The 60,948-nt window shown below is 47.4% G+C and overlaps 4 protein-coding genes and 1 long non-coding RNA gene across 6 annotated transcripts; 2 read left to right on the plus strand and 3 right to left on the minus strand.

The window, feature by feature from the left end:
• The first annotated feature begins 11,960 nt into the window (after window positions 1–11,960).
• On the plus strand, window positions 11,961–21,731 carry CCDC65 (coiled-coil domain containing 65). The gene is made up of 8 exons (XM_014850024.3): window positions 11,961–12,316; window positions 12,880–13,047; window positions 18,207–18,376; window positions 18,915–19,053; window positions 20,076–20,273; window positions 20,478–20,696; window positions 21,078–21,230; window positions 21,333–21,731. Exons 1-8 carry the CDS (start codon window positions 12,185–12,187, stop codon window positions 21,648–21,650), a joined length of 1,497 nt encoding a protein of 498 aa, XP_014705510.1. The 5' UTR covers window positions 11,961–12,184; the 3' UTR covers window positions 21,651–21,731.
• A 388-nt stretch (window positions 21,732–22,119) lies between these two features.
• Window positions 22,120–25,403, minus strand: FKBP11 (FKBP prolyl isomerase 11). 2 transcript variants are annotated; one of them, XM_070494385.1, is made up of 7 exons: window positions 25,108–25,355; window positions 24,875–24,940; window positions 24,552–24,599; window positions 24,397–24,484; window positions 24,068–24,101; window positions 23,623–23,693; window positions 22,120–22,357 (listed from the first exon to the last, which is right to left on the minus strand). In XM_070494385.1, the coding sequence occupies exons 1-7, from the start codon at window positions 25,234–25,236 to the stop codon at window positions 22,140–22,142; spliced, it is 654 nt and encodes a 217-aa protein (XP_070350486.1). In that variant the 5' UTR covers window positions 25,237–25,355; the 3' UTR covers window positions 22,120–22,139. The 2 variants fall into 2 exon arrangements, with proteins under 2 accessions (XP_070350486.1, XP_014705511.1); XM_014850025.3 differs by lacking the exon at window positions 24,552–24,599 and having other exon boundaries at window positions 25,108–25,403.
• A 7,247-nt stretch (window positions 25,404–32,650) lies between these two features.
• Window positions 32,651–50,798, minus strand: ARF3 (ARF GTPase 3). Its single transcript, XM_014850023.3, has 5 exons — window positions 50,505–50,798; window positions 37,409–37,649; window positions 36,500–36,610; window positions 36,155–36,279; window positions 32,651–35,593 (listed from the first exon to the last, which is right to left on the minus strand). Exons 2-5 carry the CDS (start codon window positions 37,554–37,556, stop codon window positions 35,432–35,434), a joined length of 546 nt encoding a protein of 181 aa, XP_014705509.1. The 5' UTR covers window positions 37,557–37,649; window positions 50,505–50,798; the 3' UTR covers window positions 32,651–35,431.
• On the plus strand, window positions 50,778–54,355 carry LOC106836817 (uncharacterized). Its single transcript, XR_001399464.3, has 3 exons — window positions 50,778–50,920; window positions 51,109–51,325; window positions 52,338–54,355. It is a non-coding gene; the product is annotated as an uncharacterized lncRNA (long non-coding RNA).
• Window positions 54,356–54,486: 131 nt separating this feature from the next.
• Window positions 54,487–60,543, minus strand: WNT10B (Wnt family member 10B). The gene is made up of 5 exons (XM_014850021.3): window positions 59,812–60,543; window positions 58,805–58,924; window positions 58,411–58,673; window positions 56,324–56,697; window positions 54,487–55,694 (listed from the first exon to the last, which is right to left on the minus strand). Exons 2-5 carry the CDS (start codon window positions 58,876–58,878, stop codon window positions 55,236–55,238), a joined length of 1,170 nt encoding a protein of 389 aa, XP_014705507.1. The 5' UTR covers window positions 58,879–58,924; window positions 59,812–60,543; the 3' UTR covers window positions 54,487–55,235.
• Between the last annotated feature and the right edge of the window lie 405 nt (window positions 60,544–60,948).

A 60,948-nucleotide genomic window follows, 5' to 3' on the forward strand; every position in this document is an offset into this window, starting at 1 on the left:
CTGGTTTGGGCTGGTTCTGCCGTTTTTCCACCTGCCATTGTTCTGCCTTGTTCCTATAAGCACGCACAACTTAAAAACAAAGCATTACACATGGAAAGAGTTTTTAGGGACTTCTCTGGGTGACAAAAATCCCTTTTCTAACTATTTCCTGCTCCTCATTCCTGAGGGGCAATGGATGAAGGTCTGTCTTCTGTAACTACTTCCAGCTGACCAGGGGCATCGATATAGGGGCCCATAGAGGAGCAGAACTTATCCCTAACAACTTTTAGATATGTTTAGTTGTCACCGGGTTGGACTCCCAACCTCTTGTATCCTGGTTAATACCATTTGGAATCTAATTAGTCTTTTGTTAACAAAGGAAATAAGACAGTTTAGAATGCAAGGTAGAAGAAGCAGAATAGCCACCACCAGAGGCCTAAAAAAAGTGGTAGAAACCAAGTCAGGCTGGGAAAAGCGTGTACAACCCCATTCCCGATCTGTTTTATTAGGTCTGGTAGGCCTTTTTCATTTAACCTACTAGCCTTTTTTTGCAGCCTAGTGGTGCTGTAGACATAGGCACTCCAGGGGGAGCACAGGTCAGGGTGAGGATAAGTATAGCTACGAGAGATGACAGAAGGAGTCCCAGCACCTCCACAGGAGGGGGATGTCAGCTCACCAAGGACTTATCTTTATGTCTCCAGAATAAGAGCTTCATGTCTGAGAGGGGCTCGTAGGAGAAGTCAAGATGGCTTGGAGTTTCCAAGTCTTCCAGTTCAGGGCCTCTCTTGACTTCAGTATGGTTCACCCGGGGGGTTACTTCCTGTAATTTTAGGGCAGTGTGAGTAGTTAGAATCACCAGATAAGGCCCATTCCACTTAGGAGTGAGCTGGTCCTGTGGGTTCCCAGTTTTCCACGTTTTCAGGCATATCCAATCACCGAGCTGGAAAGGATGGAGGGCCGGGTCCGTGGAACTAGGCAGGACCTGGCTGCCATACGCTGTGAGTGCCTTCACTGTTTCCCCTACCTGAAGGGCATGCTCTGGTTGTTCTCCTGTACCTCCAGTATACCCCCATTGGCTTTTTGACAGGTAGAATTGGAGTGTTGCATGCCTATTGGCATGGCCAGATGAGGCCTTGATTGATCAAGTTCTTTACAACAGGGCCAATGTCATTTAGGACATCCTGTGTGAGAGGACATTGTTTAAAATTTGGGCACTTGTGCCCAGGTTTTAGTTCGACGATCATGGAGTCCACTCAGATTCATGTGCCACTCTTCCTTGGGCCCAAATTCAAGGATTTACCTCTGGTAATTCCATTAAGTTTCTCTTTAAATCTTTTGACTCAATCACTTTTTTTTTTTTAAGATTTTATTTTTTCCTTTTTTTCTCCCCAAAGCCCCCTGGTACATAGTTGTATATTCTTCGTTGTGGGTTCTTCTAGTTGCGGTATGTGGGACGCTGCCTCAGCGTGGCTTGATGAGCAGTGTCATGTCTGCGCCCAGGATTCAAACCAACGAAACACTGGGCCGCCTGCAGCAGAGTGCATGAACTTAACCACTCGGCCACAGGACCAGCCCCTTGACTCAATCACTTTTGTCAGGAGCATAATTAGCTGGTGACCAAAGGCTGAGGGGACATTTACCTCCAGTCGGTCCCCTTTCAAATAAATGGAGACTCCTGACTTATGTAGTAGGTCCCTACCCAGCAAAGGAATAGGGCATTTTGGCACATATAGAAAGGAATGAGTTGACTGTTTTCACCTAATTTGTAGCTTAAAGTTTTAATCAACTACTTGTTTTCTGGGGCCCCTAACACCCCCACTATATTACATTTCAGGCTGGTAAGTTTGGAGATTTTTAGCCAGATATTTGAGGAAAATAGAAGAATTTAAGGTCCAATCCAGTTTACGGGTAGAAAACAAAAACCTCAAAGACAATTAACAGAACTAGAATCTAATATCCACAATTGTGTATTAGTTTCTACTGAAACATAATTTTTCTCTCTAAAATTACCTTCATTTTTTTTCACAAAAGATAGCCAAAATAAGACTAACTGGTTTGCAAAATAAAGCTAGTTTCAATAAAATTTGGTCCAATTATTTACATCAGTACAGCAAGAACAGCCATTGATCATATAGGCTTTTTAAAATCTGCTTTGCTGGAACTTTTTGTAAGGAATCTCAGATTGAACTTTAAAGGCATCTTGAGGCCAGGCCAAGCAAAGTCAAGGACGTCATCAGACTCTGCCTACAATACCTGTAGATTTGGGTGAATTCTTCTCTTCTCTTGAGGTTCCCCAAAATATCCTTGAGGTTCCCTGCACCTGTCAGAGAAGTGACCATCTTTACTCACCTGGTAAAGTTGTTGGGAACCCTGTAAAGAAGGTACCAGGCCAATATTTCCAAGTGGCTTTATTTCATAAAGTCAACCTTTATTCTTCAAAAGCTGGCTTGCCATATCTGAATCTATGCATGTTTTTCTCAAATATGACATTCCAGTCAAAGCTTTGGTAATATAACCAATGTTTCCAATTGTGTCCTGTTATAAGAAGAAGAGATTCTTATCAAACTTATGCAAATAACTATATTGCCATGATAATAACAATACTCACTCACTCACTAAAAGTTTCCAAATTCTGGAGGGATCAAGTAGAGTGAAAAAGGTAAATATTTCAATTTTGCTTACAAAAGTATAACTGACCAAATTGCCATAAATCATAGCTTAAGAGAAAAGAAAAAAAGACTTCCTCAAATCTGAAAAACAAAAAATTTTTAAAAATCAGCAATATTTCAAATGAAAAGTCATAGAAATTACAATCATCCTCATCAGTTCATTCAGTCCTATGTAACCAACTTTTGCTCTTGATCTTTTGTTAGCATTTTCATGAAGTCATCCATTTCTCCATTAGAGTTCTGTAATTTCTCACCCAACTCAGTCTTATGATATGAAAGTTTGTCAGAAACCTGTATTCTAGAGCAAATGTCAGAGTCTTTTCCATGAATCTCTCCAAAGATGAAACATATTTTCAAAAATACCAGAGTCTGCAAGTAACAAAACAGTCAAAAATGGCAATTAACAAAGATGCTTGGCTATTTCTGTGACATATAACACTTTGAGATAATAGCTGGAATTGTGACTAACAATAAGGACAGGTCAGGATTTTTGGAATGTTATATATATATATATATATATATTTTAAAAACAGTTATATTAATAACATTTACCCATACAATATAACCTAGGAGTTTATCATCATTTATTTGATAATGTTTCCCATGTAATTTTAACATACCAAATAAATCTAATTAGTTTAACATTTTCCTTTTTATAGAAAGAGAGAACAAATTCTTTGAGAAGTCCCAGGGCTGACTGGAAATTCTTGGTTCCTCTTTCTTTTTTTTTTTAAGTCAAAAGAAAGACTTTAATTTCAGGGGAGGTTCATCAAAAAATATAAAAAAATTTTAAAACACTTGGTCAAATAGGAAACATGCTTACTTATCCCTTCAAGGGACGTGACAACAGAAACAGTGAAAAACAAAAACAAAAAACCCCTATTGGAGGGATCTCAGTCTTTTTGAACATAGGAAATTACTTTAGCAAAACATAGATTTTCTGTCTCTTAGGCAGACTTACTCAAAAGTAAAGAAAAATCTTTTATAATCTCTTTATTAAGAGCACAGCAAATGTTCAAGAAAATTATCTTTCTAAGAGAGAAAGCCAAATTCTAATTTTTGCACCAGATTGCCTTCTATATTAAAACTCATTTACTTAATTAAATTCATTTCAATCTTAGCCAACTTGACCATGCACAAAACTCCTTAGGGTTTTACTTCCATCAACCTTCTGTCACTTACTTTTTACATTTGGAAATTGTCCCATGCCTGCCTTTTTTTTTCCCTCCTAGTACTTTAGGACAAATTTATCTTTCTAAACAAAAATATTTCCATTGCTTTTTTTTTTTTTAAAGACTGGCACCTGAGCTAACAACTGTTGCCAATCTTCTCTTTTTTTTCTGCTTTTTCTCCCCAAATCCCCCCAGTACATAGTTGTGTATTTTTAGTTGTGGGTCCTTCTAGTTGTGGCATGTGGGACACCACCTCAGCGTAGCCTGATGAGCAGTGCCATGTCCGCGCCCAGGATTCAAACTAGTGAAACCCTGGGCAGCCAATGTGGAGTGCACAAACTTAACCACTTGGCCACGGGGCCGGCCCCTCAAAAATATTTCCATTCTTTATACCTTCTTTACTAAAAACATGTTATTTTCCTTGAATACAAAGATGTTTTCCTGATTAAATTTTTAGTAGTTTTAATTATATATATTAATTAGAATTCTTAACCCTTACAGACCTTACCTCTTAGTGAAAACTGAAAAGCAAGCATTTATGAACTGTCCTTTACATTAGCATTCTGTGACTTGGCAAATTCATAAATACTTGTTATAATTTCTAAAAACATGTTACCTTTGTCAACACAAAATAACCAATAACCATTCCACAGATAAGAGAAATAAGGAGAGTTTTACTTGAGCCAGAGTGAGTATTATAACCTGGGTAGGCCTTCAAAAGTGTTCCAGAGATCTTTTTAGAACAAAGAACATACATTAAAAACACCCAGGATACATTTTCATCAAAGTTTCAAAGAGGTATTTAGTTGCAAATTAGCAGGTCAACATGACCCTGATGTAGGGAAAGGGACTAATCCAGGTGTTACCAACAAGGCGTTACCAGTAGGGTGTAAGAGGGGAGGTATACATTCTATCTTAAGAGAGTGCATTCTTTACTTTAACGGTTAAGCAGATGTACAATGTATGTGTGATACGCCACAAGTCAGGCTTCTTTAGTTCAAGCCAAATCAGTTTTGAACAAGAATAGTTACCCCATATACCTCAATATGTGAAAATCTCTTGTCACCTCATAGTACAATTTTTTAAATAAAATACAGGACTTGTTTACTAATAGAGGCAAACATCTTTAGTTTCTCTGTAATAAGCCAAAAGTAGATAAACCTATATTTAATAATTAATGTCTAATGTTTTATCTTATTTAGAAATAATGTAGATAGTCAATGAATTTTTCATCATTTAATTTAATAGAACAAAACTTCAAAGTTTCAAGTTATAAAGAGATTTTGGAAGTTATTAAATATATGTCATAAAATACAATTATTGCTAAAAGTTTAAACTCATCTCATTTACATCTAAATTATTCGTTCCCAACAATTATGTTTAGATTACCAATGAAAACTTCATGAGACATTAACTGGGACAAACAGTAACTATTCTTGACTGCATTAAACAACTCCATTAATTTTTTAATTTCAGTTTCCCCTTGAGTGTTTAAGGGTAGCAGTTTCCCAGAAGACCTCTCGGAGTCTCGTTATTGGGACCTCCCAGTAACTCATATTGGGTCCTCCTTCGAAGCTAGATTATGGGGGTGTCTGTAAAAGGCATGACAGCAAGTGCACTTCTTAAATGATCTTACCTAATTGGAACGTTCCTTCTAACAGCCAATGTAGAAATTTTGGAGGCTCAAAGGGGCCCCAAAGTGGCCACTGTAATTTTAAATTATCTGGGGTTATCTTGCTCCAAAGATTCTTTTCTTTTTGCATTAAGGATCCTTTTTATAGCTGTTTTGAAGTCAGTTTGACCATTTTAAAGTGAGATCTCCTTTACCATGCTTAATTAACGTTGCCTGAAGGGTGGATATATGGGCCCTCAGGATATTAGGCAAAGGAAACGCTTCCCAGTGAGACACAATATTTATCCTTCCAACACAATTCAAAATACAATCAATCATGAAAGATGTAATAATTTTATACAAAGCCCGCCATTCCCAGACAGTCCCGTTGGAAGAAGATTAGCACAAAGACAAAAACAAAACAAAAACCTTAAACAGCTATTCTTACCTCCTTCCATCACCACCTCAAAACCTCCCACTGAGGCACCTTGGCCTCCGGGTTTGGGTGTCCTCAACTGTGACCTGCTGTGATCGGGTGTCCCTGACTCCTCACCCAGTCCATCCCTCACAGACTGGGTACCAGTCAGGAAAGGGGCTCCCTTGAGGGACCAGCAAAACTGTTCCTGGGGAGAGGGTTCCCTCAGTTGATTTCTGGGGAAAGGCCTCTCCGTTCCCTCAGTCTGTTCCTGGGGCAAAGCCTTTCTTCTCCCTCAGTCCTGCGTGCAGGCACACACTCTGTTCTGATGCTAAACTGAAGGTAGACTTTATGTTGCCTCGTGGGAGATTCCCCTTGACTCCAACAAAGCAGCAGAAGACAAAAGTCTAAGAGCGACCTCGGGTGCTGGTTTGGTAAGAGTCAGTGGGGAGAGTCTGGGGGCCAAGCACTCGGCAGGACAGCCCTGGTTTCTCTCCCCTTCACAAGCCTCTGACAAAGTAGGTAAGTCAGCCTGGGACGTGCTTCTGCAGCCCATTGCTTCACCCGTTGGGAGCCCAGAGGCCTGGATCAAAGAGAGGAGCCAGCGACTATTCCATTCCCGCCAGAGTCAACAAATTTTGTTACCAGGCCCTAAGGGATGGGTGATCCGCAAGTGGGCCCTTTCTCTTGGAGTCCCCTGCGCCAATAGAACAAGACGGGGTTCGGAATAGCAGAGCAGAAAAGTTATTCACTGATCAATGGGTACAGGAGGTAGAGCTCCTGCTCTAAACCACCTTCACCCCAAGAGAAGGTGAGCAAGGTTCTTATGGCATGTGAAGGAGGAGGAGTCTCTGTGTCCTCACTCCGGGCGGGGGCATTTGGGGCATGCGCAGATCTTCCCTTCTTGCACATGGCACCTTTTGTTCATGTTTCCTTTTGTGCACGGCATTCCATCACCATCTCGGACCTTTCTGGTTTGGACTGGTTCTGCCATTTGTCCACCTGGCATTGTTCTGCCTTGGTTCCTATAAGCAAGCACAACTTAAAAACAAAGCATTAAACATGGAAAATATTTTTAGAGACTTCTCTGGGTGACATGGTAACTTCTACCACATTCCCATTCAACTCACCTATTCGGCCTGCGCAGAAGACAGATGGATCTTGGAGAACGACAGGGGGTTATTGCAAGCTTAACCAGGTGGTGACTTCAATTGCAGCTGCTGTACGAGATGTGTTTCATTTCTTGAGCAAATTAACATGTCCTCTAGTACCTGGTATGTGGCTACTGATCTGGCAAATGCCTTTTTCTCCATCTCTGTGAATAAGGACCGCCAGAAGCAGTTTGCTTTTAGCCGGCAAGGCAGCAATACACCTTCACTTTCCTACCTCAGGGGTATATCAACTCTCCAGCCCCATATCAAAATTTAGTTCACAGGGATCTTGATCACCTTTTGTTGGAAAAGGCAGTCTCATGCCCACAGTGTTTTCACCCCTGCTCAGCCACATAAGAATGCACTTTGGGCCTGGAACACTTTCTTATTAAGAGATCAAGAGCCCGCAGAGCCTGTGCTGGGCTTATCACCTTGTGTGGGAATATCTTTCCCTGTTTCATGCTTAGTGTATACTCCTTTGTTCTGCTTAAGTGTGTGTATTAATAGCCCTCAGGCATGCCCTCAGCTATTTCAGATTCCACAGACAAGGGGGAAGGCCTCCTCCTGTGGCACCAGAGAGGTGCATGTAGGCCAACTGCCCTGCATTGGCTTCCAGGAGACACTCACTGGCCATGGGGGCCCAACGTCCACTATAGAAGCTGATCTTGCGCTATCTCTTCTCTATGAGAGTAAAGCATTGTTCTATCCAGTGCTTGACTGTGTTGTGTTTTCCTTGGTGACTCTGATACCAAGATGCAATGGACAGAAATGTTTGGACTTCTTTTCCTTGTGGCTGGCACTGTGATGATCTTTGCTCTCCCCCATGTAGTTGGAGTCCTCCCCTGACATTGGTAACTAGTGTGTGATGTTCTGCTTGACACCTTTTCCTTTCACAAGGTATAATACTTGTATGTTACATTGATGACATCATGCTGATTGGACCTAGTGAGCAAGAAGTAGCAACTAGTCCAGACTTGTTGGTAAAACATTTGTGTATCAGAGGATAGGAAATAAATCTTGCCAAATTTCAGGGACTTTCCAGCTCAGTGAAATTTCAAGGGTCCAGCGGTGGGGGCATGTCGAGAAATCCTTTCTAAAGTGAAGGATAACTTGTTGCATATGATCCCTCCTTCAACCAAAAGAGAGGCACAACACCTTACTGGGCCTCTTCGGATTTTGGAGGCAACATAGTCCTCATGTGGGTGTGTCACTCTGGCCTATTCACCAAGTGACCTGAAAAGCTGCTAGTTTTGAGTGGGGCACAGAATAAGAGAAGGCTCTGCAACACATCGGGCTGCTGTGCAAGCTGCTCTGCCACTTGGGCCACTCGAGCCAGCAGATCCAATGGTGTCTGAAGTGTCAGTGGTAGACAGGGATGCTGTTTGGAGCTCTGGCAGGCCCCTATAGGTGAGTTGCAGCACGGGCCCTTAGGATTTTGGAGCAAAGTCCTACCATCCTCCACAGATAACTACTCCTCTTTTGAGAAACAACTGTTGGCCTGCTACTGGGTCTTTGTAGAGACTGAATGCTTAACCATGGGCCACTAAGTTACTATGTGACCTGAGCTATCCATCATGAAATGAGTGTTATCTGACCTACCAAGCCATAAAGTTGGGCATGCAATTCAGTACTCCATCATCAAATGAAAGTGGTATATATGAGATTGAGCTTGAGTAGGCCTTGAAGGCACAAGTAAGTTACGTGAAGAAGTGGTCCAAATGTCCATGGTCCCCACTACCTTCTCTCTTCCAGCCTACACCTATGGCCTCAGGGGGAGTTTGCCACAATTACTTGGCAGAGGAAGAGAAGACTCAGGCCTGGTTTACAAATGATTCTGCATGACATGCAGGCACCACCCAAAAGAACAGCTGCAGTACTACAGCCCCTTTCTAGGGCATCTCTGAAGGCCATTGGCGAAGGCAAATCCTCCCAGTGGGCAGAACTTCAAGCAGTGCACCTCGTTGTTCACTTTGCTTGGGAGGAGAAATGGCCAGAGGTGAGATTATATATCAACTCATGGGCTGTGGCCAATTGTTTGGCTGAATGGTCATGGACTTGGAAGGAACACAATTGGAAAACTGGTGACAAGAAAATTTGAGAAAGAGGTATGTGGATAGACCTCTCTGAAAGGACAAAAAATGTAAAGATATTTGTGTCCCATGTGAATGCTCACAAAGGGGGACTTCAGCAGAGAAGGAAGACTAATAATCAAGTGGATAGTATGACCCATTCTGTGAATACCAGTCAGTCTCTTTTCCCAGCCACCTCATCATTGCCCAATGGGCTATGAACAGAGTGACCATCGTGGCAGGGATGGAGGTAATTTGTGGACTCAGCAACATGGACTTGCACTCATCAAGGCCAACCTAGCTATGCCAATCACTGAGTGCCCAATCTGCCAGCAGCAGAGACCAACACTGGGCCCCCTACATAGTACCATTCCCCGGGATGATTACGTTGGACCACTTCTGTCATGGAAGGGACAGTATTTTGTACTTATGGAATAGACATTCACTCTGGATACACATTTGCCTTCTCTGCACACAATGCTTCTGCCCCAACCACCATTGGTGGATTTACAGAATACCTTATCCACCATCATATTTCCACAGAGCATTGCTCCTGATCTTGGAAGTCACTTCACAGCAAAGGAAGAGCAGCAATGGGCTCATGCTCATGGAATTCACTGGTCTTACCATGTTCTCCACCATCCTGAAGTGACTGGTCTGATAGAATGGTAGAATGGCCTTTTGAAGACTCAGTTACGGTACCAGCAATACAGGCAATACCTTAAAAAGCTAGGGCAAAGTTCTCCAGAAGGCTGTATATGCTCTGAATCCAATATATGATGCTGTTTCTCGCCTAGCCAGGATTCATGTGTCCAGGAATCAAGGGGTGGAAATGGGAGTGGTATCACTCACTATTAGCCCTAGTGATCCACTAGCAAAATTTTTGCCTCCTGTTCTCACAGCCTTATGCTATCCTGGCCTAGAAGTCTTAGCTCCAAAGGGAGGAACGCTTCCACTAACAACACAACAATGATTCCATTGAACTGGAAGTTAAGACTGTCACCCAGTCACTTTGCACTCCTCATGCTTCTGAATCAATAGGCAAAGAAGGGAGTTATTGTGCTGGTTGGGGTGATTGTTCCTGACTACCAAGGGGAAATCAGACTACTGCTTCATGATGAGGCAAGGAAAAGAATGTCTGGGGCACAGGAGATCCCCCAGGGTGTCTCTTAGTATTACCATGCCCTGTGATCAGGTTAAAGGAAAACTGCAACAACCCAATCCAGGCAGGACTACTAACGGCCCAGACCCTTGAGGAATGAGAGTTTGGGTCACCCCACCAGGTAAAGAACCATGACCAGCTGAGGTGCTTGCTAAAGGCAGAGAGAATAAAGAATGGATGGCGGAAGAAGGTAGTTATAAATTGCAAGCTACAACCACATGACCAGTTACAGAAACATAATTTCTATAATTACAGAACTGTAATTTTCATGACAGTTCCTCCTTGTTTTGTTATGAACATGTTTGTGTGTCTGTGTGTACATATAAAAATAAAATATCATTGTTTTCTTCCCTCTCTTTTTCTCTTATAATGTAATGTAAGATGTATTGACCTTATATCAGAGAATTTAAGTATTATGACCTTGTTATTATCTTTATTTGGAGATTAAGTATGGGTTAAGAAGATATGTATTGACAAGGGGTGGATTTGTGATGGTTAATTTTATGTGTCAACTTGACTGAGCCAAAGGGTGTCCAGATATTTGGTTAAACATTATTCTGAGTATGTCTGTGAGGATGTTTCTGGTTGAGATTAACATTTGAATCTGTAGATGAATAAAGCATATTGCTCTCCCCAATGTGGGTGGGCCTCATCCAATCAATTGAGGGCCTAAATAGAGTAAAAAGGCTGAGTAAGAGGGAATTCCTTCTGCCTTAATGTTTGAGCTGGGACATTGGTCTTCATTTGTCTTTTCTGGGCTTTGGACTCAGAATGAAACATCAGATGGATATATATATCTCCATATATATGTTTCCCATTGGTTCTGGTGAAGTCTGACTAATACAAGCATTTTATCTCACATTTAAAACAATTTTATCAGGGCACATTTTACATATCATATAATTCACCCATTTCAAGTGTAAAATTCAATGATTTTTTAAACCAAACTCATAGAGTTGTCCAACATAAGTCAGTTTTAGAACATTTTCGTCAACCCAGTATGATCTCTCACGCACATTTAATATTAATCTCCCCTTCACCTCTCTCAAGCAATCGGTGGTCTACTTTCTGTCTTTGTAGCTTTGCTTTTTCAGGATATTTCACATAAATGGAATATATGGTCTTACAATATGTGGTCTCTTGTGTCCGGCTTCTTTTACTGAGCATGTTTTTGACGTTCATCCACGTTGTAGCATACATTCATAGTTCATTCTTTTTTATTGATTAATAGTATTCCATTGTATAGAAGAAGCATATTTTGTCTACCCATTCATCATGTTAATGGACATTTACATTGTTTCGGGTTGGGCTATTTTGAGTAATGCTGCTAAGAACATTCCTGTGAAAGTCTTTGTGTGGATACGTTTCAGTTCTCTTAGATTGATATCTGAGAGTGAAATTGCTGGATCACATGGTAAATTTATGTTTAACATTTTAAGAAACTGCCAAACTGTTTTCCAAAGTGGCTGCACTATTTTATATTCCCACCAGCAATGTATGAGAGTTCCTGTTTCTCCATCGTCTCCCCAAAATACGTTATTATCCGTATTGTAAAATACGGACATTCTATGAAAAACAAACAAAAAGTGGTTTTAAAAGGTTCAGTGAGGAGGCTAGGGATTTTAAGAGGTGCAACGACCCTCTCTCAAAAACTGACTGCCGTCCTCCAGCCGGCAGAGGGCGCTCCAAGCCGAGGACTCCCCTCCTAGCCTCACACAGCGCCATCTTAGCGAGATCTCCGTTGCTAGGAGACGGAGATGCGTCTTTAGGCTTGAAAGCTCTACCTCATTGCTATCTCAGGCTCTCTCTTGCCCGAGGACTGAGATCTAAGCTTCCAGTACCGTCCAGGGGCAGTTCCAGAAGGGCTCTTTCTGGGGGCGTTTTCCCCTTACCCCCTCTAGCGCTGGCCTTGGCAGGCCAAGGATCCTTGCTCAGGTCTAGTCCCCAGTCCAGCTATGCCTAAGAAAGGGAAAAAGGCCAAGGCCCCCCTGTCCGATGAGGAGCAGCTGCTTCTGTTTCAGCAGAAGTTGCTGGCAGAGGAGGAGATGGCCAAGAAGAAAGAGAGGCTCCTGAGCCAGTTCTTGAAGGTGATGGCTTTCTGCATACCTCCCTGCCCAACCTCACCCACTCCCTGCGCTGGTCCTATCGCCTTGACTCGGTCACTGTGGCAGCCTCATTTTCATGCTGGCCTTCCCTCCACCGGAAATCTCGAGACCCAGTTATACGTAGATTTGGGGAAATATTGTTTGGGGGGAGGGGCGGTTCTCTGTGAAGTATGGAGCCGGCCAGTGGTATAGAGTTTGGCAGTCACAACTGAGCCCCAGGACTGGGACAGAAGGTGCTATCAGCTGTGTGAGCTCTCTGAAATTCTGATGTTCTCCCTGGGGATGGATCCTGCTGTGATGCATCCACCCTGAAAGAAATTCACCCTTGCCCTCCCTAAAATGCTACTGGGTTGTTCCTATCTTACTCGAGACCCTCCCAAAACAAGAACAGGAGCTCCCTGAGTGTTAGTCATCAGGAGCTTTGGACCCTCAGAAAAGACAAAGAGTAAGGTGTCAGTTGACAAACTAAGTGTGATCTGGTTTGTTGCACTGTATCAGGGGTCTTGGCCCTGACCTTCTGGGGTTGTATTTATTCCTTCACACAGGACAAGCTGGCCAAGGAGGAACACAACAGTGCTCTGAACCTTAATAAGATTAACACGCAGTGGAGAACCGTTCTTCGAGAAGTCAAGACCAGAGAGCTTCATAAGGACATTGAGATCCTCAGCCAAACATTTGAACGAGTGGTGGACTGCAAGGACAGTGTCATCAAGGTACACATTCTTCCCAATGAAACACTTGAATATGGCTACCTTGACCTCTTCTCTTAATAGAATGGGCCTAGTGAATTAATTAATCAGTCTTAAAGCCCCCCAAGACACAGGCTGTGATGAAGCCAGGCAATTGGTAATAACAGTTTTTACTGAAAAAAAAAAATTGAAATTTTGGGCTGTCATCCCTCTCCTTCACTTAGAGGAGCCATTCTCCTTGGTCATCACTGCCTCAAACCAGTACTATACCACATTAGAGTTGTAAGGCACAGTATATATCACCCAGTGATTTGAACTTAGTCCCACACCTTCATTCCAGTGTGAGAAGACTCACTTCCAGAGACGGGACCCCGCTTGCCCAAGGTCACCAGCTAGTCAGCGAGAGAGCTGGGACTAGAGCATGAGTTTCTTGATTCCCACTCCAGTGCTTTATTTAACCAAAGTTTGGCTTCTTTGATTCAGCTTCAGTGGCCCTGGATGAGGCTGAGAAGATCTCCACGGGGAAGAGCAGTTCTAGATCTCTAAGCAATTCAAGCAGCCATCCTTTTGTTCTGGGGAGGCTCTTGAGTTGAGTCCATACCATCTTTTTTTCTTCTTTTACCCTTTTTTTTTTTTTTGAGGAAGATTAGCCCTGAACTAACGTCTGCTGCCAATCCTCCTCTTTTTGCTTGAGGAAGATTGTCCCTCAGTGAACATCTGTGTCCATCTTCCTCTGTTTGGTATGTGGGATGGCACCACAGCACGACTTGATGAGTGGTGTGTAGGTCCACACCTGGGATCCGAACCTGTGAACCCCAGACCAGCAAAGTGGAGTGCATAAACTTAACCACTATGCCACAAGGCCAGCCCCTAGTCTTTTCTATCTTAAAACAAAACAAAACCCCCCACAATAACAGCAAAATATACAATGTCAGCCTGGTAGTCCCCTCCTAGAAAACACATACCTCTCCTTCACAGCCTAACCCCTGAGGAAAAAAATTCAGTAGACCTTGGGCAGTTTCAAGTGATAGATATTAAGAGTTTCCAGATTTGCAAAAACCGTTCATTATACATTAGAAGTCCTCACCCAGCCAGTTTTACCTTATGGCTTTTTAAGTGACTGTTTAAGACTCTTATTGAGAGTTATCAAATACTTGCTGAGAAGAGAACCAGCAGTGTTCATTTTAGGATGCTGAGCAGTGGCCACGCTCACCCTTGAGCCAATTAGCTTCATCCTACACAACAGCTTTGCAGCTAATTATTACACTCCCTGCCTTAGGCCAATCACACACTACTAATATTAAGCACCTTCGGGGTCATTCCTGAATAACTGAAACTACACCTGTTAAATGTGCAAGTGTTAGTGGTCCTCACATGCTTTCTCCACTTCTTCACTTCCCATTATTCCCATTCATCCTGCATCCCACACATCAGATTTCCACCTTTCTCTAGGAAACTGCTCTTGTAAAGACCACCAGTCCCAGATCATGGATACTTTTCATCATTTAGTCTTCATCTAACCTGACTTCTATATGGCACTGACACTCTTGGTCATGCCCTACTTCTTGAAACTCCCCTTTGGCTTCCCTGAGACCATTCTTTCATGGCTTTTCTCCTGCCTCTGGGATATATACATCCGGTCCCCTTTGTGAGTTTATCTTCCTCTCTCTATCCTCTGAACTTTAGCATTTCCCAGCTTTCTGAGTTTGGCCACTTTTCCCTCTAACTAGGTACCTAGGGCCTAGACAATCTTACTTATTACCCTGGCTTTAAATAACACATATATTGATGACTCCCAGGTCTGTAACACCAGCCCAGATTTTTCTCGAGTTCCAAATCCTTATATTCAACATTCAGCCTTCCTAGATATCTGTTCCTGGCTGTTGCACTGTCCTGACAACTGAACTCATGAGCTCCCCCTTGCCGAGCCAGCCCCATTCCCCATCCTCCACAATCTGGTCTTTTTTATACTCTCTATTTGAGTGGCTATTGCCATTCACCAAATCACCCAACCCAGAAATCTGGGAATCATCCTAGGTTTTGCTTCCATCCCTGACTTCTGTTACTAAGTCTTGTATAAGTCTTCTGCTTCAGTATTTTTCAAAGCCGTACCTTGCTCTTTCCCCCACTATCCGGCTATAGTTGAGACCCGGGCATTATGTCTCATATGGACTATTGCAATAGTCTCCTATCTTCCAGCCTTCATGCTCAACCGCCTTCAGATGACTGTCTACACAAATGCCAGATTATCTTTCTAAAATAAAAATCTGATCCTGTTACTCCACTGCTTAAGTCTCTTTAATGGCTCCCCTCTTCTACAGGAAAAAACCCAAACTCTGTGGAAAGAACATCAAAGCCCTTCATCATCTGGCCTTTCCCTGTACCTTTCACACAGCCATGCTTGTTTCTTACCTGTGCCTTTGCACATGCTGTTCCCTCTATCTGCTATTCTCTTTTCCCCATCTTCCCAGTTTTCTTGGCAAACTCTCACTCCTCCTTCAAGAGTGATACAAATAACATCTCTTCTGTGAAGCCTTCCTCAGTGCTCTTAGTCAGATGTAGGCACTCAGTGCTTTATATCCCACTGTCACTGGTAAGTCATCAAACTCATAGCAGTTTCCATGTTATAATGTAATTTTCTGTTTATATACTCTTCTTTTCCTACTGCAAGACTGCAAGCTCCTTTGGGGGCAGTGAGCATGTCTTTTCATCTCTGAATCCTCAGCATCTACTACAGTGCTGGTACATAGCAGGTTTAGTAAACGTTTGTGAGTAAGTGAATAGTCTTCCGTTATCAGCACCTATTTCCTAAGATCTTTTTTTTTTTTTTTGAGGAAGATCAGCCCTGAGCTAACATCTGCTGCCAACCCTCCTCTTTTTGCTGAGGAAGACTGGCCCTGAGCTAACTTCCTCTACTTTATATGTGGGATGCCTACCACAGCATGGCTTGCCGTGTCCACACCCGGGATCCGCACCCACAAACCCTGGGCTGCCAAAGCGGAATGTGCGCACTTAACCACTGCGCCACCCGGCCAGCCCCACTAAGATCCTTTTTGATACTAAACATATACAGTGAAAGCTAGCTCTGCACAGAGACTGTAGTAGTTTACAGTGAGTGGACTCAAGGTGCTTGGACCATGGGGGCATTCAGTAAATGTTTTTTTGTTTTATTCATTTTAATTTTAACTTGTTTTACTTTTTTTTTTTAAAGATTGGCACCTGAGCTAACAACTGTTGCAATTTTTTTTTTTTAATTCTTCTCCCCAAAGCCCCTCTGTACATAGTTGTGTATTTTTTTTAGTTGTGGGTCCTTCTAGTTGTGGCATGTTGGACGCCACCTCAGCGTGGCTTGATGAGCGGTGCCATGTATGCGCCCAGGATCAGAACCAGCGAAACCCCAGGCCACCGAAGCGGAGCGCGTGAACTTAACCACTCAGCCACAGAGCTGGCCCGTTTTACTTTTTTGAATAGGTAATACATTCACATTATTCAAAATTCAAAAGATAAAGTTATATACAGAAAAGTTCCCTCCCACGAGTGCCTTCCAGCCACCCAGTGCCCTGCCCAATAATTTGTTTCATAAGTAAACCCTTTTTTACACATATGATAGTATTACATAGTGCTCTGCCCCTTGCCTTTTTCAGTTAACAATATATCCTGGAGATTATTCCACATTAGCCCATACAGAGCTTTTCTTTTCCTTTTTTTTTTTACAATTGCATAGTATTCTGTATTGTAGTTTAACATTTTACTTTGTCCTCTGTATTTCCTGTATCTTGATAGCTAGATCTGGAAGCTTGGACGTGCTGTGTTCTTCCATCAAGAGGCACATAATGTCTAGTTATTGCTCTTTTTGTGATGTTAGCAGCTGTTGATTATCCATTAATTTATTAGGGGTTGCAGAAATGCTGATTTTCTAATAGTATCATTCTTTTTTCACTTATTAGCTTGAATACTTTTATAAAGAGATACTTATCATCATTTACCATTCAGTTACCAAAAGGTACAGTTTATATAAGAAAGGCAGGATAAATGCTTCATTCTTTCTCTTCTCTTTACATACCAGTTAAAAAAAAAAGAATTGGTTGTCTGGCATCCTCCCATTGTAACTGAATTTTTTAAAGTATCCTTATGAACTCCTAATCAACATATTTGATATTTTTCAGTTCATTGCAGTTCTTATTCTTATTGATGCTGCACTGTCCCTTTTTTGCCAGAAGTGTTCCAGTTATCTACTGCTATATAACACACTACCCCTAAATTAGTGACTTAAAACAAGAATTTATTTCTCATGGTTCTTTAGGTTGACTTAGCTCCCTTAACTGGGGGGGGGGGGTCTCTCTTGGGATCTCCTACAATTTCAGTCAGATGTCAGTGGGGGCTGCAGTCACCTGAAGGCTTAACTAGGTTGGATCTAAGACGGCTGGCATTTGATTCTGACTGTCAGCTGGGAGCTCAGCTGGGCTATTGACTGGAATGCTTTCACCTGGTCCCTCCATATGCACTGGGCTTCTCACAATATGTTGGCTGGGTTCCTGGAGGGAGTGTCCCAAAAACAAGCATTCCAAGGGGCAGAAAGCAGAAGCTGCCAGGCCAGTTAAGGGCTATGCCTGGAACTGGCACAGTGTCACTTCCACCATATTCTAATATCTAAGTAGTCACAGGCTATGCCCAAATTCAAGGAGATGGAAAAAGAGACTACCGCCTCATGGAGGAGTAGCAATGTCACACTGCAGAAGACTGTAGGATGGGAGAAATTGTGCCCATCTTTGGAAAATAGAATCTGCCACAGAGAGCCACTTTTTGTTAGTTCCTGAGTCCTTTCAACATGACTCTATTTGCTGTCTTTTTGAGAAGATACTGTAGGTTCAACTTGTTTATTTTTTGCCTCAGACTTTGAAGCAGCCATTTCTCCAAGAGTCCCTAGTTCCTTTTAGTGGTAGCTCCATCACTGTAAATGTCCATTGCCTCTGCGACACTGACTGGCGACGTGGGGCTCCCTGATGTCAGTCTTACTTTGCATTCAAGAGTGGGAGAACCAGCACTCTTAGAACCAAAGAATTGGCATTAGGAACTAGGGGAAAATGCCATTCATGTGATCCAGCTAGCCCACCTGAATACATATTTATTTTCTCACACAGAAGCCATTCAGCCAAAATGTTAACTCTCTGTTTCCTACCCAGTCTTTAGCTAAGGACCTGTCAGAAGCTGAGGAACAGTACGCCCATGCCCTGCGCAGCCACATGCACAACATTGACCAGCTGTTGGCCCTGCAGAGAAGCCGGCTTAACCTCCTAGAGGAAAGTTACAATCTGGAGCTGGAGGCCCTAACGAAGGAGTTTGAGACAGAAAGGTATGAGGGCCTAAGAGAGATGGGGATTGAGCCACAGAGAGTATGCAGAGCCTTTGTCAAGGAGCTGCCTGCCTATGAGCTGGTGGCCAGCACCCTGGAGCATCTCGCCTTGATTATGACATGACCCCTGGCACAGAAGATCCTGAGATCCTTCTAAACTAACTCAGATTTAAGCTTGTGGCCTTAGCTTCCCTTTGCCCATGCCAGGTCCCTATCTGTAACGCCCTCACCACCCACTTTCAACTATCAAAATCCTACCATCTGGCAGAGGACAGGGCTGAGAGGAGACTTCTCACTATAACTGTTTGTACTTTTTGATTTTTGTATCATATGAATATATTACATATTCAAAAACCATAATAAAATAATCTTATTCATTCTTTCTGTCCCTAAAAAAGAATAGAGCCCACCCTCCCACTGTTCTCCTTCAGTACCTAATAGATTATACCATTCATAAAGTCTTCTTACTGCTTTGACTGTCATTATTGGTCTATATGCTTGATCCTTCAGAGCAGGGACAGTGTCTTATCTCCTATAGGAAGACAATTATTGACCAACATGAAAAAGAGATTCACTACCTACAAGATGTCTTCATGGCCATGGAGCAGAACTACATAGATTCCGAGTATGAAAGCAAGCTGGAATTCCAGAGCATGTGGGATGATCTCAAAAACAAGGTAGAGGGAGAGCACATGGGCAGGAGCTGGGAGAGAAGTGAGAGCAGAATGCTCAAGCCTAGTGGAGCTGGAAGAGACCCTTTTAACAAACATCATCAGTAAAATGCCACTGTTGCTCTAGGTACCCCTGCTTTTTTGTACTTTTGTGAAAATTGATCAGGAGAACCACTCTGAAATGTTAAGGAAATGCATTTTAGAGGTAAAAAGCACCAAGGAGATCACCTGGCTTCACCCCTGTGATTTTCAGATGAAGAAACTAAGGCCCAAAGACATAAAATGGCCTGCCAAAGTCATGCTGCTGATTTGTGGTAGAGCCAGGAGAAGTCAGGCCTCCTGCCCCTTGGCCCAAAGTGCTTTCCTCCAGCCTGCGGACCTGGGTTCGGGTATGGGGTTCTTTGTTTTGCCCCACAGTGTTTTGTAAAAATTTTTAATAAGCTTCCTACATTTAAAAATTGGGAGGGGCCAGCCCCGTGGCAGAGTGGTTAAGTTCAAGCGCTCCACTGCGACGGCCCAGGGTTTCGCCGGTGCGGATCCTGGGCACAGACATGGCACCGCTTGTCAGGCCACATTGAGGCAGCATCCCACATGCCACAACTAGAAGGACCCACGGCTAAAATATACAACTATATACCAGGGGCTTTGGGGAGAAAAAGGAATAATAAAATCTTTAAAAAAAAATTGGGAGATTTCACATAAAAATCCAAATTTTCAGCTTCCATTGAAAATTTTAAAGATCTGGTAATACTGGGCCACATTTCCAAATGGGGACATTCATGTGGAGCCAAACAGCTGTGCCATCCCCTTGCCCCCCATGGAGCATTTCCTCTATGGTTCACCACAGGCTCCATCTAGCCCACATCACTTATTTATGTCATCTGCCTGGTCTTTGTCGGCATTTTCATTGGCAACCTCTGCACTACACTATGCTACACACAGTTCAAGAGGGCAAGGTTGCTGGTGGGATGTGACAGGGCACTAATAGGGTAATTCCAAGCACTGGCTATTTTGGGGCCACTTCCTAGAATATAGAAGAGAAGCACTTTCTAAGACTGCAACTGGAGAATATAGTAGAAGATCTGTGGAGGAGGTTCCAGGATGCACTCAAGAATTATACTGATGCCACAGAGGATCGAAAGATTGCCTTCGAGACCCTGAAGGTGAAGGACGAGAAGAGCTCCAAAGAGATTGAAGCACAGATGAAAAAAATACAAAGACTACAGGTTAGTCCAGCCAACCAGAAATACTTGCTGCTTTAACTGCTCCATTATCCCCTGTTCATCTTCCCCCAGTTTCCACTGGGCCTCATCCACTGGTTGGGGAAGGATGATATGCTTTGATTTGAGTCCCCAGACAGTCCTCTTACCTGTCTCACTGAAGACCCTCAGCTAGTCAAGTGTTTCCTCTAATCTACTCTGTTCCTCCAGGAGTCCATAATTATTTTAAAAGGCAAGATCATGGCGCACAGCCGAGAGAGTGAAGAACAGAACCAGGACATTCGTAATGACAAGGAGTTAATCCTTGTACAACTGCGAAAACTTAAGGCGCAAAGGACTCAGGCCCGGGGAATATCACAGGAGAAGCTGGTCAAACTCACCCTGGAAAGTAATGCCACCCTCAAGGCCCTGAGAAAGACTGTCGATAAGGTAACAAGGGGAGAAGGTGATCAGAACCAAGGAACCTGGCTCCCTGCGAGGGGGAAGGGGTTTGAGAGAGGTAGAGAGCTTCCTCCTGCTTCCTGCTTCAGTGGACACCTGGAGTACCTTTTTTATTCCATGTTGTTCCCTTCTCTGTTTAAATTAAATGAATTTTAAATTAAATGAATTAATAATGAATGAATTTGGTAGGAAGACAAAATGCTTGGAATGGTGCTTGGCACACAGTAAGCACTCTGTGTTAGACATATTTATTACTCTCATCTCCCATTTGGATAAGTAGATTCCCTGGGTTCAAGCAGGGGAACCAACTCCACTATTTCCCCTGCCCTCCTCCTTTCCTAATAAAAGGTCTCTTCCTGCTTCCAACAGGGTGAAAAGATCCTTAAACTTGCTGAAATATGTAGGAAATTTGAAACAGAGGAAGAAAAAGTGCTGCCTTTTTATTCATCAGTATTGACTCCTCAGGAGCAGGAGGAGATAGAGGAAATTAACCCAGAGGAGCTTACTGAGGAGCTTGCAAAGGTAAATTTCCTGGGGTCGCTCAAGGTTGGGGATGATGGGGCACTGGGCTGCATTCACTAACGGGCCCCTCCACACACCTTCTCCTTTTAACTCAACTCCCAGGTGATAGTGGACTACATAGGGATGGAGAATTTCTGGAAAAGGTACAACAAAGTGAAACTGGAGCAACTGAGCCTCCAACACAGACATGCCAAGTTGTTAGAAATCAACAGGAAACTGCGGGAGATGCTCAAGCAGTACTTGGATGGCATCTCAGTGAGTGATGAAGTGCTGAGCCAGCTCAACCCACTCTTCATTGTCAACCATCGAAGCAACTTAACCCAGCCCTTGTCCAAACCTACAACCCAGCCAGGTGACAAACAACCTCCAACCACTTACAACATCGTTGAAGCAGCCCACGTGATCTCTCACATCCTGTGATACAAGGAGAAAATCTCTTTTCAATCCCCAGAGAATTTTTTGAGACCTGAGGACTTTTAAACCATTAAAAATTTCCATGGAGTTGATGAGCTCCTTCTATCTTTGCCATACTGGACAGAGCAGTCTATGCTGAGCACACTAGGAATACAGTGGCCCCAGGGAGTGGAGAGAATGGCCAAGCAACTACCAGGACGTTTACAGCTCAATGAAGCAGTGCTCCTCAGAGTCAGGGCACCATGGGAGCCAAAACCCATACCTTCAGGACCTAGAGATCTTATGGGGAGATTCAAGGCCAGGTTCTTAGAGTATGTTAGGACAGGAAGAGGAAGCCAGGGGAAGAAGTGATCCAAAGCCTCCAACCACCCCATGCCAGGCAGGATCCAACTCAGAAGGCCTTTTTCCCCAGCCCTTTACCTCATTCCCCTTCAAAAACAGCCTCAGAAAGTATCAGGTGAAGAATGCAAAGACGTTTTTTTAAATTACTATTATTTATTTCTTTTTGCTCTTGTTTCGTTTCTCTTCCTTGAGCTTCTTTTTGGAGACTTTAGGTCTGTTGGCCTTTTTGTATAGGTGATACCCAATGAGGCCCAGGAGGGCTGGCACCATGGCCATGCCTACCAGAGGCAAAATGCCCTTCACCAGCTTTTGCCAGTAGTTGGCTCGGATCAGTGCAATCAGCTCCACGTCAAACTGCAGCACTGCATCCGCTGGAGGCAGAGAGGAGGTGAGGGTTAGAATCTCTGTGTGTTTTATCCAGGGCTCAGAGTCTGAATGAAAATAGGGAACTAGGAAGCTGGCAAGATTTAAATGTGGGGTTGAGTTCATTTAGACAAAGGCAGAGAAGGATGATGAGCAGAGTCTAGTGATGGTCATGTTTACACCAAATGTGCACGTGTGGCTTGTGTTCAGTGACAGGTCTTTCACAGGACAGAAAAACTTTCTGTGGATGTGAAATGTACAGACTCTTCTCCATTTAAAAGTGAGACAACCTCTATACTAACCATATTCCATTTCCAAACAGCCACATGGATAGAATCTTTGCAGGGCTGAAATTAATTGGATTTAAATTACACTTTTGGAAATTCCACCAACCAATGGGCACACTCAATATGACTGTTGGAAAAGATAAGTGTTTCAACATAAGAGCTGGAGAGGAAGAAGGATGTGGCTTAGGAAGTAAGGGTCAGGGAATAAATGGGAGTTGGGGGTCAGGGGGAGAAATGTAAACAGAAGCAGTACTGGAAATGGGGAAGTAATAGAGCTTTAGGTGAAAGAGTTTCTTTTTAGTCCAATGACCCTCTTTCTAGGTCTCCTTCTAAGCTGGAACAAGGATAAGAACTTTTATCCCATTACTCTGAAGTACAACACATTTTAGCTAATAGGACATTTGTGGTAACTAAAAGCAAGAGATATATACCTTGGGAAATCTGTCCAGTCTCAGCCCTTCAAGAATAGATATCAGCAGTGGCCTGTGAGGGCTTTTAAAGTTATGGGGTGGGCTTGGCTTTTAAAAGTTGTTTTTTTATTTTGTCTCAAATTCCTTGACTGTGATAATTTTTACTATCTCTTCCCTGGTGAAAGCTGAAAGGAGGGGTGGAGATGTGGTGAGAAGCCAGGCCAACTGCACAAACCACAGTTTGGAGTTGTAGGAAAAAGGCAAGGAAGAAGTCCAGTGTTCTGGGAGGGGTGGCACAGGCAGCAGACCCATGGAGCTCAAACAGGTGTCTCCTTCCTAAAAATTTGCTGGCTGCTAGAGGGCAAGTCAGGTGCCTTAATAGGCTACATGTCTCTAGTCCCTGTGGGTGATGTGAGGAGGAAAAAAGTGGCCCTGCAGAAGGAGGCCCCAGCCACTCCTGTCCCTTTCAGCAAACTGGGTGTAGACCATCTCAAGCTCCAGACAAAGTGTGCAGCTCCTTGTAGCTCTTAGGGACTAGGTATTTTGATTGCCTGAGAGACAGGCTGGTCAGATTACCTGGAATAGACGGTGGAAATCCCCGTTTTCCATAGGCCAAGTGAGAAGGAATGATTACCCTTCGCTTCTCTCTGTGGGAAGGAATGAGTCACAGCCAGAGGTAGGATCAGGTGGGCCAGCAGCCTCAGTCCATTTGAAGCCCCATCAGCAAAACCCTCTGGATATTCACACCCAAAACATGAACTTTCCTACCTGAATACCAAATAGGTTGACCAGGAAAGGTGACTATTCCCCCACATGCCTCCATTCCTCCAATGAAACCCACAGCCAGAAAGGCACAGATGCTTTGGATGCCCTCAGGAGTCCCAACGACCTGGACCTGCCCAGCGCAAAGCCAGGGCCCTTTATCCCCTGTTCTCCTGCCTCCTCTCGGAGCAGGGATAGCAGAGAAAGCCTCTACCCATACAAAGGGGGGATCCAAGCCCACCCCTGCCCAGATACTCACCCCACACACATGTCTAGAAGGCTCTGCTCCAGACCTTGAGGAAGAAGACACAACTGAACAGGAAGCTACCTACATTCCCCAAATCCCAGGAGAGGAGGATCAAAGGCTCCCACTTGACCCTCAATTGAGCTCCCCACTTCTCAAATCTCTGCCTTCCAGTGGGGTTTGGGGCAAGAGGAGTATCAGAAGTGGGGTTTGAACCTCCAGAGGTGGCTGGTAGAGCCCTGGAGTCATATTCCAGGGGCATTTCCAAGGTAGCTTAAGGGTTGAAGAGGCTAAGAAAGGGCTTAGGTTGGGAAAAAGTGGAATGGGAGACGCAGGTCACATACCTGGGATCACCTGCTTTTGGCCAAGTTCTATAACCAGAGGGTCTCTGGTCAGGGAAGTGTCAATAACGCGTCCATCTACCAAGCTGCCCTGCAGGGAGAGAGCATCAAGAGCGCACACCTGGTACCTCTCCCGCCCAGGGGCCCGCAACACATACCTGGGCCGCTGGGCGGCGGCAATCCTTGCAGCTACAGCCTAGCATTCCCTTCAGAGCAGAAAGGAACAGGAAACCCCAAAGGGCTGGCACTTCTCGGAGATCTCCCCACCCTTCACTTCTCAGCGCCGGGAAGGAATTGGCGGAAAAGCCAGGAGGGGAAATGGGCAGGGAAGGGGAGCGCCCCTCCCCCCGCCACGTGCTCGACGACCCCAGAGCCCCGAGTTACTCCCGAACCACTTGCCACGTGTCCAAGCCAAAGCTGACGTGTTTCAGTAGGGCGCCGCCCCCTCCCAGGCCCCGCCCCGGCCCCCCAGACCCCTCACCGTGTAGTGTATATGAAGCGTGTCTCCAAAGGCAGCAGGCTCCGCACACGGTTCGGGGGGCTCCACCTATGACCGGACTACAGGAGTCACGGACGGAGGCTCCTCCAAAGATCCCGTTCTTGCCCCTAGACCCAGCACCCCCCAACTCAGTTCCCGCACTTCCTCTCCTCCCCGTTCCCAGGTTCGTTCAGACCCCGTATTCCCTGCGGGGCCCGGGAGTATCTCCTCCTCACCAGGGTCTCCACTTGGAGGGTCCGAACGGGACTTTCGGTTTCGAACCCAGCCTCAGCCCAGCACACCGCCCCACTGAGCAACAGCAGCAGCAGCAGATGGAGCGGCAGTAGTGAGGGGCGCAAGGTCATGACTGGACTCGGGGCAGGGCACGGGGCACCAGGACAGGCTGCTCGGGTGGCGGTGGCTAGGACAGCGGTTCCCTCGGCGCCCAGGCCAGACTGGACGGGACGGGGGCGGGTCGAGACGCGCCAGCTCCTCCTCCTGCAGCCCTTCCTCCACCTTGTCCCCACCTCCTGGAGGGAGGAGGCCACGGGGAGCCCTCCCTCCCCTCTAAGATCGGAAGGTCGCGGATTCTGACCCGTCCGTTAGCCATTCCGTTCCATAGCGAGGGACTGGGTCACATAATAGCACCCATTTACGATTACCTGTTGTGTGCCAGGCATTTGTCTGTAATCCTTAAAACCACTCTGAAAAGTAGGCATAATTGTTTCCATTTTACAGATGAGGAACTGGGTGCTGAGGTTAAGTAACTTGCCCAAGGTCATCTAGCTAGGGGGTGCCTGACACAGGATTTAAACCTAGGACTGCCTGAGTCCAGCCTGTTTGCTCTCAGCTCTTTCGTCTAAGCCCTATCCTGGCAACGTCTGGCTGCCCCCCCTTCCCCCCACCCCCCCCAGCATCTGTCACAGGTGGCATCCCTCTCCCACCTCCAGCCCTTCAGCTTGAATTTCTGGAGGTCATATGTCCAAAAGGAGTCAGGGAGCCGTCCCATCACTCTGTCCCTTACAAAGCTAACTGAAAGAGCAAGGGGCTATTTTCCTGTAAGGATGGGGTGAATCCTTGATCTTTTCTTCTGACGCTACCATTTCCTTTCTCTTTTTATCAAGAAACTTGTCCAATGGGTAGCTACACACAACTCTTTCCTGTTTGTGTAAGGACTTCAGTTTTTAAAAAGGTTTTAAAATAATTTCAGGTGACCCTGCCAGTCCCCTTCTGTGTGACTGGAACCCTCACTGCCCACTCAGGCCTTGGCATCTGGATTCTGCTCCCCCAAAAGTCATCAGCGAGTTCAGTCACCACATTCTTGGGTCATTTCTTGATCCCTTGTCCTCTTGGGCATCTCTCTAGTATTTGATGCCATTGAGCTCTGCCTCCCTTCCCAAGCTCGAGACACAACTGCCTACTGGGTATCTCCACCTGGATGTTTAACTGGCACCTCAAATCAACACACCCAGTACTGTACTCATTCCTCTTTCTCCTTCCATGTCATCTGCAACAATCTAGACTTCCCTCCCAATTTCCTGTTTCTGGTAGTGGCTCTGCTCTCAGCATTCTCTTCGATTCTTCTATCTCCCACATCCAACTAGCCTCCTTTGGGTTCTCCCTCCACAGCCTCTCCAGCTCTTTTTTTTTTTTTCTTTCCTTTTTCTCCCCAAAGCCCCCCTGTACATAGTTGTGTATTTTTTTTAGTTGTGGGTCCTGTGGGACGCCACCTCAGCATGGCTTGATGAGCGGTGCCATGTCCACGCCCAGGATCCGAACTGGTGAAACCCTGGGCCGCCGAAGCAGAGCCCATGAACTTAACCACTCGGCCACGGAGCCGGCCCCTTTTATTTTTTTTGGTAAGATTGGCTCTGAGCCAACATTTGTGCCAATCTTCCTCTATTTCGTATGTGGGATGCACCCACAGCGTGGCTTGATGCGCGGTGTTTTGGGCTGCGCCCAGGATTTGAACCCACGAACCCGAGGGCCACCAAAGCAGAGCACGCAAACTTAACAGCTATGCCACCCACTGGCTCCCCTCTAACTCTTTCCATTCCCATGGCTACCACTCTAATTATGCCCTCATTATCTCTCTCTTTGGGGTCGTTTATAAAGAAAAAGCCCCCTCAGCCAGAAGGAATTTCTGGGGAAGGTGGAATACTCTATATCTTGATAGGGATGTGGGTTACATGAGTGTATGCATTTGTCAGAACTTACCAAACAGTATGATAAAATCTGTGCATGGCACTGCATGCAAATTATACCTCAAATTTTTAAAAAAGGAAAAAAATTAAACAAAAAAATAAGTACAAAACTACAATTCCAAGTCTCCCTTAAAGCTGGATAAGGCCATGTGCCTAAGTTCTGGCCAATAAGACATAAACAGAAGTGTTGGAATTATTGTCCTGGACTTCCAGGAACACTCCTTACAGGGAGTTAACTTAGCTAAAAAGTGTGTCATTGAATGCTCCTCCTCCTCCTCCCCCCTCCTTCCTCTTCCTTCTTTCTGCTGCCTGGAATGTAGATAAGATGCATTACACTCCCGCACCTGTATCAGACCATGAGATGACCATGAGGATGGAAGCTACATGCTAGTATGGTGTAGCAAAGAGATAGAAGCCTAAGTCACTGATAACTGTAGAGCTACCATACCAGTCCTGGACTGCTGACCACCAGATACCTTTAAACTGAGGTAGGAAAGAACTTGTATCTTGTTTTTAAAAAAGATAAAAAAGAGTAATGAGCCCGTCATCCCCAGCCTCTCCCTATTTTAGCCCACTCTGGTCACTGTTGCTATCTGCTCAGCTTCAGTCATGTCGCCTGCCCACTAGAAAGCACGCATGGTTCCACACTGCCCAGTGAATAAAATTCAGACTCCTTGACATGCCAATTGAAAGCTTTCATCATCTGGTCCTAATCTGCCTTTCCAAACTTGGCTTTTATTCCACTAAACTGAAAGCCTTTTAAAGACAGGAACCTCATCTTTCTCATTTCTGTATTCTCATTGCCTGGTGTGGTGTCTGACACACAGATGTTTGATAAATGTTTGTGAACTGAAGCAAACCCCCTGCCTGCTCATGGTCTGGCATCAGATGAACCTCATCATGTGTCTTCATCTCTACGCCTGCACTCATGCTCTTCCTTCACCTGTCAAGCTCCCTCCAAGCCAAGCTCAAATATCACCTCCTCTGTGAGGTCCTGATTCCCTTCGCTAGAAGTGACTTCTCTGATTTCTGAACTCGAGGCATACACTCAGAGACATTCTTATATTTTTCCTTGTCTTGCAGTTATTGGTGTACACCCCACTCCTCCATCTCCTCTAAAGAGCCAGCTCCCAGATGGTAAGGACAAGGTTGTGATCATGTCTGGAGTCCCCTAGGTACTAGCTGCACATTTATCCTCCATATAACACACTCTAGACAAGTATGTTTTATTTTGAATAAATATTATACAATACTGAGAAGCCATTAAAAAGGAAGATCTAAATATACTGATATGGAAAATCTCAAAGACAAATGTACATACCCTTAAAAAAAGCAAAAATAGATGTGATATGAGCCTATTTAGATTTTAACCCCTCCCCAACGTGTGTATTTATATTTAGAAAAGGAACTAGAAGGATGCACACCAAATAGCTGAGGGGGTTACCGTTGGGGATGGGAACAGGTTCCACATGTGGCTCTATATATATGTACTCTTTGGATCTTCTGCAATAAAAATTAGTTTGGTTACAAAAATAAATCTTAAACAAAATATTAAATGAATGAACATGATATACAGCAATACAAGGGGATGTGTGGGAGGTGTTGAATAAGTTGTGCTAACAGAGCTAAAGGAGCCAGACTGGGGAAAAACAATTCCTTGTGACTAGACAGGTCACAGGCAGCTTTGTAGATCTTAAAGGAAAGTAGTATTTTTAAACAAGTGAGAAAGGGGACAAAGGCAGAGGGCCAGATATTTGGGAAAAATGAATGGACCAGTTTGGCTAAAGCAAGGGATTTAGCTGGATGAGGAGAGAGAGGTAGTTGGAGAGGGAAGTAAGAGCTGGTTGTGGAGAGCCTTGAATGGCAGACTAAGGCAGTGGGAACCCATTGCTTGTTTCTGAGCAAAGGGGTAATAGTGCATACTGCACCAATTCACCAGCTTATTGGAATGGTGTTGTGAAGGTGAAAGGCTACTGTCAGGTCCAGATCTGAGGCTTTATTTGGGAATCTGAAGGGGAAGTGGGGGTGGAGTGAGAGAGGGAGGTAGTGGCAATGGAAAAGGCAAAACTAAGACAACAATATCACCCACAGAGGGCAGCACAAGCCCACTTGGACCCAGGAGGAACCAAGGAAGGGGCTTTCTCCTTGGACCAAGTTAGGAAGAACTTGAAGGACAGAGAAAGGTGAGATGGTTCTGGGAAAGGTAGGGGAGCTGGCCCAACCTTGACTGGAGGCACAACTTAATCAGAGGGCCACTCCTGGAAAGGCCTCCACCCTCAAAGGTGTTGGTGAGTAAGAGAAAAACTACCACAGCGCCCCCTGGCTCCCAAGACTCATGGGGCACCCACGATGCCTAGCTTAGTGCCTATTATGTGCCAGATAGTAAGCACAACACTGCTTTTTAAGTGTTTTTAATATGTTTATTTTAAACAGATTGTTAATAAACAAAAAGACTATGAGTGAGAATATGCAAATCTGGGTTCAAAATCTAATGCCATATTTTCAAGGGCATGCCTACCCTGGCTGACTGGATGTTTTCTTTTTAGGTATGGTTATGCACTCATGCATCCATATGGACTTCATTCATGCATCCAGAATGAAGCATTACCTCCCTCTCAAAATCTCACCTATGGCTGTTCTAGACAGGGAGGTATCATCCCATCAATGCAAGATCTGGCATAGGCAAAAACAAAGATTTCTCATCTTCCATCTATTACCTAAAGCCAAGAGAGCACCCCACTTTCCTATATTTGGAACTCATAAAGATGCTGGCATCCAAATCCCTTGGTTCAGAGCACCAAGCTAAGCCCTCCAACCCTCAAAAGGCCTTGTACTCCATTCTGTCCTAGGATGGCTCTCAACAATGTTTGGGATGGAGGAGTGGAGGTGGGAGGTGAGCGGGAGGGGATGCCAGGTGGACAAGTTCACTCTCAAACCTCCTGCCTGGCCCACACTGACTGTCCAGACCTCCTCAGAGAGAGCTTTCAATGTGCCTGGTTTGGAGGAAGGTGCATGGGTAGAACTAGTCAGCTCTGGGCACACAGAGCCAGAGTTCTCGCTAGAGTGTCATCCTTCCTGCTCCACCAGGTTCAGCTCAAAAGCCAGATTTTCTCGTAGAGTCCAGACACTCTCTTCTGTAGCTCATGTTGGCCAAGTACACACACAAGCAGACACTCACTTTCAAGCCTTAATGGTGAACAGTCCTGGCCTAGGTTCCTTACTTCCAGACTTCCAACCACTGCCTTCAGGGGCATAGCTCCCTTACCATACTCAAGGCTCAGATTTCCTCAGACCTCACCCTCTCTTCCCTTTGCTCAGGAACTTGGAGTCATCCTTACTCATCCTAGCAACCAGGGCCAGGGAACCCAATTAGAATGAAAAACCTAGAGAGGCAGGAAGGCATCTGGATCATCTCACTCCCTAGTGACCAGCATGATACTCTATCCCTCCAGTTACCAGGTTAGAAAATAGAGAACTAGACTTTGGCCTTCCCACCTCCACACCCTTCAGAAATGGAAAAGAGGCTGTTCTTACTATTATGACTGCCTGCCCAAAGACACCACTCCCTGCACCAAGCAGTAGCAAAGGAGTATGCCCTTCCACAGTTATTCCCCAATTCTCACTACCCCACATGGTGCACTATGGCTACCCCAAGGATTCCAGAGCATCCCAGAAATAGATTCCCAGGTCTCTCCCTCCATTCTCTGGTTTGATTCCATTCTTAGCACAGCTCTGGAAACACAGAAAATACTAAGTAAATACCTGTCAATTTCCTGCTCTGACCAATCTAGGCCCTTGAACAGAAAGGGATGCAGTGAATCCCCAGAACCTTCAGACCTCATACCTTTAATCTAAGAAACTCATACACACCCAAACTCATTCTCCCTGCCACTACCCCCATACTCAGGAATGACGGGGGCAGTTTTGTCCTCCATCCCACGCAGACCAATCCAAAGGTTTTCTACTGGTTTTCTCCAAGCTCATTTTGGAAGCTCCTTTGCCCAGATTATCCTGAAGTGGACCCTGGGCCCCAGGTCCTCTGCGAAGCCACAACTGAAGAGCTATTCATGTTCTGGGAAGATGGGGTTGCTGTTTGTCCTGAGTTGGATGCTATACATTTATCTTCCAGGTTAAGTCTCCCCCTCATTCCCCTATATCCCCCCAAAAGAAGCTAGAAGGTTTAAGCAACTGCCACAAGAGGGCTCCCTCCACCTCTTTCCTGGCATCCTAAAATAGAGGACTGAGGGACAGAAGGGACGAGGTCATCCTCTTCTCCAAGATATTCAGGGGTCAAAAGACCCCCAGTGGCCTGCCATCCAGCTAAAGTCCTCTCCATTATCATTATCTTATGAGAGGCTGTAGCTCTATAAGGTATCTATTTATTAGCACACAAATAAAACACTTGAGAAAGGCGCTCCAAACTTATCAGTAACCTTGGTCACCATGCAGGACTTTGAGGAGCCTAGAAGGAGGAAAGCAACATCTGATTTTGAGGGGTAAGGGGGTAGTGTTCAAGGCTTATGGGGTTGATAAAGGGATGTCTGGTTGGAGTAGTTTAAGAGTTTCATAAGGGCAGAAGTCCTGGTCCTTGAGGGTCATGGCTTATTTTAATAACAGGAAAGGGGCTGAAAAGAAAAACTGGCAGAGGAGGCAGCAGCAAGGTAACTGAATATAAATGATATACTTCACACTGGTACTTGGGACTCTCAAACTTATTACATGCCTAAATCCTGTCCCTTTCCCACAACATCAGTGTGGAAAGACCTCTGACTTCAAAGCTTAAGAAAGTGGTAAGAGTGAGGAAGGTCTGCCTGGCTCAGGCAGACCTCACCCACCAAAGGAAGGGTAGATCCGTTGCTTTCTTTGCCTGGAACCAGACAGCAGTAGCAGGAAAGGAACAGAATAGTGGTGGGAGTAGGACAGGAGGACTGAGGCTTGTCTTTTCCCTCAAGACATTTGTGGAATCTCTGGATGAGGCTTAGCATCCTGACAATGGGCAAACACACACCTGAAGTAGAGGTGACGCAGGGCCATCAGCTGTGAGGAGGATTAAGTTCATTACACTACCTGGACCTTTACCCTTCATGCTTACTCACTGCCAAAGTCCCAAACTAGATGGGTGAAGGGGACTCCAATCTATGGATGAGGAGACGCTGTTCCAACTAGAAACACCTGATGCACAGGGCTGGGGAGATCTGAGTGGAGGCAGTGTGGGGCACTCCAAGCTCAGGGTCCTCTAGCCACTGAAGTCCCTAATGTCTACCAACAGGTGATAAATACGGCTAAATTCAGGGTTAAACCCTTTAGAACTAGAGGAGCAAAGACATGATGCCCTCACGCTCTGGTGCCCAATTCATTTTGGCTCCCCTCTGGGGTATGACGGGAAGTAGTAAGCAGTGTGGAGATGAGCCTAAGTTCCTCAACGACCTCACTACCCACGAGTCACATGTACTCTTTACCCCTCTGCTGAGAGAAGGAGCAGTCTAGAGAGAGGGACCAGAGACAGAACTACCCTCACCGTTAAACCACTGTCCCATGGCTGCTGCACATCAAGGATGAAGGTCTGCTCCAAAGCTGCATAAAACAAGTTTAATTTCCAACCAGGGTCACAGTCATCGCGTATCCCACATATTGAGCAAGGAGAGAGAAGGTGAGTTACTAAACATATACAGTCTACATTCCAGAAGAGGAAAAAAGAAGAGAAAAACCAGTTCAGAACTGCAGTTACCACTATAACACCACAAACATGGGGGGCGTGGGGAGAGGAGGAATCCCCAGGGAGAAGAAAGGCTGGAACAAAGGAAAGCATAAAATTAAACCTACCCGAGGAGACTAGGGGAGGGAGTAGGCAGAAATGGAACCAAACACCCAATCCCCAAAAAAGCTTTTAGGTGAATGGGAATGTAGAAGGGGCCACCCCTGCCAAGGACCTAGCAGCCAGGGATACTACCAAGACCACTTACTGCCCCCTGCTGGACAGATCCTTGAGCAGCACCAAGGCCACCTCCAAGGCTACTTCCTAACACCCTCAGCCCCATTGGTCCCTGGAGCCCCCAAAACGAGGTGGGGGTTGGCCTAAAATAAGGAAAACCTATTTGGGACCGGCATTAACTAGGGAGAGTTAGAGAAGGAATGAAGCTGAAGAGGCAAAGTCCTCCCCAACCACAAGGATACAGAGTCGGGAATCCTAAGTAGGAAAGAAACAAAGGAGAGACAAACGGGCAACAGCAGTGAATGAGTTGAGAAGGCAAAGGAAAAAGTTCAGGGAAGGAGAGGCAACAGGAGCAGGAGCAAAAAAATCTGAGGAAATAGAGACAGAGGCAAGGAAAAAGTGTGGAGGGAAGCATTTGTGGGGTCAGGGGAGTGAATACATGTTAAAATGAAATAGAAGCTCCAGCACCTCCCTCCCCCTGCCAACAAACACAAACACACAAACACACACACACACACATGGAAAGGCCTAGAGAGCAAAAGACCTGCACACACCCACTGCATCTTGGGTAAGTAACACATCACTAAGGAACTGGCACTAAGGGAGACACCCCTGGAACCTCTCTTTCACAGTTCAGTCTGGGGTGGGGTGGGGGGTACTGATCTGCCTGTTGTAGACAGGGTTAGCAGGAAGCCTGGCCCCATAGGATGGGGCTTGGGACAGCCCTTCTGGGAAGGGGTCCCTCAGTTATGCTTTGGGGGCCCTGGGCCCTGACCTTAGCAGAAAGGTTATGGGCGGCCATCTTGGAGCTCAGGGCACAGCCAGCACACACAGGAGCCCATAGAAAAGGCACGGCTTCACAGAAACCGCAGAAGTCAGGACCCAGGCCAAGATCTCAGGGACAAGAGCCCCCTGTAGACAGAGAGATGTAGTAGCAGCAGCTTCTGAACAACTTCTTATCAATGGGGGGAGGACCCTGAAGACCACTGCATCCCACCAGCACCAACAACCACTACAGAATTCTATTTCCCACACTGTAAGCATAGATCCATTTAGGGGAAGTAGGTGAAGAGGGCAAGGGAAAGCTATTGGGATGGAGGAGGGAAAGACAGCAGGATGGTCTGAGGGTCTGGAAACAGAATAGGAAATTTTCATTCTTCAGCACATCCTGGACTAGAAAGAGAGAACTAGAGAAAAGGGGGACTGATGCTGAGGTCTGCTATGTCACACCCACTCCCTTGCTCTCCATTAAACCACCCAGCCAGCCCTGGTCAGGCCAGGAGGACTACTAGGGTGAGGAAACTTCTGACAAAGGACAGATGAACCACCCAGCCCCCAAGACCAGAAGACAAGGGGGAGGGGGCATGGGAAGGCAGGAATAGGACTGATCTGAACCTCACCTTCTAATAACAAGAGGATGAAGATGGAAAACCTGAGGCCCTCCCCTCAGTGCCCTGGGTCCCAAACACACCCTTGGTCTTGCTATCCCCACCCCACCACCCCCTCAAGCTCCTGAGGAACAGATCTAAGGATGAGGGGGAGGATCAATTGAACACTCTGGGCTGATTAAGACTGAGTGGGTTCCTCTCTCCTCCCCACTAACAAGGCAGGGCAGAATGGCATCTCCTTGGGAACACTCCTCTAGAGATAAATGCCACCCTCCTGCCCTAAGTAGAATGGAAAGAGGGATACAGGGAAAATGGTGGAAAATCCATCACCTGTCCTATCATCCAGGAAAACCTACCTGCAGAGAGGAGAAGAACCAGTGCAAGGCTGGGGCAGCCTTCCCTCTACCTTCAACCCTTTATCTCACCACCATGAGAGGGGCAGATGATCGGCTAGAGTGGGCAGTGTCCTGGCTGCAAGCCCTGAGCTGCACTCCACCCCCTCCACCCTTCTCCCTGGCCCCCACATATATATCTCTCTATAGATGCATATACACACGCACACATGCACGCACACACAGAGAGGCCCGTGCAATTTCCATGTAGAACAGGGAGAAGGTGGGGAAGGAAAGGAAGACAGGGAGGAGAGGGGCCTGTGGGGAGAGGGAAGGGACTTAGATGCCAAGAGCACAGCAACCAGAGCCAAACAAAGCAAACGGAGAGAATACCCCACCCCACCTCCCAAACTCCAGAGGATTGTAGGGGGGCAGGGGGAGGGCTACCCCATGAAACCATAACAACTTTGTTTTTGTTTTAAATCTGGTAAATTGGAATGATTCATCATCAAGACAGCAACTGGGGACTGGTATGGACAGGGGAGAGGAGGCGAGGCAGGGGAGGCAAGGCTCTTGTTGGGCATGCGGACATGATACCCGGGCCCTGGCCACAATGGCAATGGGAAGAAAGGGCTGGGGCTGGGGCAGGGAGATAGTAGATGTGTCAGGGGTGGGTAGGGCGGTCAGACAGGGCTGCCTGGCTCTCACTTCTTGTTTTTGAGCTGATTGGCCAGCCAGTCCAGGCCTTCGTACAGCCCGTCCCCGCTGGTGGCACAGGTGGCTTGAATGTACCAGTTGCGGTGACGCAGGGAATGCAGGCCCAACTTGTCTGTAATCTCGGCAGCGTTCATAGCATTAGGCAAATCCTGGAACACAAGGGAGAGACAAAAAAAGGAGCCTCAGGATCTTTCAAAGACTTCTAGCGCACCCATCTACCAAAAAGATGTGCACCAGCACCCTCTCCTCCTCCTTCACTGGAGGAACCCAGAATAAGATCCTAAGGAACTGCTTTGGATCTAGTCATCCTAGAACCTCCTATCCAAGGCTCTAAAGGTCATTCCACTGGCGAGCTGGATACCAAACGCATGGCTAGTAGGGAAGTGGAAGGTGATTCAAGCTGGGCAAAGAATCAGGTCTGTCAGACTGTAGAAGTGAGGGCAGTTCCACTAAAGTGGACAACAGGAAAGATGAAAGAGGGTTTGAGGTGATGTATCTACCACAGCAATGCCTGAGGACAGAAATGTTGCTAATTAAAGCTGCGGTGGGGGACAGGAAGAGGAGCATAAACAAGCCAACTAATCATATTTCCCACACTTCCAAAATTGAGAGCACAGTCATGGGGCTTCCCATACAATAAGCACCAAGGCCCCATGGTTTCCACGGCCAGGTCACCCTCTCTTAAATCCAGGGGTAGGGAGAAGTCTCACCTGTTTGTTTGCAAAGACAAGGAGCACAGCATCCCGGAGCTCATCCTCTGCCAACATCCTCATCAGCTCCTCCCGGGCCTCATTTACTCGCTCCCGATCATTGCTGTCGACCACAAATATCAACCCTAGGAAGGCAGAGCACGGGCTACACAGAGATGACAGATGAACTCCCCTCCCCCAGCACCAAAGACAATACCCTCCTCATACCCTCCCTTTCCTCCTTTTCTCCCACCTCTAGGAGCTGCAGCAGGGCAAGGGTTGGCTGCCCATAATCAAGAATGACAGCCACACTCTGCTCACACCCAACCAACCCAGGCCAGTCCCCGGGCAATTTATATGCCATACCTTGGGTGTTCTGGAAGTAGTGTCTCCAGAGAGGCCGAATCTTGTCCTGGCCACCCACATCCCAAACTGTGAAGCTGATGTTCTTGTACTCCACTGTCTCCACGTTGAACCCTTTGGAAAAAACAATGGCCACTTGGCCTCAAACACTAGGTCTGCAAAGGATGCCCCACTGGGTTTGTTTCTGTTTCCCTCAGCTGTGGCCAAGATTCTATCCAGGGAAAGCAAACTAAGGCTTCCTCAGACCTGGTGTTCCTGACTTAGTAGCCTAAATGCCAAAAAGAAAATCTAAGAGAAGGGGAAGAGGATGAGGAGAACATCAGAGGTTCACAATCATGTGGGTAACGTGAGCCAATCTTCCCCACTCATTCTCTCTGTCTTTGACTCTCCCTCCTGCAAAGAAATGACTCAGCCCCACTCTTGTACCTTGGCCACTTGAGTCTGCGAGGCAGAGTGAAGAAAAAGAAGTGAGCTATAGTCCTGGAGCCCCAAATGCAGAATCAGCTGACAATGATGATCTCGAGCCCTATCTACAAGGCAAAGATTCTCTCTCCCACAGGCAGGTCTTAACCAGGATCAGGGCCACCAAGGATCTAAACTGAAGCAATTCCAGGCCTCTGGCAGGAACATCAAAGCCCTTCACCTGCTTTCCAAACAACACAAAGAACAAACCAGCTCAGTGCCTGAGGGCAACTGTTGAGTGCCAGGCTGCGGAAGTTCCCGCATCAGAGAGGGCCAGGGTAGGTGGGCAAACGGCAGCCCCAGCACCTGCTAGTAATCTAAATAACCATCCTTTCTTGAACCCCACAAATTGCAGGGACTTGTCTGGTGGCCAGGTGGGGGATCTAGGAATAGGCCCCCTGCCCAGCTCAGCTGTCAGCATGGAAGCCTGCATCCAAGCTGTGCCCTTACCAATGGTGGGGATGGTCGTGACGATCTCCCCCAGTTTCAGCTTATACAGGATGGTGGTCTTTCCTGCGGCATCCAGGCCCACCATCAGGATGCGCATCTCCTTCTTCCCAATCAGGCTCTTGAGAAGGTTTCCAAAGATATTACCCATGATCACGGTGGCTGCTTTCTGAGGACAGTAGGGCCCAAGTGGGGGCAGTGGCAGTCTGGTTTTGGCCTGGTCCCTGGTATGGAGGACTTGATCCTAGGCAAAGAAATGTAAACTCACTATCATCATCTGCTTGTCAGGATTTCATGTAAACTGGATTTGTCAAAGTCATGGCTAGAATTCATTCATGACAAACTAAAAGCCTGGGGGAACTATGAAGATCAAGGCCCACTCAGATACATTCTGAACCTTTGGGAGCAGAGACAAAGCAGTGAACACTAAGGACCCCTGCTCTGCCAGTAATCTACTCATGTGACTTCAGCCAAGTTATTTCATCTGTCCATATCTGCACCTGTAACTGGAGGGGGCTGAACTAGATGATTTCTAAAGTCCCTTTGGTTCTGACATTCTACACTATACCCCAAGGCACTGCAAGATCATTAATGCCCCTTCCTCCCCCAACCTTACCCTGAGACTTCTGGAAAGGGTGGGAGAGGGAGTGGAATGAGGAGTGGCTCTTTGTGACTCCTGACAAGGTTCAGGCTTGCCAGGTTCCCAAGGTTTATGCTCAAGAGAGTCGGCTTCCTCCCTTTCTATATTTCTGCAATTTCACCTTCCTTCCACACACCAAAATTAATGAGGAAGAAATAAGAAAGCAGCACTCCTGAAAGAGGCTGATGCTTTCCACTTTGTAAAATGCTGGCTGCGAAAGTCGTGTTTTGTGCATACAACAGTGTGCTAAGAGTTGGGAGGTGGGGTGAGGAGACTCTACCCCTCATTCCTCAGCCAGGTAAATCCCAGGCTTGCTGTGGCCCATCCAAGGACAGCTGCTCCACGTGGTCACTCACAATAAGGCAGTCACCTCATCCCCTGCCTCTTACCTAAGCCCCTTCAGTCTATTCTCCAGATAGCAGCCAGACTGATTTTAAACCCCAAATCAGGTCATGTTGTTCCTCTGTTCAAAACCCTCTCTTGGCTTCATATCTCCCTTTCAGGAAAACTCAGAGCCATACCATGGCCTACGAGGTCCTGCATGGTCTGCATTCTCCCTGCTTCTCTCATCAGATTTCCTACTACTCTCCCCTCCTTTGCTTACTCCACTTCAATTCCTCAACACTTTCCTGCCTCAAACCTTTTATACTTGCTATTCCCTCTCTGCCTGGAATTCTCCCCTCCCAGATAACCTTCATGGATTACTCCCTCACTTCCTTCAGGTGTCTGTTCGAATGTCACCTTATCAAAGAGACCTTCCATAACCACCGATAACACACACACACACCACCACCCCCGATTCTCTACCCTTTTAATCCCATTTTACTTTTCTTCTTAGCATTTATCACCATCTGACACATTACATATTTGTTTCTTGCTGTATTGTTTTTCTCCTCCTACTATAATGTCAGCTCCTTATCTATTTTATTCACTGCTGTGTTCCCAGTACCTTGAAGAGTGCCTGGCACAGCAGTCGAATAACTGAACTGACTCCCAGGGTCTCTACAGACCTCACTATAGCTCCCTCACACTGCAAGCTTATGTCTGGTACATAGTAGGCACTTAACAAATACCTGCTGAAAAAATGAAAGGAGCACTAAGAGCCACTGGGAAGGTACAAAATGCCTACCTGCCCACCTCACCCATTACCCTCAACAGACAGAACCATAGAGTCATTCGTTCCCTCTCTTCTTCCCTCCCTTCTCTATGGCAGAGGATAGGCACAGAAATGTGTCTTTGAAACAACAATGAAATGGGGGTTCAGAATCATCCGTGCCAGCCAGTTCTCTGTGCCTGCGGGAGACGTGCGTCAGTGGGCAGCTTATTCAGCAATCGCCATATGCCAGCTGCTGGCATCCTCTATAGAGTCTGGGAACCAGAGACACATACACACCCCAAACCCAGCAGGCGAAGGAACAGGTCAAGACAGAGTGCACCCAAACCCAAGAATGTGAAAGGTGGATGGGGAGGAATCCTATTTACAAGCTAAAGCATGGGGGTTTGGTGGGAGTTTAGTGGTTTTTTCAAAAACTATTCCAGATTTGCTTGTTTTTTTCCTACTCTCCTCAGTTTGCAGCAAATTCCAGACTAGTACAAAGAGCCAGATCAACAGCCCCTGGAGACCAAAGTACTAGTTTGTCCAAAAAACAGAAACAATGAGTGCTTAAGGAGTGTTTCATCTTCAAAGGCCTCCCCAGACATCCACTAATGAGCCAGGCGTGGTGCTCCCGGTAGGTTCCTCAGATGAGCCCTGCCCTTGACCCAAAGGGCTCACACCCCAGGGAGAGGACCTGGCGCACCCTTAGGGCTCATCTTCAGCCAAGTCGCCCACTAGCCATCCTCTCTGCCCATCCTGCCACAACCCACCCAGGCTGACAGATTCCGGAGGATCCCTGAGGCAGGAGGGAACACCTGCCTAGCTAGTAAGATCAGATCCCATCAACCTTGGCAATCTGTGGTAGTCAGACTTCTGGTTCTGCCACCATCACCTCCAGAAATTCATACTTTCCCCAAGTCTTCCTAGTCTTTATCATGTCTCCTGATTAGGTGTCCTCTCCTTCAGCTCCAGATACTTTGCTTTAAAACTTAGGTAATGGGCTTTGGTCTAGATTCTGAACTGAATTTATACCACACATTTATCTTGCTTTCATGACTGGAACTATTGCTGACTAAACAATTACAACCCTGAGTACAGCAGTGGCTGAAAAATATCCCTTGCCCCAGAACATGCATACATTGTCCTTTCGTTTGCTTCTTTGCTAAGCTATCATGCTAAAGTCTTGGTTCAAAAGCTGATCCCAGTGTTACACTCATTTCTATTTCCTGGCATGCTGCATCAAGGCCCCTGAATTATCTCAAACACTCATGTTGCACTTACTACCTTGTGGAGCCTTTTACTTTCTTATAAGTCTGTAACATTTACTGTCTCTCCACTTAACTGTGTATTCTCCATGGGCAAGGACTATGCCTTCTATTTCTTTTGGATCTGTCCTCACCCCCAGTGCCAAGCCCACTGTAGGAGTTCAATCAAGCACACTGGCTGATTTAAGCCTCATCTGAGGATGTCCTTATATCATTTCTTCTGTCCTAGCAGTACTTGGTATCTCTGTGTAATGCACAGATGGTTGCTTAGATATCCTGTCAATTCTTGGCCATTTTCCACACATATCTAACCCAAGACTGGTTTGGGAACACCATGAAAAGACTAGACGACTAAAATTGGTGGAATTTTCTCTCGCCATTTAATACGCAATGTTGCTGATGGTAAGTAACGAAATATCCAAGTGGTTACCGTGGGTCCCCTAGGGCAGCCCAGGGCCTTGAAATAAATGGACATTATGACTCCTTTTTAATATAATCAGGATGAGCATTGATTGACTCAGATAAATATCTCAAAGGGCATGTTGGCTTTCTCTGTCCCTATTACCAGAGAGCACGTTGCCCCTACCACCAGGATGGTGGCAACTTTCAGCTTTGTGCCATGAACAGAAATCTTTGGCTATATAGCTAATTCTCACTTTCACCATAATGCATTCCTAGAAAAAGCTCTGGGAGGCAGAAGGGCAAACAAACAAACCAACCCTGGCTTGTTTCCCTACATACTGTATAGCCTACAGTTACTCTCTTTCACCACAGATGTCACTCCTGTGTCGACAGGGCAAAATGCCAGGGTTCCATGGTCTGGTGGAAAACAGGAATCAGCAGTTAAAACTGAAGGTGTGGCTCAAGATGAAAAATGGAATACAGTAATATCTCTATTAACAAAGAGGTTATCTCAACATTCTATTTTACAGTCAGAAACTTTGTTATCAGTGACAAAAATAACAACAGGAACTCTAAAAATGTTCCAGTACAATATGTGTGGGACACTGCAGGAGTTCAATCAAGCGCATTGGCTGATTTAAGCTTCATGTGAAGATGTCCTGAGGACCACTTACTGCCTCCAACCCCACCCTCCCACAAGCACCTCCCAGCAGAGGCTGATATTGCTGTAACTGGCTGCTCAGCCATCCTGGGTTGTATGTGTTGCAGGAACATGCCTGCCTTACTCTCCAGGTGATTCTGAGAGTCACAGCTCAGTCCGCCACACACACTGTCCCCCTCTGACTCCACTGGCTGTGTGTCCTGAGACACTACTGAGGGGACTCCTGATCTGGCACCACCTCTTCCTCTTCACACCGCGTGGGTCCAGGGAAAGGAAGACCAGAGTCTTCCCAAACAGTCTGCTGCCAGACAGGGTGCACTAAAAGCACCTTTGTTCCCAGATAACTTTCAAATTGAGATATCACTAATAGAGACACTATTTTCAGCACAGCCAATGAAGCAGACCAATAAAATTTAAGGAAACAAAAGCAGGGTCTGCCTGTATTTAGTTTCCTTAGTGCAGTTGGCTTGTGACCCCTGTAAAGTTTCCAAGTTTTTGTCTCAGGAGTACTGTAATCAGCACACAAGAACTCCTAGATTAGTATCTCAATGACTTCTATTGGACTCAAAGATTTCCCAAGCCAAGAAACAGCTTCTAATGTCAGCTTCCATCCATTCATTAAACATTTGAGAACACTGAACGAAGGATACAGAGAGGAGGAGTTTCTGCCTTCATGAAACTCAGTCAATGGGAGAGAAAGACTAGGAAACAGAGGACTAAAAAACAGCATGAGGATAAGAGTGCCCTGAGCACACAGTATTATGGGGATAGAAAGCTGGAGCCGTTAATCAAGACTTGGGGGTGAAGGATGATTTCCAGAAATGATTCTCAGGTCGCACCTGATCTAACTCCTGAAGGAAGAATGGGAAGTAACCAGACAATAAAGAGGCAATAGGGAAGAAGGAACAGCATGTGCAAAGGCATAAAGATTTGAGTTAGGGACAGCATGCTTTACTAGCCAAAGCCAGGCGAAACTGGAAGGAAGTTTATTTGGATGCAACATGGTGGGAAAAAGAAGTGATGAGGCTGGAGAGATAAGCAGGGGCTGGATCATGAAGGGTTTCAAAGGCCACACTGAGTAACATGACCTGACGTGTGCCTTAGAAAGACCATTATGGCAGCAGTTTAGGGAATAAATTAAGAGGAGGAAAGACTGGAGGCTGAGAGACCACTTGGGAGGTACAGTAATACAGATGAGAAATCAAAAGTTCTTAACCAGAGGCAGCAGTAGAGAGGACAGATTTGAAACATCAGAATAGTAGAATCCCAAGATTTAATGATTGATTAAATGTAGGAAGGAAGAGTAGAAGACTCAAATATGATCCCCAGGCTCCTGGCCTGGGTGATTCAGTGGTACTTCTTTAGACAGGAAATACAAGAGGAACAGATCTGAGAGTGAAGATATTTGTCTTTAGATTAAATACTGATTTTGAGGTGCTAAGGTATGAAGCTCAAGAGAAAACTCTAGGCTGGGTATTTGGGAATCATCTGTACAGGTAGTAACTGAAGTCCTAAGAGGAACCAAGATGATCCAAGATGGCAGCAGTTGCCAGCTGCCTGCCCAAACAGCCACTCTTTCCTTTCTTTCTTCTACAGAACCCCTAATTTGTTCAGATGGCAGGGTATGAGATACCCTTCCCCAGCCTTAGGGTATGAAAACTGATCAGCCTAAGGGATGTGGGCATTCCATTTCCCTGGCCAGTGACTGAGTCACAAATGGTCATGTACTAATTCTAGCCAATAAGATGTGGGGAATGTCTGCTGGGAGCATATGGGAAAGTTTTCCTCAATCTTTAAAAAAGATATGGGAATATTCTCTTGTCTAGCCTTTGGATATTGGTGTAGAAAGATGAGATGCTGGAGTAATCTTGAGATCATGAAGAGACAGACAGAAGAACTCTAGGATGTCAGAGCAGAAAAATGGAGAAAACTTGGGTCCTTAATAATACTGTCAAACTGGCAGAGTAAAAAAAAACCAAAGTGTTCTATCCCTAGATCTTGGGGTGGGGGGGGTGTGTGTGTGGTAAAACATACATAACATAAAATTTACCATTTTCACCATTTTTAAGTGTACAGCTCAGTGGTATGAAGTACATTCACACTGTTGTGCAACCATCACCACCATCCATTTCTAGAACTCTTTCATCTTTCCAAACTGAAACTCTGTACCTTTTAAACAATAACTCCCATTCCCTCTTAGCTCCAGCCCCTGGTAACCACCATTCTACTTTCTTTTTTTATGAATTTGACTATTCTAGGTACCTCATATAAGTAGAATCATACAATATTTGTCCTTTGGTGTCTGGCTTATTTCACCTGGACTTCTTGTTACTGCCTTAATAAATCCTTATTGTTTGAGCCACAAGTGTGTTTTCTATCTTTTGCAACTGATACATCCTAACTGATATATCTAGGGAGAGTGTGTATAGTGGGACAGGAGAAAAGGCCAAAGGCAGAAACCTGGGGCACATCAACATTGAAAGCAGTGGGCAAAAAAGGCCAGGAAAGAGAGTAAGAAGCAACCAGAGACAGGGACTGGCCCAGTGACATAGCGGTTAAGTTCGCATGCTCTACTTCGGTGGCCCAGGGTTTGCCAGTTTGGACCCCAGGCGCGGACCTATGCACGGTTAGTCAAGCCATGCTGTGGCAGACATCCCACATATAAAGTAGAGGAAGATGGGCGCAGATGCTAGCTCAGGGCCAGTCTTCTGGAAGCAACCAGAGGGGTAGAAAGGAAATCAAGAGAATAAGACACTATAGACACCAATGAGGAAAGAACATTAAAAAAGGGAGGAGGGGGCCAGCCGGGTGACTTAGTGGTTAAGTTTGTGTGCTCCGCTTTGGTGGCCCAGGGTTTGCAGGTTTGGATCCTGGGCGTGGACCTATACACTGCTCATCAAGCCATGCTGTTGTGGCATCCCACCTACAAAATAAAATAGAGGAAGGTTTCCACAGTGGTTAGCTCAGGGCCAATCTTCCTCACCAAAAAAATTCAATTCAATTCAATTTTAAAAAACTTTACAAAGGAGGGGCCGGCCCAGTGGTGCAGCACTTAAGTTCCCACATTCCGCTTTGGCAGCCTAGGATTCGCCAGTTCAGATCCTGCGTGCAGACCTATGTACCACTTATCAAGCCATGCTGTGGCAGGTATCCCATATATAAAGTGGAGGAAGGTGGGCATGGATGTTAGCTCAGGGCCAATCTTCCTCAGCAAAAAAGAGGATTGGTGGCAGATATTAGCTCAGGGCTAATCTTCCTCAAAAAAAAAAAAAAATTTAAAAAAGGAAGGAGGGGGCCAGCCCCATGGCATAGTGGTTAAGTTTGGCACTCCGCTTCAGCAGCCTGGGTTCATGGGTTTGGATCCCGGGTGCAGACCTATGCCATTCATCAGCCATGCAGTGGTGGCATCCCACATATAAAGTGCAGTAAGACTGGCACAGGTGTTAGCACAGGGCTAATCTTTTTCAGCAAGAAAAAAAAAAAAAAAAAGGAAGGAGGGTCAAAGGCTTTTGAAAGGCCTGAAAGACACCCATTGAACTTGGCTATTAGACAATCAATGATGGCCTTGTTATAAATTAAAACATACCTAACTTAAATTAGACTCCACTTAACTCAATTAGCAGTGTTTAGGCCCAGACCAGAATCCTTTTGCCAGTTTCCCTTCGAGTCTGAGAAGACAACTCTAGTAGAGGATAATCTGAAGGAGGCCACATTATCAAGCAAAGAAGGATCTTAAACTGTCCTGACCAAAACCCAAAGACCTGGGAAGGGTGTGGCTTTTCCCAAAGACAACCCTCAGCAAATGAGTCAGAACAGAGCATCAGATCTGTTTTAGAATACATAGGCCTAGCCAGATAAAACAGTGACCAGATAAAAACTAGACTCATTTGTTTCTTTGGAACGTTCTGTGGCACTGCCCTCTAACCAAAGATTTCAGCTTCCCCTATTCTTAGAATCTGACCAGCTTACCACTGTTTCCACTCCTGACATTTGATGGCTGCTCCAATGCCCACATCTATAGCCTTGGATATCTAGAACACTATACTTTCCCAATTACAAAATCACTGAAATTCCATCAGTAGTCAGCCTAAAACCCTAACAAACCTTTGCCCAAATCTAGTCCCACTGCACAGGTCAAGATAGAGCTGCCAGTGAACAGATGAAACAGGAAGCCATGATTTGGACAAAGCCAACCATCATAGAGCAGCTAAGGATACAGAAGACAGCAAACTGCCTACCTTAGGGAATAAGAGCCATCTGTGATCCCTCAGTACCTCAAATACACTTCTACCCTAGGACTTACCACAGTGTTTTATTCACTTTTATCTGTTTCTCCTTGCAGAGCTGGAACTTCCCAAATTATGTGCCTTTAATGCATTGCAGGTCAGTTGGAGATACTGATCCCATTAGTACTGGATAGCTAGGCAGGGCTTAGGGTGGCTAGAGCCCTTGGGCCAATCATCTCATGTTACAAGCAGCTACGTCTGTGTCACTGTTACCATTTTCTGTGTATGCCACAATGGGAAAAGGTGTGGGAAGTACTTCACTAGACTATGAGCCCCTCGCCAGCAAGAACCATGCCTTATTCATGCTTCATGTCCCCAGCATCCAGTACCATGACAGCTCTGCAGCTAGTCATCGACACTGCTGTTGTTGAGGAGCACAGTTCTACTGATGGTGGCAAAACATTTATGAGGTTGAGGAGGACAGCGTTCTGGAGGCGATCTCTCATCCTTTTCCTGTATCTGACAAACTGGAGAAGTGGCATCCATATGCTCAGAGCCCTAGGGTTCCTTGACTGGGATTCAGAAGCTGCTTGGGGGAAAGGGAGAACCATATGAGAGGGTCTAATTATGCTCCCCGACTCTCTACCACCATCAGAGAAGCTTCATTTTCATCCATTTTATGTATTAGACTTCAAGCAGGATTTTACGTAAGGTACGGTTTGATTGTTTTAAAAAGAACAGGGGGTAAAAAACACTGAAACAGAAAGCAAATGTTCTCCTGCATCCTAAATCATCTTGAAGTTTAAACATTCATGCTTGACCCTCTGGTACATAAGCTCATAAAGGAAGCGTTATGCCAGGTTCTCACCAGTAACGGGAGAGCTAAAAAGGTACCATGACATCTGCCACACTCAGTCATCTCACCTTTTTCCAGGACTATGGTGATAATAGTAGATTCCTGAAATCTCGAGCCATTTCCTTTCTGGTCCATACAGTGCAGCAGATCCTTTGCAGAAGTTCATGACAAAGCTCTAGCATGTTCGTGGAATCCCTACCTCAGTTCTTTCCCAGACTACAACACCAAGCCTTCAAAAATGTGTGGAACTCTTTCCACAGAACGCTCTCCATGTCTTTTCATTGTCAAAAAGCTTTATTAGCACCCTACCTATATTTGCAACAGATGTTGGAAAAGGTATAGTAGATAGAATTCACAGATATCACAACTCTGGACTTTAGTACAGTATATTCTGAAACATACTCAGAGGCAGACATTTAAAGGAGATAAAACTAAACAAAAAGAGTGGCCCAGGAAATGGAGGATGCTGAAATATTGATTGAGACCAAAATAAGAGGACCCAGGAATCCAGATCCCCAACCTAGGTCAATCAGGGTGCTCCTTTATAGAAGAGGCAACCATTACCTCAGAGTCATGCTGACTTTTTTTAACATGAACACTATTCTTGAGCCCCCACATCCTCACCCTACATCCAAGTTGACGGTTCAGGGCCCCTGCCTTGCACCAGCTTCACCTCCCACTCAGGCAGCAGGAGCCGCCTCTGTGAGGCTGATGCTGAAAAAAGATTTCACTGCTCATAAGCCTACGACCAGCACAGAAAGTCATGGTAACAATCATCCCTCTGTACAGGCGCTTCAGGCGGCAAGTTGTTCTTTTGTAAACCTCCTCTCCTTTAAGGCAGCCCTGAGTACTCATATTATTATTATTATTATGATAATGATTATTAATAGCAGGTAACATTTATTTGGGGCTTACTATGTGCTTTGTACAATACTAAGTGCTTTGCATGTATTATCTCATTTAATTCTCATGCCAACACTACGAAGTACGTACTTTTTTTTTTTGAGGAAGATTAGCCCTTAGCTAACATCTGCTGCCAGTCCTCCTCTTTTTGCCAAGGAAGACTGGCCCTGAGCTAACATTCGTATCCATCCTCCTCTACTTTATATGTGGGACGTTTGCCACAGCATGGCTTGACAAACGGTACATAGGTCCACGCCCGGGATCCGAACCACCAAACCCCAGGCTGCCGAAGCAGAACGTGCAAACTTAACCACTGCGCCACCAGGCTGACCCCTAGGTACTATTATCATCACACTTTTTACAGATGAGGAAAATGAAGCTAAGAGAGGACAAGTAATGTCACCAAAATCATACAACTAGTAATTAGCAAAGGCAGAATTTGAACCCAATTTTGTCTGATTCCAAGGTCCACACTCTTAATTACTAAACCATTTTGCCTCTAAATTCACCTGCAACAAAAATGAAGAGAGCCAAACACAGTGACACGCTTTGAGTCCTGGGCCTCTGGGCATCCATTTCTAAGGGTATATGGGAAGCAGATTCCACAACGTCCCTCAGTTATTTACTCAGCTTTAACAAACCTGGTCTTACAGAAGTTCCTCCTTCTAACCAACAAGTCCCGCCCACTGTCCTCTGAGTCCATTTCCTCTTATTAGGACTCCAGTGGAAAAGAGAGTGGCAGAGATGAACAAACACAAAATGACCCTTCCTGCACTTAAGACTCCACTTCCACTCTTTCCAGCCTGCTCTCTGCTGTCCTTTATACTTGCATTTAGTTTAATAAGAGCAGCCGCCATTCATTGGCACCACTTCTGTGCCAGGCACCATATACAAACACTGGCTCCCTCCTCCATAACCTCCAGGATCCCAATTTGCAGACAACACTTTGAAGGACTTAGGTCTAATGGAGAGACTTCTTTGCCCACAGTGGGAAAGCAGGAGATAGGGGATGTCAGATAAATAATGACTCTGTTCTAGTAATTCTCTCTGGGTCTTGGTTTCCATCATCCAGGCCTTGTTTTGTGCCTCTCAGGAAAGTGGAGAGACCAAGACTTCTGAATTACAAAGGCCCTTAGCCTTTGTACCCTCACTTAGCTATCTCCAGGCACTGTCCCTGACAGCCAACCTTTCTCTTTCTCTTAAGCTTTAGTCAGAAAGCTTGTTGAGTTCTATCCATTCACACCGTGTATTCATCACAAGCGCCTACTGTGTGCATGGGCATTATGGGAGACAAGAGATGAGATCCAATTCCTACACTCAAAAAGCTTCATCTCTTTGGAAAAGCAAGACATGTGATAAAAATTTTGACTATGCGAGGTAATAATTCTATGCTGGGAGGCAGGACGCAAGTGAATAGAGTCATGTGCCACCTAACATTTTGATCAATGATGGACATTTATGACAATGATCCCATAAGATTAGTAACATATAGCCTAGCTGGGTAGTAGGCTATATCATCTGGGTTTGTGTGAGTACACTCTATGATGTTTGCACAATGACAAAATTGCCTAACCAAGCATTTCTCAGAACATTAAGCCACGCATGACTGTATGTGATACATGGGGGCCCTTCCCAGCCAAATCCAAGGTCAGTGATTCATTCTATGAAAAAAAATGAACTCAATGGATCAGCTTCTTTCTTAAGCTTTTACAGACATGTTATTTAAACTCGGGTCTAATGTGCAATGACCAATTCACTGCCTCACTGCAGTCATAGCAAGTGGAGACACTTACCCCAACAACAAACTCAGGACAAAATGGCAGCAAAGATTGTCACCACCTGACTAGGGACAGGGAAGGAAATAAGTAAAGACTGGATTCTGTCTTCTTGTATTGACTCAAGCAATCAGACTCCTGCAGCAGATCTTCCACCAATAAAACTTTCATGCCCTAGACCAGGGGCGACCCAATCCAACAGCAGCAGAGACAGGCTTTAAGTTACACTTCTCCCTCACCCAGATGACCTCACTATTTCTTCTCACTCCCAACCACATACCACACTCCTCCAGGCCTGGCCAAAGGGAGGCCGGCAGTAATACAACCCAGAAGGAAGGGAACTCCCCAAAGAGAGGAGCTACCACTTTGCTAATCAAGTGACCCGTTTTAACAAGGAACTCCACCTCCCCCTCCTTCCCTCAAACAGTGGTGTAAGCAATGGCTCCATTTTCTGTTCCGGGAATCCTGGTACTTCCTAAAGAAAGAAAGCGGATTGGAAGACACAAACTCAGAGCCAGCGGCAAGATGCTCCCTCCTCCTGTGAGACCGCCCCCGCCTAGCCTGGGGGAGGAAGGCACCACCTCTCTTCTTCAAGCAAGATCAGATCCCCTCCCCCGCCTCCTGCCTCCCCTCCTGCGGCTCCCCACCTGCTGCCCTCTTCCCAACGTGCGGCTCCTAAGACCCGAAAGCACAACCTCCACCAGAATAGTGCCCCTGGGGTGCCCCACTAGCCTCCCCTGTCCTCTAATCCCTAAACCCCCTACGCACCCCTACCCCACGATGGGGGAGGGGGTGTCACCACAGCAAGGCTTCTCTCTGGTCTCCTATTACTAACGTGGAAACAGAGAGGGAGTAGGAAAAAGCGGCATTTTCTAGCCCTTTAACTGGAAAAGGATACAAAACAGCCACCACCGCCCCCGCATCACCTCTCCCTGGACTGCTTTCTTCCCCTTCAACCCCGACCCCTCAAAAGCCCACCTCCCGCAGGCGAGGGGAACCTAACTGCAGTCCAGGTCGCCCCCTTGCGCGAGGCGGAGGACAAATCCGTGTGTGCCCCTCACCCCCACCCCCACCCCCACCCCAGCTCCGCGTCCTTCAAATGCGGGAGCAGGGGTGAGGCTGGCCCCGCGCCCCCTCTCGGAGCTCTTGGGTGGGAAGGACCACACCGCCCCATGCCGGGCAGTGCCGGGCGTTGTAGGGGGGGGCTCTATCTCCTCAGCCCCCACCCTGAGCCTCTCCTCTACTGGGACCCGCCTTCCTTCCCCAGCCCCTCACCTGTTCCTGCTCCCGACTCCGCCGCTGCGGCCGCCGCCTCCGTTACCGCAGGTTCCGCTCGGCTCTAGCTCCGCTCCCTCCGGCTCTCCCAGCCGATTTCGGCGCGGCTGCTCCCCCGGCCCCGCTCCCCGGCTCCCTCCTTCCTTCCCTCCACCTAGCACCGGAAGCCGCGACAGCGACAGGAGCTGTGCGGCTCACCCCTACCCGCAGACCGGGATACTTCCCACCTCCCCGATCGCGCGAGAGCTGCGCTCAGCGAGCAGCGGTTCTCGCGAGATCCATCACCATGGCAGCGGCTGCAGCAGAAGCCGCGCGGTGTTGGAGCTGAAGTCCGGGCGGGGGCCGATGTGGGGGCTGGAGGCTTCGGGCGGCGGAGGCGGGAGCCGGGGAATGAGCATGAGACAGTGGGGACTGAGGTGAGAATCCCAAGCTCCAGGGCCATGCCTGGAATTTAAGGAGTGGGGCTGCATGCTGGCCACACTGGAGACTGGGGTTGGGCTGAGAGGCCCGGGGACTCTGAGCAAAGCCGGGAACCGGGTATAGTGAACAGTCCTTTCTGTGGCCCGCCTTACTCCTCCAGACCTCATCTTTGTTTCTTAACCAGGGCTGGCTGCATCCCCCTGAGAGCCATCGCTACACCAGTGTTGCTGCTCACTACTCCTAACCTAAAACTAGGTTACTCAGGAGTCTGAACCGAGAGATCCTTTCCCGTAAGGAAGAGGAGAGAGGTGAATTTGAGAGACTGAAGGAAACAACTGGACTGTAGGCCTGTTAGGAAGTTGGAACGTGAAAAACAAATGGTTGGAACCTAATATTCAGAGGTGTGGTTTGAGAAAGTGTTCCTAGATGATTATGAATTTTAGTATCCCAAGGAAAGTGAGAGACTTTGCACCCAGGTTTCTCTATTCCTACCCTCCCCCACTTCCCTCACACTCATTTCTGCACCTGATCTAGACATGCAAAGCTGCCTTGGAACAGTCATGGCTGTGATAGAAGGGCACTAGTAATGCTAAGAACAGAAGAAGGTTCTTTTTTATTTTATTTTTTTAAAGATTTTATTTTTCCTTTTTCTCCCCAAAGCCCCCCGGTTCATAGTTGTATATTTTTAGTTGTGGATCCTTCTAGTTCTGGCATGTGGGACGCCACCTCAACATGGCTTGATGAATGGTGCCATGTCCGCACCCAGGATGCAAACTGGCGAAACCCTGGGCCCCTGAAGCAGAGCCCACAAACTTAACCACTTGGCCACAGGGCTTGCCCCCAGAAGAAGGTTCTTTAAGTGCCCTCTCTCCTCATTTACAGTAGTATAAGGGAACATATGGCTCTTCCCTAAGATGTAAGCCAAAATTGTTGCTTTTCTGGATTTTTTGCCTTGTTTCTTGTCTCCTTCCGAGAAGAACTATGCTGGTAGATGGCCACACTATGTCTACCCCTTGTCCCTATCAATCCCTGGTGTATGTATTCACCAGTCTCTTCTTCTTATCCCAGTCTGTTTTCTCTCTTATTTTAACCTGGAGAATAACATGACCCTAGAATGTGAAACCAAGAGGACCCTAATTTAAGATGGTGAAGGATAAGATGGATAATAAGGAACATGTTTATAACAAACTGAGTTGTATCTGTCCTTGGCCATTGCCATTAAGGGCCTTTGCCCTGCTAAACTCAGTATTTTAAACGGCAGAAGACTTCTTCACTGTTATTACAGACTCCTAGAGTGGGCCCTGTGATACCTCACATGATTACTTTACTCTTTCCATTTCTTTCCTAGGAATTTTCTAGGAATACCCCACCAGTTTATGCCTCCATGCTAACCCCCAAAATTATGCTTTACAGCCCCCTTCCCTAAAGGGGAATGCCCCGTCCACACCAGCATGCCTCGTGGGACTCTAACAGGAGGCGGAAACTGTCAGTGTTCCTGCCCAAGACTTCATATCCCCTCGAGGTTGGATCCCAGTTGTGACAGAAGGACAGATATGGTGACAGCCTAATATGGTTAGCAGCAAGTACCATGGCATTTGAGTCAGCATTGACGAATGGGACTGCAGAATCTCCCAGCCCTTCTGTCCTTGACCCCTCTGGAGTCTGGAGAGGAAAGTATCGATTGCAGCATCACTGGGTGCTTCCCATGGAGCCAGCAGGAGCACAGATAAGAAGGGTCCTGCCCCCTGGCAAGTAGCCAGCCACTGCCACTCCCCAGCTTCCCAGCCACTTGAAAGGCTAAGGGAGAAGTGCTCATCCAGAGTTGAAGGAGGCCAAAAGGACTTACAGTTCATCAGCCTTTCCCCCTTCCTCTGGCAGCCACTGGAGCTAAGCGAAAGCTGAAATTGTAGCTACCCGCTCTGTGGGTTGCACACTCCCACTCCTGTCACTGACCCCAGGCCTGGGCCTGAGCCCAGCGCGTGTGCCGAGAGCAGGGGTGGGGAGGGGGGTGTTGGCCTTGCTGACAAAATCCATTTGGAATTTCTGAAGGTTGTGGTTTGGGGCTTAAGTTTGCCACAGAGTGTGTCTGATGAAAGAAGAGAGAAAGCTAGAAAGAGAGAGGGAGCCAAAGAGAGTACAGAGGAAGGAAACAGGAAAAAGCTGAAATATTCTTGCTGTGACTCCATTGCAGATTCTCCTCCCTCTTCCTGAGTGTGAGAAATTCCCATTCTGGATATTCCTTATCATAATTCTGTCTCATATCCTATGTCCATTCTAGCTGCATGCCCTCTCTCCTCCATTCCCCATACATACACTAGGCTCAGTCAGTGCCTGAAGGTATCTCCCTGGCTCCATCCAATTTCCAAACACAGAATTCTCAACACTTAAGTGGAAATTCAGTACATAAAACTTTGCCATAAAATAATACCCTAACTCAACACACTCCTCAAAATGCCCTTGCTACCATGGTGCTACCTTCATTTCACCTGATTTTGGGGGTAATTTGGGTTGCAGATATATCTATTGCCTAGAGGAGTGGAGAGAACTCTTCTACATTCCCTGGGCAAGGAGATGACCTGCTAGAATCAGCATCTTGCAACCCCATAAGTATTCAGTTATTTGTAAAGTTCTAAATGTGGGATGCATATCCCTTTTCCAATTGAAAGATAACGGTTTGTTTTCAAAGATTTTGAGCTAGGAATAGAAAGATTGGAATAAAAGAAATTCTACTTTCTCTAGTTATGGGTATCTCCTAAAAGATAACAGAATTACTTTACTAAGATTAAATGCAGAAGAGCTCTGAATAAGAAAGGACAAAATATATATGCAAATAATTTAGTGGTATAGCATGCTGGTTTTGCTGCTTTCCAGAGCAAAAAACTCCAATTTTGAGCATAGAATTCCCTTTTATATGTTTCCCATTAGTCTAGTGTCTACCTCCCAAGTTTTCTGGTTTGAAGCCAGAGAGAAAAGTACCAGTTCTTTTGGGTCCAACTTCGATGTTGAGATAATTTTAGGACTTGAAAACCCCAGAACAGAGGTGACCTCATGATGTAGGGCAGGAGTCAACAAACTACAGCCAGAGGACCAAATCTGATCCTGCAGTCTGTTTTTGTGAATTAAGTTGTATTGGACACAGCCACGCCCATTCATTTATGTATGTTCTATGACTACTTTTGATGTACAAGAGCAGAGTTGAGTAATTATGGCAGAGTTGAGTAGTTGCGACAAAGCCCTCAAACCTAATATATTCACTATCAAGCCATTTACAGGAAAATAAAAAAATGCTGACCCTTGTTCTAGGGCAGTGACCCAGGCAAAATCTGGAGTTGAGGCACATAGAGAGTAAATGGGGCCTGTGTCTGGATCTCTAGCCCTTCTCACCTAGAAGTCTCCCCTGGTTTTTCGCATTAAAAGTTGCCAACTAAGTCACTGAGGACCATTTCAAATCCTTTGGGGAACCAGGCGGGATATACATAAATAAAGTCATTGAGTGTAGGAGGGTAGGAGAATTCACCTGGAAAAGAAGCCATAGACTGGGATCCCAAGTGTGGGCAGAAATATCACCATCTGCATCCACTGGTCCAGTAGCTTAATTTATTTAGTTACAAACAGGAACCAAGAACAAGTCTCAGTACAATAAATTATCCATTCACACCCCTCCTGCCGAGGAAAGAAAAAGAGGCTCAGAGAGTCTTAGGGAAAACTCTTCCTTTGGAGGGTCCCCTTTAACATCTGAATTAGTGGCGACAGCTTCCCTAAGGGCCTGGACAGATGACTCTTTGGGGACTCAGGGGAGAGCACCCCCCCCAGCACTGTGCCTTCCCCAAGAAAAACCTCTCTACCACTGTCTCCCATTACCCCACAAGGTGGTGCCCAGGCTGCAGCAGAGGGAGTTTGGAAATAGCCATGGAGTGAGTGGCCTCTTTCTAGATACAGGTCTTATGGCTCCACACAATGTCTGGAGCTATGCCTCAAAGGAGAGGAGTGGTCAAACTCTAGGGACTCCTCAGCCAAAAGGAGTATGAATCAGAGTTAAAGGGACTCCAGGGTTGGGGAGAGGGGGACAACACAGTGCATTTCATCTTAGCCTATTCAGGTGTTTAAGGAGCAGAAGAGGGAAGGCAGCTTCCCTCCAAGGTCCTCCTACTGTGGGGGTGAAGGCGGCACATCACAGACTCCACCTGACCCCCACCACCCCTAAAGCTGTTTCCAGGTAGATACTTTGAGCTTCTGGGGGCCAAGATTGACCCTGGACAGAAATCAGAGCAAAAGGCTGAAAAGGTGCCCCTCCCTTTCCCCAGCTGACCCTCACTTACACACGTTGACCCACTCTGTGACTTTGCACTCATCACACAGCACGTAGCAGCACCAGTGGAAGCGGCAATGACAGCGCTCAACTCGTGTCTGCCGGAGCACATTGTGCCCTCGGCCACAGCACAGGCTGCCACAGCCATCCAGCAGGCGGCTGGTCTTGTTGCAGGCCCGGCCCCGTGTGCCTGGGGAGCCCACAGTGGGGTCTCGCTCACAGAAGTCAGGAGACTTCTCAAAGTAGACCAGCTCTCCTGAGAGGCGACGGGGACGCAGGCGAGGTTGGAAGGCTCCCGAGTTGCGGTTGTGGGTATCGATGAAGATGGCCCGGCCCAGCCGCTCTCTCAACGCTGCCCCCACTGCCCGGAACTCTGGGGCGGCCCTCCAACATGTCTTGAACTGGCAGCTGCCTGACGTGCCATGGCACTTGCATTTCCGCTTCAGGTTTTCAGTTACCACCTAGAGCATCAGAGTGAGGAAGAGGTGAAGGGGAGGGCAGCAAATGGACAGAGCACAGAGGCACAGGAGTGGGGAGGGAACAGAGAGTACAGGGAGGGACAAAGAGAGGCAAGAATAACTACAAATATCAGAAGAGAGAGGGAGCTTCAAGACTGGCTAATAGCCCAGCTTCCTCATTTTATGGTGGGAGAACTGAAGACAGAGCGGAGTGATTTGCCCATCTTCAATCACTAGCTGGTAACAGAGACCCAACTCCAGTTGTCCTCACTCTCACTCCAGTGCTCTTTCCAGGGTGAGCACTGCTAAAATGGGGAGTCTGACCTGGAGCACCCCTCAATTCTGTAGAGAAGGCAGCTATAATAATAGCAACCATGTAAAGAGCACCTGCCAAGGATGAAGCATTATGCTGGTGCTCTATTTGCTAGCTCACTCTTAATGACACTGTAAGGTAGGTATCATTAGACTCTCTGCAGATGTAAAAAACTTGTGATTAAGTGACTTGCTTAAGGCCATCCAGATGGTGAGTGACAATCACCCACCACATCTCATCCTCTTACTCTGCTGTGCCTCTCAAACTCTAGCCAGGCCTTGAAAGGTAGGGAGACCCAGGACAAGTTGCACACACGTACCTGGCGCCCCACCCTGTTGTTGTGGATTCTCATTCGTGCCTGGATATCCCGGGGAGCTTCCCTGGAATCCAAGAAATCCCGAGAGAACTTCTCTCCAAAGTCCATGTCATGGTTACAGCCACCCCATTCCCATGTGTCCTGGGGGCCAGGGCTGGGGCCTGAGCCAGGGCCTGGGCTGGGCAGGGAGTGGGGGAAACTCTTGCCCCGGGAAAGTGCCTGCAGCTGAAGCAGCTTGGCCCTCAGCCGGTCCTGCTCACCACTGCCCTTCCAGTCGCAGCCACAGCTCACCAGCTTGCCCAGGCTGCAGGCCGTGGCTACTGCATGCATGACCCCAGCAGCCAGCATGGAGAAGGAAAAAGCACTCTCACGGAAACCTGGGGATGAAAAGGGTGTGATGGTAGGGGTAAGGCTGACAGGCAGCTGAAAGTAGGGAGGCAGAAGGAAATAAACAGCCACCCTCCAACTGCAGAAATTCCTCACTGAATCCATTGACCAGCTGAGTAATTTGGGAGCAAGTCACTGGAGAAGGAAGGGAACTGAAAGCACAGAGCCTCAGTTTCCTCATCTATAAAAGAAGATGGCTTGAGATGATCTCTGAGGCCCCTTCCCGCTCTGTAAGTCTGGGATTTCGGGTGCAGATGAAAGAGCTAGCCTCGAGGGAAAGTCCCCTGGGGTTGGGAGATGACTAAGAGGGAGTCCCCAAGGTCTTTGAAGATGTATTCACTGAGTTCTACATCTGAAGCCCTTAGAAATTCCCCAGCCCTGCAGGGAGCTTGGGTGGGGTGGAAGCAGAGGACTTTGGGGTTCTTTTTTTTTTAACCAACCTACCCTCCACCGCTCCAACACCTCCAAAGCACTGGAGCTGTGCAGCTGTCCTTCCCCTTTCCAGTTTCTAGTTTTATATTTGCCCTTTAAGACTGCCCCTTATGTTTATCCTAACCTGCTATTACTCTATAAAACACTGGGAGGGGAAGGGAGGTGGGGGTGATTTTCCCCAAGGCCCTCTTAAAATGTTGGCTTCTTTGTTAGGTTTTGGGGGTCACAGAGGCTCAGGATGACAAGCCTTTCCCAGACTTAGATAGACATGCTTCTCATTTGGGTATCAAAGCCTTCCCCTACACCAGCCCCTGTGGAGAAGGAGGGTGTCCCTCACTTCCTTTTAGGCAGGGGCTCTCTGGATCCCTGAGAGGATGAGAGACAGCACCTCCTTAGGGGCCAGGCCTCTCCCACCCCAGGATGCAGGGCTCCTGGCCCAGCCTCCTGATCCCCCCAACCCCAACCCTCCAGGGGTAAAGCTGTTTGCACACGTCTTGGGAATTCCCCCGCAGATGGCAGCTGCCTATTAACCCCATAGTCCCCGAAGTACTGCTCCCACACTTGAGCTGAGTCCTGGATGGGGTGCATGTTTACTCCTCCAGGAAGTAAACTTGGGCATGGCCTGGCAAGAGGCAGCAATGCCTCCTAGACCTGGCCTGCAGTGACCCGTTCTCCACCCCTCCAGCCAGTCTTCACCTGCTCAGGTGAGAGCCACCTGGGGCCCTCACAGTGCAGAGGAGGGGGCTGCTCCCCGGCTTCAAAGCCAGCAGGGTCTTTGTTCCCAGCTTCGGCTCCTGGGAACCCCAGCAATTAGGGGAGTAGGTTTAACCCTTAAACGGTTGGGGGAGTCACCCCACCCCCGCTATGGCTCTGGGGACACCAGCCTGGGCTTGTCCCACAGAGAGGGAAGGGGAAAACTGGGAGGAGGAAACGGGGGGGGGGGGGGGGGGCGCGTTTGAAGCTTTCAGGGCTGGGGGCATCTCTTGCTCACAGGTGCAATCCAGATTGAGCTGGGCAGAGACAGCAAAAGGGGGCCCTAGGGTAGGGGAGCAGGGACCCAGCTGCCTTGCCGGCAGCGCACAGGTGGAAGTCAGAAGCGCAGGGGCCCAGACGGGTGGCCAGACCCAGCTCCGCGCGGCTCCCGGGGAAAATTCCCCGAGAGGCCCCTCCCCAAGTCGTGAACCCGTCCCCCCGCCCCCCACCTCCGCTCTCCTCGGCCTGCCTCCCACCCCCCAGCCTGGCGGCGGCTCAGACCCGCCCACCCGGCTCACCGCGCTTGAGGATGGCGCTGTGGTGCGGCAGGCGGCCGCCGCCCTCGAGCGCCGAGCAGTTCCAGCGCTGGTCGCGCAGCTGGTGCTGACACTCGTGGACCGCGATGTGCAGGCCCTGAAGCGCGGACGCCGTCACGTCGGGGCTGCGCAGGCACAAGCCCAGCTGCCGCTTGCTCAGGCCGGACAGCGTCAAGCACACGGTGTTGGCGGTCAGCGGCGGCTCACCGGGCAGCTTCAGGCCCAGAATCTCATTGCTTAGGGCCCTGGGAACACAGAAGGCATTTTGGGTTCTGTGGTCCAGGCCTCAAGCCCCCTTCGACTCCTCCCGCCCCAGGTCGGTGCTTCTAGCCCAGGGCTTCCCCTCGTGGGCTAGGTGACAAGGGGAACTGCTCACCGACTGCACAACGCCAGGAACAGGAGACCCACGAGGCCCGAGGGCGGAGGCCGCGGCCGGGGCTCCTCCAGCATGTCGAAGCCCGGGCCCGAAGGCTCCGGTGGGCAGATCAATCAGGGCCTGCAGGACAGGGAGACTTAAGGAGGGCGCAGGAATAGGGTGACTCACCGGGGCAATCAAAGGATGCCCAACTTTGGCCTCCTAACTTACCAGTGCCACCCCACTGACCCTTCTCATTCCTCCGGGAACAAAACAATAAGAATCACTCCTTGATTTCCAGAGTCCCTGGGTCTTGGAGGAAGAGTCCAGGCCTCAAAGCTGGGACTTATGCAAGCGTCTCTGGAGCGAGAGCCAGCCAGACACAATGCCCAGCACACAGACACACTCACATGCAAACTCATACAGGCTCACGAACCACCCCCTCCACCACCTGGCCCACAACTCCTTCTGCTCAACACAGCTACATGCCTTCACAGGGTTAGAGGAGTGAATTGGAAGGGGGTTCCCCACCACCTACAGGCGGCAGGTGGGGGCGGGGGAAGAGCCGCCTCCAGGTGCCGTCGAGGGTAGGCAGCCTCCGCTAGAAGGAGTCAGCTCCCCATCCCGCTCTACCCTCTTCCTCCGCGGTAGGGAGAGAGGGGTGGCTCCAGGTGCAGCAAAGATGGAGAGGGGACCTGGTTCCCGCCTGAAAGGGACCGCGGCAAGCTGAGTCCTCTTCCTCCTCTGCCACCTTCCTAACTATATATTCCCGTCCTCCGTTGCCCGTCTGGTCCCCACGGGTCCCAGCCCTCAGTTGCCCCCATCCCTTTGCTCTCCCGTTCATTGCCCTCCAAAGCTGAGAGCACTCCTTTATTTGCTGTGTCTTTTTCTCGGGCGGTATCCCTAGCTCTCTCTGCGTCTCCATGCCCCTGTGGGCGGATGCGTGTCTGTCTGTCTGACTACCCGTGTGCCTGTCTGGTCCCCGCGTGCGCTGTCCCTGCCCTCCCTGCTTTCCTGGTTCCGATTACCTCCAGCTGCTCCGCTGCGGGGTCCGCCACCGGCGGGGTTGGGTCGCCTGGGCTTGGCTCGGGCTGCTCAAACCGTGGGGAGACTGCGTCGGGTTCTGCCCCCTCGGCAGAGCCGCATTCTTCCAGGGCAGGGCCACTCCTCTTCGCCGCTTCCCCAGCGCCGCCGCGGCCGCCGGGAGGAAGGGAGGGAGGAAGGGAGGGAGCGATCCAGAAGCAAGCGAGCGGGCGAGCAAAGAACTGGGGGCTCTGACTCTACTCGCGCCGAGCTCACGGGCGGCTGTGCCGCGGCAGACAGAGCTGCGGCCCCTCCCCGAGCCTGGGGCATCCCCACCCCACTCCTCGCACCCCCCGCCTTGACCCCGGGAGTGCAGCCGCGCCCCCTCCTCCCAGCGCACACACACCCTCTCCCCCGACGCCCGGGTTCAGGCTTGGCCCCACTGAAGGAGGAGGTGGCCAGAGTTCCTCTCACCTGCTCTGGGGTCGCCAAGGCTGCAAGGAGGGTGCAGTGACCCAGACTAGAGAGCCAAGACCCTGGTCCCATGTTGTCATCTCTCTTTGTCTCAGTTTCCCCACCAAGAGCTGGATGGCTGGAGGGTGCCTTTGACAAGATCAAGACAGAGCTGAGAGCCGACTTCCCTCTTGGACAGTCCCGTGTAGAGCCCTCAGCGAGAGCGCACAGCAAAACATTCAGAGCCGGCAGGCAAGCTCCCTTCTGGGTGGCTTGGCTTCCGCCCACCTCCCAGCCCTGCGCCTGCCCCTTGGGAGGGGTCAACTTTGGCCTCTGAGTTCGGCCCTAGCAGAGGCTCCAGTAGCCCCAAAGATCTTCAGCCTGCCCCTATTGGTTCCCCTGGCTTACAGGCATCCTTGCCCTCAGAGGTCTCCTGCCCTTCCCAGGATCCTGGGTCTGCACTTCGGGTGGCCCATATTCCTGCTCCAGGCTCCACAGACTTGCTTCATATGGAATGAAGAGGGCCTCGGGATCCCACACTGAGCCCAGCCCAAGGACAGCCAGGGAAAGAGCCTGATCTTGGGGTGCACAGACCGAAGCAAACCACCTTAGGGAGCTCCAGCGGCAGTGAAGGGGTTAGGCGCCACTGCGCTCCTGCCTGACTCACCCTCCCGGCTCTAACCACTGTG

The sequence above is a fragment of the Equus asinus genome, chromosome 22 (genome assembly GCF_041296235.1).
Source record: "Equus asinus isolate D_3611 breed Donkey chromosome 22, EquAss-T2T_v2, whole genome shotgun sequence".
NCBI lineage: Eukaryota > Metazoa > Chordata > Mammalia > Perissodactyla > Equidae > Equus > Equus asinus.

Bases quoted from the DNA above. Each gene is read 5' to 3' on its own strand.
- CCDC65 (XM_014850024.3), top strand. From the start codon at position 12,185: ATGCCTAAGAAAGGGAAAAAGGCCAAGGCCCCCCTGTCCGATGAGGAG. The intron at 12,317-12,879 runs GTGATGGCTTTC...TCCTTCACACAG, and splicing joins TCCTGAGCCAGTTCTTGAAG to GACAAGCTGGCCAAGGAGGA. The intron at 21,231-21,332 runs GTAAATTTCCTG...CTCAACTCCCAG, and splicing joins TTACTGAGGAGCTTGCAAAG to GTGATAGTGGACTACATAGG.
- FKBP11 (XM_070494385.1), bottom strand. From the start codon at position 25,236: ATGACCTTGCGCCCCTCACTACTGCCGCTCCATCTGCTGCTGCTGCTG. The intron at 24,485-24,551 runs GTATGTGTTGCG...CTCTCCCTGCAG, and splicing joins GCCGCCGCCCAGCGGCCCAG to GGCAGCTTGGTAGATGGACG. The intron at 24,102-24,396 runs GTATGTGACCTG...TTCTTCCTCAAG, and splicing joins CCAAAAGCAGGTGATCCCAG to GTCTGGAGCAGAGCCTTCTA.
- ARF3 (XM_014850023.3), bottom strand. From the start codon at position 37,556: ATGGGTAATATCTTTGGAAACCTTCTCAAGAGCCTGATTGGGAAGAAG. The intron at 36,611-37,408 runs GTAAGGGCACAG...TTTTTTCCAAAG, and splicing joins CACGACCATCCCCACCATTG to GGTTCAACGTGGAGACAGTG. The intron at 36,280-36,499 runs GTATGGCATATA...CTGCCTTCCTAG, and splicing joins CTACTTCCAGAACACCCAAG to GGTTGATATTTGTGGTCGAC.
- WNT10B (XM_014850021.3), bottom strand. From the start codon at position 58,878: ATGCTGGAGGAGCCCCGGCCGCGGCCTCCGCCCTCGGGCCTCGTGGGT. The intron at 58,674-58,804 runs GTGAGCAGTTCC...CTGTGTTCCCAG, and splicing joins TTCCTGGCGTTGTGCAGTCG to GGCCCTAAGCAATGAGATTC. The intron at 56,698-58,410 runs GTGAGCCGGGTG...TTTCATCCCCAG, and splicing joins CAGCGCCATCCTCAAGCGCG to GTTTCCGTGAGAGTGCTTTT.